Genomic DNA, 72089 nt, shown 5'->3' on the forward strand with positions numbered 1-72089 from the left:
TTTAAAGACAATATCCATAATGGACAGCTCCAAACACACACACACACACACACACACACACACACACACACACACACACTTTTGGATTAGAACCAAGAAATAGATTATGAAGCTAAACAACCTCACTCCCCTGTAAAATAAGATCTATATTCTTTAAAGTTAGATCAGCCTTTTTATTAAAGATTAGAATACATATTATACAATATTATATTTAGATATCTGTAAATATTATGGTATAGTAAGGGAATTTAATTAACATGTCTTATATCTTCACATACTTGCATTTTTAAATTCAAGAAAAAAGTTGCTGTAGTGGAAACTCATTGTGCCTTAGCTATTTGATGTACAGCTTGAATGTGCATGAATTAAGGTTCAATTACATCTAGTGTATGTCTCTATTTTTTGTCAATGTCTCGCCTTTAAATGAATTAGGTAGACAAAGAATAAGATAAGTATTTCAAGAAAGTTTTTCACAATAATGATGAGGACTATTTCTCCTTGTATTTGTTCATATAAATTTAAAACAAACCCATTAGGAAATTAACAAATTAATCTTGGATGCATTTATTTAGATATAGGTTTGAAATAGTATGTGAATCTGAACTAGTTTTCTTTATGTTGCAAAAAAAGTATCTGCTAAAAAGTCAATATTGTTTGAATTATTCTTTTATAGTTTTATACATATTAAAAGTACCTTGATCATGTTTATCTACCATCATCCTCTTTTCCCTTTTCACTTCTGTCAATCCCCCTTGCCCAACAAGTTACCCCTGCAACTTTCTTGCTGGGGGTGGGGGAAGGATGGAGTGGAGAGAGGGAGAGAGACACAGAGAAAAAGAGACTTTGGATTTAATTAGGGTTGATTGCATGGGTTGGGAACTATTTATTTGAGCAATGGCAGAGAAACATGAATCCTACCATTCCCTCTCTTCTACCCCTTGCCTTGAAAGATAACCTAAAAAATAGTGTTTATAAGTTTAAAATTACCAAATTACATAGAATTTTTCATTAATTACTGTGTACTTTCTACCGATCATTTATTCCGGAATAATATTTGTTTTTGCAAAAAGTTTATAGCTTTTACTTAAACTTCTAGAAACACATAATAAAGGACTTTAATTGACTAAAAAGAATAAAGATACCACATAATCTTAGGTATTAATTATTTGACTGTGGAACGTCCCTAAGACTCCTGTGTTTGAACACTTTATCACACACTTTCTGCCCATTGATGAAGCTGTGAGACCTTTAAGGGAATGGGATATAGTTTGAATTTGGTTCTACTCTCTCTTCTTAGTCTCTCTCTGCTTCCTATCTGACATCATGACATGACCAGCTCCAATTACCATGCCTTCCTTGCTAAGAAGATAAATAAATACTTCTCGCCCCCACCCCATTGCTTATTTTCAGGTGTTTGGTTGCAGTAATAGGAAAAATAACTAATCCATAAAATTGATAACAGAAGTGAGGATATCCCTGTGATAAGCCTTAATTTGTGCCTCATATACAGAGTTAGTTGATAAAGAAGGCCTAGCTAGAATGATGCAACTAGAGGCTAATGGGGCATTCTTTTAAAAGCAATATTATGTAAAAGATGGGCAGTAGAATCTGTGCTCACAAAGTTTCATAGAATAAGAACTCTACCAGAAATTCAACTGAGAGCCATTCCTGCAACAGTTTTGGAAAAACTCCAGTTGTATTCTGCCTCTGTATCTTTAAAAATTCTTAAATTCTAAAGCAGTTTGGTTTTCTGGTGGAAGGAATGTCAATGGTATAATATTCAGGCTGTGAATGGTTACTGTACATTGCATTTAGTAAGCTTTAAATTTTTTTCAAAATAGGAAGATATTAAAATGAACTGTTTACTAAGGAAATGAAATGAACCTTGGCTAAAATCTCAAGTGTCTGGAGCAGACAATTTAGCTATAATTACTAAAGAGATTGGTACAGTTAAAGAGGAACTGTACATTTTGTACTGGACAATGGGAAAAGTGCTCTGAGAGCAAGAGTTCATCCATTGAAGATTGCAGCTTCTGGGAATGTAAACTCATTTGAAAGTAGAGAGCATGACCAGAGAATGCCAGCACAGATCATCAGTGACCAAAACAGCTGCCTATAGAATATTCCTCCTGGGCTCAACCAAAAGAGGAAGCAGTACCAACTTTAGAAGGAAGTTAGGCTATCTCTCAGGCTGGCAATGGATCTTAGCAATGGTACATCCATGTAGTATTGGTTTTACAGGTGTACATGATAGAAGATTCAGGCATTCTACAAAAAAGGTCTTGGGAGGCTAGGTCATGAAGCTGGAAAGGAGAAGTCTGAGTGCCAGTGGAGATTCCAGGATATTGAAGTTGCCATAAATAGGAATGTTCACAAAAAAAAAAAAAAAGAAAGAAAGAAAAAGAAAAAACTCTATGCGTCAAGTGGAGCTGACCCAAGAGACAGACCAGGTGCTCCAGAGCTGAAGATGTAGGGCTACCCAAGGTTATTGGAGCATAAAGGATGTCACCAAGAGCTCCAGATTCTGAGCATAAAGCTACAGGATTTGGTCTTTGTTCCGTTGGGTATTAACTTCCGTTTGATCCGATCTTGCCTTGTTATGCACTTTGTACAATCTCATGGTGAAGAAGGCATGATTCTTAAGGATCTAGCCTTATCATGGGATTCTTAGCATGGGCTAGTCATGCTGTAGGCTAAAATATATCCTTTTTTCCTAAGCTGAGAAATGTTACTAGAACACCCCTGACTATTGACTTACTAAAAACTCATTTTGGCCATATCTATACTTCTTGCCACTGCTCTAGTCTCTTTGATCATCTTGATAACCTATTTGATAGTATTTTCAGAAACTTCTGAAATGGCTCACGATACTATTTCAGTTTAACCTATTTGATAGTATTTTCAGAAACTTCTGAAATGGCTCAAGATACTATTTCAGTTGAGTTTACTCTGAGACCATGACAAACTGTTTCACAAATGTATATGTATACCAGAAACATTAAGAAAATATAAGAAAGAGATTCATTAACAACAGTCTTAATATAGTATATTTAGATAGTGACCCAATACCTGCTTCATCTCAAATAAATAAAACCAAGATCAAAAAGCAGTGTCCAAAGGTACAGACCCAAGGACACACTCAGATGTCACAATGAGGACAGAGGATTCTATAGGAATCATGAAGCCAGCAAGGTGCTTCTGACTCACACATACAAATAGTGCAGCTAGAGAGTTCCAACATGTTGGATGAGTTTTTCCCATAATATACCACTGTACATTTTACAGAGGTTGCTTCATCTCCCTTTGGAATCCCTGTGGATGCACTGCAGTGATTTACAGGAGCAAACAAAGTTTAATTCTTCTTATTTTCCCTCATTTCTTATTTCATCCATTCCCTTCAGGTGTTTGTCTCCACATTTTCATTAACCTTTGTTCCCCCACCAACATTTCCAGTCCTCATCCCAGTTTACCTACTTATCATACAGCACATCTCTAATCACCCTCCTTACTCATTTAGCTTCTCTTTCTTGCCTTTCTTCCTCATTAGTTGCCTATTGTGAGCCTTCTTTGCCAATTCCTTATCTTCTCATTTATATTTAGTGGTATCTAAGGCTAAATATTATAAAGTAATTGTGTGTGTGTGTTTGTGTGTGTGTGTGTGTGTGTGTGTGTGCAGGTACACATAACATGTATGTGGATACATGTGTATCACAATGAGCACACAGAAACCAGAAAAAAAAACACAATAAAAAACACAATAAAAACAAGAAAATACTAAAGATGGGGCCTAGGGGACTAGCAAGAAACCTCAAAAAGTAAAAGTGCTTGTTGTAAATACCTGTTGACCTAGTTCTATCTTTTAGAACCCAAACTGAAGTAGGAGAAGCAAACCAATGACACAAAAGTGTTGATTTTTGGTTTTGTGTGTTTAGTCTTTTCTTCTTGATCTACACTGGTTCCCTTGGATATATCATCCAAAACACTTGACTACTGACAGCTTCTGCTTTCTTCCTAGTCACATTCCTCTTCTAACTTTAGGCTACCATATACAATTGACCTCTGAGCATCCCCAGTTGGATATTAAATATCTCTCAAACTCAGGACAGCCCACATAGAACTTCTGATCTTCATTCTTTCATATCTGATGTGGATTACTAGATGGAAATTCTGTTGTTTCAGTTTTTCTGGTCCATCTTCTTGCCCATTAGTTTCTTTAAAACTCATTTGGATATTTTAGGAACTCATTTTAAGGAACCGAGTAGATTGCTTAGTGGGAAGACCTCCTGTTATATAATAGGACCCAACCTGCATTGAAGCCCCAACACCCATGTAGAAAGCTAGCCATGGCTACACATGCCTGTAGCTCCGGCATTTGCAGACAGAGATATGCAGACTTCAAGGTCTCCCTGGCAGCCAGCCTACAAGAAATGAGGAAACAAATCTCAGGGATCAATGAGTAGCCCTACCTCAAAGCAATAAAGCAGAGAGTGATAGAGGAAAACACATACTATCCTACTCTAGCCTCTGCAAGCATACACAATGACATACCAAACTACACTTTCATATCCATGTCTCATACACAACAATACATACATATAACACATATAAACAAAAACTCACATTAACTCAATCTTCAAATATATACCCAGCAACTCCCACTGCTCTCCACTCTCTTCCGATCTTACTCTGATGAGAATCACCATACTCTTTGGTAGATCAACAGAGTAGCTATCTAGTCAATTCTCCATTTCACTTCCTGCACTCTACAGTATATCCTCAATATAATATTTAGAAAGTATCTCCTCATACCCGGCCATGTACTGCTATTTCAAAAACTCACAATGTTTTATAAACCCAAAATATCTGTTACCCTATTTAAACACCTCTTAACTCTTCTTACCACACTCCTGATAACATCCTTCTTGAACATACCAAGCATATATATCTTCAAGACTAAGCATTAACTGTTCTCTGCCTGAAATATGCTTCCTTGGGCATCTGCATGGTACCCTATTTATGTTGCTCAAATCACATCTCTTCCATGAATGTTACCTGGGATATTTATTTAATTATGAAAATTATCTCATTGAATGCACTTATCTTTTTCCACTTTTTTATAACACTATTTGTCCTCAACTATAGCATAAAATCCACTTGCTTTTTCATGAGCTATACCCTAAAGGATTTAACTTCAAGAACAGCACACTTTGTTGGTTTGTTCACTAATATATTCCACACACCAAGAATGTGGCTGGATTCTCATTACTGTAAATATTTTCTCAATAATCAAATCTTTGTCTTTTGAGAATGGAATACCTACAGTTCATTTAGCTGCATGATGCCTGGTTTGAGAAAATCTGCCTCCCTCTTCCCAAATATAATTATTACCAGAACACAATGCCAACAGCACATTTATAGTGCCAATTTTCCCTGGAGACTATAAAGGGTTTAGGACACAACATTTTAATAAAATAAGATGTTTGAGGACCTAGAAAGTTTGGCATCAACTACTCTGGTCTCCTGATCCTGGGATTAGATAAAGGTGTCCTCTCTACACGTTTCCTTTTAAAAGATGCTAATATATCCATAAGCTATATAGAACAGGGCATTTCAAATGTGGCCTATTTCACTGAAACTTTATCTAGGTTTGCCTTAGATGAGTGCCTAATTCTTACCATTACACAATATTCAAGAGCTGAATCTAAATGAAGATAGAGATTGGGAGTTTTTTTGGTTTTGTTTTTTTGTTTGTTTGTTTTTCTGTTTTGTTTTGTTTTTTACCGAAATGGAATGTGAGATTATCTTCCATTTTCAGTGGCTGCCTTTTGTTCTTCTCTCTGCCCTACTTTGGTCTTTGTTATCTTGTCTACTGTGTATACAATGCTGTGTATGGTAGATTGCTGAAAAAAGACCACAACGTTATCAATTAAATGTTCATATGTTGATCCCAATCAGCCCCACAACATCATTTCAGCTTTGAAACAGTTTTGAAGGCTCTCTGGCCGTACCTGAGAATGGTCTTTCCATTGTAAATGTTAGGTAGCTCAACGATGTGTCGTGGGGTGGACTCTGGTAATGCTTATGCTTCTCTGCCGTGTGCCATCACCTCCATTGGCTCACCAGCCTCCGGCAGTATGTGACCCAGAAACTAAGCACTTCCATGTTATAATTCTCTCCAGACAGGATTATCCAAGCCCACTGCTCAAAGGCAAAAGTCTAAAACTAGTCACCATGCACAATAACAGGGACACACGGAAAGACTTATGCGGAAATTCATGCATATAAAACATAAACCATGGTTCCTTTCAGCTATGAATGAAGGGGCTCTCCTGCTGTAAAAATATTCCTTTGGCATTTTAAAAACTAAAGCATTCCTATACAGTCAAATTTCAAGCAAGCATTTTTAAGTGTATGCATAGTTCAGAGACAGTAAGGCAAGTGTCTCATGCTATACCACCCCACAAATGCAGTCATAACCTTCGTGGGCCCAGATGGAGCTGGGGTTATAATTGATTCCTCTGGAAAGGCTCCCCTGGACTTTGTCTTTAATTAGGATTAAAATATTCTGCAGACCCACAGCAGAGACAAGAGAAGCCTTTTATTTCAGCCATTACCATTTCTCTCAAGCAAGATCACCTTTCAGGAAAAGATGTGTAGACTTTTTCTCTAATCTTCACAAAGTGAAAGGCAGCCTGTTAAACTAATTGCCCTCATTTCTTCCGATCTGAAAGTGATTTTAAGGCAGCAAGCTTTTGCAGAATGGCAATTGTTCATTGTTCAACTCCAAGAGAAAGCTGAGGTTGTAGTGTTCGTGGCATTGGGACAAAAATAAAAGCATACATCGTTAGGAAGGGCAGACATGGGAACTCAAGAAGGACGCATGACAGGAAGCTGTAATGAGATTATGTTCCTCCAGAACGTCCCAGAGACAAGGCAGTTATGTAAATTCATGGGTAACAAAGACTTGAAAGATATAAGCAAGAGATCTGCCAGGAATAAGGTATGCAAGAAGTAGAATTCATAAAAGAAAAAGAGAGACTTTGTGACACCTAACAACACAAATCTTCTAATGAAAAATACCACAAGTCAATGTAAAATATAAGTAAGAAGTTTAAGAAGGAGAAATTGTTTAATTGCTGTGCTCTCCACCAGGGATACACAGGGCACCCATTTCAGAAGTATTCACTTCATATAAAACATAAAACCAAATATATACACACATTTTATATATACTACATAAATACATATAGTTTGACACACACCTTATATAGTACATAGCTTAATAAATTCTTCAGTATAGAAAATTTCATTTAACTCAACAAGAGAAAAATTCTAAAATATCTCATATATATATTTATAAATATATATGAATATAGTGTGTGTGTGTGTGTGTGTGTGTGTGCACATGTGGGTCAAACTATAGGTTAGTAAATTCTTCAATATAGAAAAGTTCATTAACTCAAATATAAAATATAAATTTTATAAATATAAATATAAAATATCTCAAAAGAAATGTTAAAAACTAGTGTGTTTATACATAAAGGACACTATTCAGTCATACAAAGTCTGAGATCCTGCTATTTGTGTCAACTGTGGAAGGACTAAAGTACAATCTGGTAAGTGAAATGAGCCAGATACAGAAAGAGAGAATCTTATGCTTTCATTTGTGAAAGATTAAGAAAAGAAGAAATTTAATTTACTAGAAAAAGATAGTGAATTAGAGGTCATTTGGGAACAAAGGAAGAAAGGGGGAGGGAGACAAAAGTCAAATAAGAGGAATTACTCTTATTGTATAGCTTGTAAATTACATTTCTATAGATGATGGCATAGCTATAGTCTGTAACAAATTATGGTATCTTTAGAAATAACTAGGAGAAGGGTCTTTAGACTATCAATACCTGTGAATGACTAATATTTGAAGAGTTGGAAGTGTGACTCAACCTGATTTATTACAAACTATATATCAAATTATCATACTATATTACATAAGTTAGGCACTAACATATATGAGCTAGGAATGTTTTAAAAGGAAAATAGGGGTTAGAGGATGCATCTAGCATATGTGAGGATGTAGGCTTGATTCAAAACAACACACACACACACACACACACACACACACACACAAAGGAAGTGACAAATACAAAGAAAAAGAAGTTCACAGAAGAACAAATGCCAATAAATAAAACAAAAGGGTAAATTTCACACTTAATCAAAGCAGTCCAAGTTTTAAAAAGCAAGGGTTGGCCTGCACCTGGAGCTGGTTCTGTTCCATAGCTCTCTGTACTCAGATCCCGCGGGGAGAGAGCTGATTCTCAGAAGTGCTGACACTCTTGAGAGCACAGGTGAGACCAACATTACTGCTCCTCACATTCCTGGACCAAATAGAGCCCTCAGGACACAGGAACTGAGGAGCAGTCTGGGACAGGATCCTTCCGGTTTCTGTCTGCGCCCTGAGCTGACCCTGCGCCACAGCTCTCTGTACCCAGAGTCCCCTGGTAGAGAGCTGGTCTCCCAGGAGTGCTGACACACAGGCTTACAGGAGGGTCAAGCCACTGTCAGAGACAGCAAGACCAGCTAACACCAGAGAAAAGCAGAAGACGAGAGGCAAAGGCAAGACATAAGTAACAGAAACAAAGGCCACTTGACATCATCATAACACTGTTCTCCCACCATAGTAAGCCCTGGGTACCCCAACACCAAAAAAACAAGATTTTGATTTAAAATCACAACCCATGATGCTGTTGGAGAACTTTAAGAAGGATATAAATAACTCTCTTAAAGAAATACAGGAAAACACAGGTAAACATGTAGAAGCCTTTAAAGAGGAAACACAAAAATCAAACAGGTAAAGGAATTGAACAAAACCATCCAGGATATGAGAATAGAAATATAAACAAAAAAATTACAAAGGAAGACAAGCCAGGAGATAGAAAACCTAGGAAAGAAATCAGGAGTCATAGACGAAATCATTACCAACAGAATATAAGAGACAGAAGAGAGAATCTCAGTGACAGAAGATGCCATAATAACCATGGACACAACAGACAGAAAATGCAAAATGCAAAAAGTTCCTAACCCAAAACATCCAGGAAATACAGGACACAATGAGACAATTAACCCTAAGAGTAATAGGTATACAAGAGAGCGAAGATTACCAACTTAAAAGGCCAGTAAATATTTTCAACGAAATTATAGAATAAAATTTACCTAACCTAAAGAAACAGATGCCCATGAACATACAAGAAATCTACAAAACTACAAGCAGATTGGATCAGAAAAGAAATTCCTCCTGTCACATAATAGTCAAAACACCAAATGCACAAAACAAAGAAAGAATACTGGAAGCAGTAAGGGAAAAAGGTCGTATAAAGGCAGACCTATCAGAATTACACCAGACTTCTTACCAGAGATGATGAAAGCCAGAAGATCCTGGGTTGATGTCATACAGACCCAGAGAACACAAATGCCTATTGAGAATACTCTATCCAGCAAAAATCTCAATTAACATAGATGGAGAAACCCAGGTATTTCATGACATAACCAAGTTTACACAATATCTTTCCACAAATCCAGCTCTACAAAGTATAATAGATGAAAAATTCCAACATGGGGGAAACTACACCCTAGAAAAAGCAAGAAAATAATATAATTTCAACTAACCCAAAAGAAGATAGCCACAGAAATGTAATTCTACCTCAAACAACAAAAATAAGAGGAAACAATACTGGTCCTTAATATCTCTAAACATCAGTGGACTCAATTCCCTAATAAAAAGACAGTAGCTAATTTACTAGATAAACAAATAGGACACAGCTATTGTTGCATACAGAAAACACACTTCAGTGACAAAAAAAAGCCACTAGGTTAGAGTAAAAGACTGATAAATAATCTTCCAAGCAAATAGTCCCAAGAAACAAGCTGGAGTAGCCATTTTAATATTGAATAAAATTAATTTTCAACCCAAAGTTATCAAAAAGATAAGGAAGGACACTTCATATTCATCAAAGGAAAAATCCACCAAGATGATTTCTCAATTCTGAATATCTATGCTCCAAATGCAAGGTCACCTACATTCATAAAAGAAACCTTACTAAAGCTCAAAGCACACATTGCAACTCACACAATAATACTGAGAGACTTCAACACACCACTCTTAGCCAGGGACAGATCATGGAAACAGAAACTAAACAAAGACACAGAGAAACTAACATTAGTTATAAACCAAATGGATTTACCAGGTATCTATAGAAGATTTCATCCTAAAACAAACAAAAAAAATACATTCTTCTCAGCGCCTCCTGGTACCTTCTTCAGAAATGACCACAAAATTGGTCACAAAACAGGTCTCAACAGATACAAGAAGATTGATATGATTCCATGTATCCTACGGACTAAGGCTGGTCTTCAATAACAACAACAAAAAGAATAAAATGACAGAAAGCTCACATACACATGGAGCTGAGCAATGCTCTACTCAGTGATAACTTGGTCAAGAAAGAAATAAAGAAATAAATTAAGACTTTTTAGAATTTAATGAAAATGAAGGCACAACATACCCAAACTTATGGGACACAATGAAAGCAGTGCTAAGAGGAAAACTCATAGCTCTTAGTGCCTCCAAAAAGAAACAGGAAAGAGCATACATTAGCAGCTTGACAGCATACTGAAAAGCTCTAGAACAAAAAGAAGCAAATACACCCAAGAGGAGTAGACAGCAGGAAATAATCAAACTCAGAGCTGAAATCAACCAAGTAGAAACAAAAAGGACTATACAACCAAGTAGAAAAAAAAAGGACTATCTCAAAGCTGGTTCTTTGAGAAAATCAACAAGATAGATAAACCCTTAGCCAGACTAAGCAGAGGGCATAGAGAAAGTATCCAAATTAATAAAATCAGAAGTGAAAAGGGAGACATAACAGAAATTAAGGAAATTTTTAAAAAATCAACAGATCCTACTACAATAGCCTATACTCAACACAACTGAAAAATCTGGATGAAATGAAGAATTTTCTAGACAGATACCAGGTACCAAAGTTAAATCAGGATCAGATAAACCATCTACCCCTAAAGAAGCCACAATTACACTTATACTAAACCACACAAAGACCCAACAAAAAAGAGAACTTCAGACAAATTTTCCTCATGAATATTGATGCAAAAATACTCAATAAAATTTATAGGATGATGCCATACAGATGAAGGCAGGTACAAGATAGAACGAGGCCTGTCATTAGACAAGAAGGAAGGATGGGTGGGAGAAAAGTTTGAGGGAAGAAGAGGAGACTGGAATGGAAGAACCAGGAGAGGAAGTCACAGAGAGAACATGGAGGCTGATGTTAAGATTCCACTCTGTATACTTACAGGTTGTTATGAATATTCTTAAGAGATGGATGAGTATAGGGCTTTGTATGTCTAGGTGGGAAATTATACCTTATCAATTGGATCAGAGGTTATTGTGTTATGTGTTCTTTCATGTAGCGATTTAGATTTAAGAGAGTGTTTGGTGGCTAGAAACACTGGACTGCCATGGAGTTGGGATGTGTTGTTTCTGGCATGGTGAAGCCTGCCTTGGGAACTAAATGGGTAGAGAGATTGCTGCCAGGTTCAGAGAGAAGCCTTTGGCAGTATGATATGGAATAGAGCAAAGTGGGTGAGAGGCTTTGCTGATTTAGATGAAGATGACTACCAAGATATCTTGGGGCACTGTGGTGACAGACCTAGTGGGGGATAAAAGACAGCATTTTCCTATAATTTTACAGCAACAAAAATTCTTGAAAACTGAATTCAGGAACACATCAAAACAACCATCTGGTTAAAGTAGGCTTCATCCCAGAGATGAGAGGATGTTCAATATATGGAAATCCATCAAGGTCATACACTATATAAACAAAGCTCAAGTTCAAGTGGATCAAGGACTTCAACATAAAACCAGATACACTCCATCTAATAGAAGAGAAATTGGGAAAGAGACTTGAACTCATTGGCACAGGCAGAAATTTCCTAAACAAAATTTCAATGGCTCACACTCTAAGATCAAGAATTGATTAATGGGACTTCATGAAACTTTGCTTCTATAAGGCAAGGGACATAATCAATAAGACAAATCAGCAACCTACAGATTGGGAAAAAAATCTTCACTTACCCCACATCTGATAGAAGACTAATATACAAAATATATAAAGAACTCAAGAAGTTTACCACCAAAAAAAAAAAAAAAGCAAACAAATCAATCAAAAAATGGGGTATAGAACTAAACTGAGAATTCTCAATAGAGGAATCTCAAATGGCTGAGAAGCACCTAAAGAAATGTTCAAAGTCCTTATTCATCAGAGAAATGCAAATCAGAACAGCCCTAAGATTCCACCTTACGTCAGTCAGAATGGTTAAGATCAAAACCTCAGATGGCAACACATGTTGGCGAGGATGCAGAGAAAGAGGAACACTCCTCCATTGCTGATAGGATTGCAAACTGGTACAACCTCTCTGGAAATCAATTTGGAGATTCCTCAGAAAATTGGAAATAGACCTACCTAAAGATTCAGAAATAACACTCTTGGGAATATACCGCAAATATGTCCCACCATGCTACAGGGGTATACAGGGTTATGAACATGTTCCACTATGTTCATAGTGGCCTTATTTGTGAGAATAAGCCAGAAGCTGGAAACCACCCAGATGTCCCATGACAGCAGAATGGATACAGAAAATGTGGTTCATTTACACAATGGAATACTACTCAGCTATTACAAAGGAGGACATCCTGAGTTTTGCAGGCAAATGAATGGAACTAGAAAATGTCATCCTGAGTGAGGTAACTCAGACCCAAAAGGATATAAATGCTATGTTCTCACTAATAAAGGAATATTAGCTGTACTGTTTTGTGTATCAACTTGACACAAGCTGGAGTTATCACAGAGAAATGAGCCTCAGTTGAAGAGTTTCTTCAACTGAGATCCAGCTATAAGGCATCTTCTTAACTAGTGATCAAGGGGGAAGGACCCAGCCCATTGTGGGTGATGCTGTTCCCAGATTGATAGTCTTGGGTTTTATAAGAGAGCAACTGAGCATGCCAGGGGAAACAAACCAGTATGTAACATCTCCACATGGCCTCTGCATCAACTCCTGACCTGCTTGAGTTCCAGTCCTGACTTCCTTTGGTGATGAACAGCAATGTGGAAGTGTAAACTGAATAAACCCTTTCCTTCCCAACTTGCTTCTTGGTCCTGATGTTTGTTCAGGAATAGAAACCCTGACTAAGACATTAGACAAACACACACACACACACACAGAGAGAGAGAGAGAGAGAGAGAGAGAGAGAGAGAGAGAGAGAGAGAGAGAGAGAGAATATACCCAAAATACAGTTCACAAAGCTTAAAAAGGTCAACAAGCTGAAGGGCCCAAGTGAGAATGTCTCAGTTCCACTTTGGAGAGAGAAGAAAGCAACCATGGGAACTGGGGGTGGGGTCAGGAAAGGAAAAGGGGATGGGGTAGGGGTAGAGGGGAAAATGATCTGGTATTGGGTGGGGGGAAAGGACTGAAGCTCTGAAGGCCAGCAGAAAGAATGGAAACAGGCCACATCAGGAGGAAGGAGGTTGGGAAGACCCTCTAGAATGTACCAGAGACCTGGGAAGTGAGAGATTCTCAGGATTCAAAGGGGAGACCCTAGATGAAATGCCCTACAGTGGGGAGAGGGAGCTTATTGAATCACCTCCAGCAGAAAGATAGGGCATCAAGTGAGGGATGGGGTTGCTATCGCACAGTAAAAGCTCTGACCCATAATCTTCCTGTCTGAAAGAAATGCAGGAATGGAAATGGAGAAGAGCCTGAGGAAAAGAAGGTCCAGCAACAGGCCCAAGTTGGATCCAGCTCAAGAGGAGGCCCCCAAACCTGACACAGTTACTGAAGTTATAGGGCATTCACAAAAGGGAACTTACCATGACGGCTCTCCAAAAGACCAAACAAGCAGCTAAAAGAGTCAGATGCAGATATGTGCACCCAACCAACAAACAGAAGCTGCTGACCCCTCTGATTGAATTAGGGAAAAGTTGGAGGAAGCTGAGGAGGAAGGCAACCCTGAAAAAGGACCAGTAGTATCAATTAACCTGGATCCCTGAGATCTCTTAGACACTGGATCACCAACCAGGAGGCATACACCAGCTGAGATAAGGTCTCCAACACACATACAGCAGAAGGCTCTCAGGTCTGGGTTTAGTCAGAGAAGATGCACCTAACCCTCAAGAGACTGGAGGTCCCAGGAAGTTTAGAAGTCTGGTGGGGTGGAGACATCCTTGTGGAGATGGAGGATTGTGGGGAGGGGGCAAGGAGTTGGTGTGAAATGTGGAATTCTCAGGGGGTGGACTGGGAGGGGAATAAAATCTGGAGTGTAAAATTAAACAGACAAACTCAAAGGAAAAAACACATGATCATCTTATTAGATGCTGAGAAAACATTTGACAAAAGTCAACATTCCTTTATGTTAAAAGTCATGGAAATATCAGGAGTTCAAGGCCCATACCTAAACATAGTAAAAGCAATATACAGCAAACCAGTAGCCAACATCAAACTAAATGGAGAGAATCTTGAAGCAATCCCACTAAAATCAGAGACTAAACAAGGCTGCCCACTCTCTCCCAACTTATTCAATATAATACTCGAAGTCCTAGCCAGAGCAATCAGACAACAAAAGGAGGTCACAGGGATACAAATTGGAAAGGAAGAACTCAAAATATCACTATTTGTAAATTATATGATAATATACTTACATGACCCCAAAAATTCCACCAGAGAACTCCTAAACCTGACAACTTCAGCAAAGTGCCTGGATATAAAATTAACTCAAACAAATCAGTAGCCTTCCCTCTACTCAAAGGATAAACAGGTTGAGAAAGAAATTAGGGAAATGACACCCTTCATAATACCCACAAATGATATGGAATACCCCTGTGTGACTCTAATCAAGCAAGTGAAAGATATGTATGACAAGAACTTCAAGTCTCTGAAGAAAGAAATTGAAGATCTCAGAAGATGGAAAGACCTCACACGCTTATGAATTGGCAGGATTAATATAGTAAAAATGGCCATCTTGCCAAAAGTAATCTACAGATTCAATGCATTCCCAACAAAATTCCAACTCAATTCTTCACAGTTAGAAAGAGCATTTAGAATAACAACAACAACAACAACAACAACAGCAGCAGCAACAACAGCAACAACAACAACAAAAGGATATCGATAAATATCCTCAACAGTAAATGAACATCTGGGGGAAAATCACCATCCTTGACCTCAAGCTGTATTACAGAGCAATAGTGATAAAAGTTCTGTATAATACTGGTACAGAGATAGGGAAGTATATCAGTGGAATAGAATTGAAGACCCAGAAATGAACCCAACACACCTATGGTCACTTGATCTTTGACAAGGGAGCTAAAACCATCCAGTAGAAAAAAGCACTTTCATCAAATAGTGCTGGTTCAACTGGCAGTCAGCATGTAGAATGCAAATTGATCCATTCTTATCACCCTGTACAAAGCTCAAGTCCAAGTGGATCAAGGACCTCTACATAAACTCAGATACACTCAAATTAATAGAAGAAAAAGTGGGGATAAGCCTTGAACGCATGGGCACTGGGGAAAATTTCCTGAACAGATCACCAATAGCTTATGCTCTAAGATCAAGAATGGATAAATGGGACTTCATAAAATTACAAAGCTTCTGTAAGGCAAAGGACACTATCATTAGGACAAAACAGCAACCAACAGATTGGGAAAAGCTTTTTACCAATCCTACATTTGACAGAGGGCTAATATCCAATATATACAAAGAACTCAGTAAGTTAGCCTCCAGAGAATCAAATAACCCTATTAAAAATGGAGTATGGAGCTAAACAAAAATTCTCAACTGAGGAATATCAAATGGCTTAGAAGCATCTAAATAAATGTTTTAACATCCTTAGCCATCAGGGAAATGCAAAATAAAACAAGCCTGAGATTCCACCTCACACCAATCAGAATGGCTAAGATGAAAAACTCAAATGCCAACAGATGCTGGCGAGGATGTGGAGAAAGAGGAACACTCCTCCATTGTAGGTGGGACTGCAAACTGTACAAATACTCTGGAAATCGGTCTGGAGGTTCTTCAGAAAATTGGACATAGTACTTACAACCTGATGACCCAGCTATACCACTCCTGGACCAAAAGATGCTCTAATATATAACAAGGATACATGCTCCACTATGTTCATAGCAGTCTTAGTTATAATATGTAGAAGCTGGAAAGAACCCAGATGTTTCTCAACAGAAGAATGGATACAGAAAATATGGTACATTTACACAATGGAGCACAATGGGCACTCAACTATTAAAAACAATGACTTTGTGAAATTCATAGACAATCGGATGGAACTAGAAAATATCATCCTGAGTGAGGTAACCCAATCTCACACACACGTACACACACACACACACACACACACACACACACACACACACACAGAACAACAACAACAAAAACCACATGGTATATACTCACTGATAAGTGGATATTAGCCCAAAAGTTCAGATTACCCAAGATGTAATCCACAGACTACATGAAGCTCAAGAAGAAGGACAACCAAAATGTGGATGCTTCAGTCCTTATTAGCAGAGGGAACAAAAATATTTATAGGAGAAAATACACAGATAAAATTTGGAGCAGAAGCTGAAGGAATGCCATCCAAAGACTGCCCCACCCAGTGATCCAGCCCATATACATACAGCCACCAAACACAGACAATATTGTTGAAGCCAAGAAGTGCATGCTGACAGGAGCCTGATAAAGCTATCTCCTGTGCATGACAAATACAGAGGCAAATGCTCTCAGCCAACCATTGAACAGAGAACAGGGTCCCCAATGGAGGAATTAGAGAACAATTGAAGGAGATAAAGGAGTTTGCAATCCCATAAGAACAGCAATACCAACCAATCAGAGCTCCCAGGGACTAAACCACCATCCAAAGAGTACACATGGGCAGATCTGTGGCTCCAGCTGCATATGTAGCAGAGGATGGCTTTGTTGAGCACCAATGGGAGGAGAAACCCTTAGTCCTACCAACGCTGGACCCCCAAAGTAGAGGAATGAGGGAGAGGCGGGAAGGGGTGGGTGTGTAGGGGAACACCCTCATAGAAGCATGGGGAGGGAATATGCGGTAGGTGGTTTATCCGAGAAAGGGGATAACATTTGAAATGTAAATAAAATTTCTAATAAAAAAGCAAAGGTTAGCTTCTACCATATCAATTAAATAAATTTTTAAAATGTTTAGGAAAAGATAATTTGAGGGATTAGCAAGAAAAGTTAATCTAATATGATGAGATTGTCATAACAAGAGCAAAGGGAAATAAAGAATTAGAAAAATTTTAAGGAAAATATGATGATAAATACAAAAAGTATGAACATTATATGTATCCATCAAGTATCGAGTATGAACATCATATGTTGACCCTCAAGTTATCATCTGTGAAAACAAATTTTATTACTTAGCTTTAATTTGGGGATTGTTATTTAAATTTAAGTCCCAATGGCTTATTATCATTTTAGTAAAAATGATATACTGACTTAAGTGGTTTTAAAAGTTTTCAATGGGTTGGGGATTTAGCTCATTGGTAGAGCGCTTGCCTAGCAAGCACAAGGCCCTGGGTTCGGTCCCCAGCTCCGAAAAAAAGAAAAGAAAAAAAAATTTTCAACTGGTCATCTCTTAAGAAAAATAAATTCATTCATTCTCTCTCTCTCTCTCTCTCTCTCTCTCTCTCTCTCTCTCTCTCTCTCTCTCTCTCTTTCTCTGTCTCTACTACCCTCTCACCTGCCCTCCCCATGCCCTGAATAAACTCTATTCCACACTAAAACAAAAACAAAAACAAAAAAAGAAAGAAAAATAAATAAATCACTTTCTTTCCATCCGGGGTTTCACTTTGGTATACTTTCTATTTCTCCTGTTGTGAGTCTCTGTGTAATTATCCAAAGAAAGCAGTAACACCAACCACAAGGCCTTGAACAGCCATTGCTGTCATTGCAGTTGACACCATGTCAATCAGTCACAACCACTCACCTGCCTGCCACAAAGCTATAAACTTTTTTGAGTGACTGTGTGTCATGGGGTCAGCTCAAAACCTGACCCATACCAAACAGTTAATTAAGAGTAAATTCTGTAGAAATCTTTAAAATAAGTACTATGTGTCTTTGTATGTTATTGACTACTCATGCTTTAAATATGTAAAATAATGTTGAAATTTGGGGTCTGTGACATAAAAACCAGTACTATCTGGTCTATTGTGAATAACATTTAGGAGGGATAGCCCTGTCCTGAACAGTGAATAATCTTTTAAAACAACTTATGCTTCTAAAAAATAGAAATAATCAAATAAGTTGGTATATGGATTAAATACCACATAGCTACTAATGTTATCTTACATAAGTAATAAATTATAGTGAAAATTTACATGAATCTCTGTTTTCTCATTCACAAAACCAAGGGCTAGGAGACAAGAATTATTTTTATGTCATTTTTCCTAAACAGATTTTTGTGATAATCTGGTTTTCGTTTTGTTATTAGAGTGGATTGGGCAATAGGAGTACACTTAGATACAAGTACACTGACCAACAAGACGAATACATGGGAGTAAATAGGAGAGATACTGTGCTAGCTAGGTCAATGCCCCTAAATGTAAGAACTGCCTATCTACTCCAATTTCAACTGACTCTTAGCAGGCAAGTTCTCAAGGACATCATCGTCTCACTAGACTTCAGCAAAGATCTCCCCACTCATTTTCCTCTACTATGCCTGTTGATAAGTAGTTACACTTTACCTGAGTAAGTTATGTTAAATTGGAAAAAGCAGCATGTATACACTACAAATGGGGGGATGCGCATGAATGTGAGTGGTATGTCATGTCAGTGGTGTGTGATATGTATGTGAAATTGTATGTATGTGGGGTGATATGTATATATGTGTATGACTGTGTATGTGGGTGTGTGTGTGATTTTATGTTTTAAATATATGATTGTGTATGTAAAGTGTGTATGTATATGATTGTGTATATGGTGTGTGTATAATTGCATTTGTGTGTGTGTATGTGTGTGTGTATGTGTGTGCATGTGTGTGTATGTGTGTGTGTGTGTGTGTGTGATGGTATATGTGACTATGTGTGTGAGTCATATATGTAGGGTGTGTATATGTATGTATCTGTGTGTGCAGCGAAGGTCAACTAAAAACCTAAAACTGAATCATGGAAATACCATACTGTATTAGCATGTTTTATTTATTTCTTTCCTTCAGCTATATTTGTAGTCACCCCCCATTGTCCTATTGCCTCACTAATAATTCCTAGTAATAATTCAGCCTCTGTTTATTTTAAAGTATACTGTATTGATAAATTGTCATGGGCTATTTAAACTTGTTGAAAGCCAGCTTTGGAACTGAGGAGGCCTCCCCTCTCCTAGCCAGATCCCAGTGTGTTTGTTTCAAGTGATTATCTCAGGGTGGCTGCTCTCAGAACCCCTAATGAGCCCTGGGTCTATAGTAGGGAAAAGATGAGAAAACAAAACACCCCAGGAATACAAGCGTTGTATCCTTGAGAGCATGTAAAACATTAGCAAGGTCACTGTTTATCTCACAGGGTAAGAGTGGGAAGCCGGAATTCACCTTTGGAGATGACCCAGACTATGTCAAGAATTCCAATTGGCCTTTACAGTGGCTCTTGCCACTTTCTGCTCAGTGATTGTTAGTGCTCAATCTGATGCTATTTGGTCTTTTACTTGGTAGCCTCAGACAGCGAACAGCCTGCTCTGTCTGGGTCGCTCTCCTCTGGGAACTCTAACTGACCGACTCGGTAGGGCCCCCAGGCAGTGTCTGCTGCTGTTTATCTGGAGTATTGTTTCCTATATCAGTCAGACTGCTCCCACCATCTCAGGTGGGGGCTGTGAACACCTACTTGACAGTGTTTTATGTTCCACCTGCTTCTTTTATGTGCTACATGCTAATTACTCTCTCTTTCTTGCTATACATAGGTTCAATCATTCAAAACTGAAAGCACTGTGGTAACATTGCAGATTGTTCTCTGGACAACACAGAACATTTATTATGTTATTTGAGAAGCGTTAGTTTAAATGCATTCTTAAACATTCCTGTCAATCTCTCACTGCTGCATACAATTGGTGACAGCTGACTTTAAATGTAACCCCCTGACTCACCGTCTCACCGAGACTCCAATGGGTGCTTTATTTTTGAGAACCCATTAATTAAATGCATGAAGTCAAGGTGTCCTTGGGTCCCTGTCTCACAGTTATAGTTGAGTGACATTTGCTAATGAGTCTGTCTGTCGAATTTGTATATACTTCAATCACAGAGTTTTAGCCACCCTTCAAGGTACTTTCTGTGCTCTGAGGTGAGAAGATCACATGTTAATAAGAACTGAAATAGTTTTCCAAAGGCACTAACGACAGACTGACTGATCTACTGATGTCTGCCTTGATAAAATGAATGACACTCAGTCTTTGCAATCAGAGGTGCAGGAGACCAAATTTATCCATGAGGGATTTAGCTTCCCTTCAGGCAGCATTCTATCCAGAAAGCAATCTCCAGCTAAGCCCCATACCAGGTTGCTAGGGAAGACAAAAATCCGTGCAGTGGATTACGGTGGACACCCTGCCCTTAGCAAGGCACATGCTGCTTCTATAGCATGGGGAATGACTTTCTGTTTCAATTAAAAGCAAAGCCTGTGGCTTCCTGTGACTTCCTCCCAGACCAAGAGAAGCTCAAGGCACACACTGACTTTGTAAACTCTTTCTTATAGGGAAAACTAAAATATCTGGCTAAAATATCTCCATATAAGTAACACTTTACAGTTATGGGATGTGACTCTGAATCAACAGCTGGAAAATCCAATTGCATTAGTAGCTAAAACAGGCCTGAACTGATAGGTCTGCCAACAAGATGGCGCCCTAACGACTTTCATCACTGGCTAGCATTATCCAACAGTTAAGTCACCATGTCAGTCCAAGCTGTAATGTAAGTTTTGTGCCTGGTATGCCTTGACTCCTCAATTCATCTAATTTCTCCAGGTGTCAAACCACACCTCACTAGGATTCCATAGACTCAAGTTTCACGGAATGTTGCTTGCTGTGAGTACACTATGTTGGAAACATAGATAGACGTGTCTTTACACAATGTCAGAATTGATCGAATAACAATAGATTCAGAAACTATGGCAAGTTCAATAGTGTCAATTTGCCACATATTCCTCCTTTTCTTGTTATCTATCCCAAGTTTAGTTACTAGTATTAGCCTTTGGATCATGCATTACACATCACACATTAATTATAACCATAAGTATGTGTGTCCAGTTTGCAGAATGGGTGGAAGTGTTAAACATCAAGATCTCTTAGCAGCTTCAAAGAGGACGAAGAGGCCACAGAGGCCACAGTTAGGAATGAATAGGGATGCAAAAGTATCTGTATGGATAACAACAAACTGAGCCGAGCTGCAGAGAAGGGGAGAAGCTGCATGGCTGCTAGCTGTTGGCCATAGGGTCAGGCTGTAGGGTTAGAGTTGAGCTGGAGGAGTGAGGTGAAGGAAAACAAGTCTGGATGAATGAACAGGAGGACAGATGAACAGATGACAATTGGAGTGGCTGTGGGGATTGAGTCAAAATAAAGCCCTGGGACTCTTTGGAATCTTCTGCCTATGGGTTCTCGAGGCAAAGCTTGGTGACTAGGTGATAGGTTTGTGAGGATCATTGCCATGGTAAGACTAGATGTCGTCCTCTTCATGGAGTTCAGATGAGGGTCTTAAGATATCCCAGGGTCTCTTTTTTTCTGATATGATGTTAGTGGTTCATGTGTCCTGACAATACCACCCTATGCAGGGTGGTACCTTTTTCTATTCCCAGGAGTTTACCAGTCTGGAATGTGTGGGCACAAGACAGATGGTGCAGTCATCCTCCAGCCTCAAAATGGAGTCAAAAGCTGCTTGTAAAACAGTCTGAAAAACCACCCTTTTACACAATATGGAGTAATAGAGCAGCATCTCAACAATGCTCCCCCACCCAGAAGCCTCAGGAATCAGAGTCTGTAATTATAAATTTCAGGAGAAGGGATCATGGAGGCTAGAACACGCTCATTGTATCTGAAGACCTCAACAATTTCCAATGTGCTCTCACATGTCGACAGCTCCTACTCATCCTGTCAAATACAGTCATATGCCAAATGCATACACCTTCTCCGAGGAAGACAACATCACATTTGAAGTGTGTGGGCTCAGTATTCACATTTGCCTGTGATATTGTTGTACCTCTGCTAGTCTAAAGCATCCTCCATGACAATCCTTCCCCAACTTTCTCCATACCATGACAAATACATAAACTTGCCAGGAACAATAAGAAGTGCAGAACAATCCCAGCTCACTTCCCACCAGTCAGCCAAGGGTCCAGCCATCTGTCTCCTGTTTTACTTCCACCTCCAGTCACTTGATTTCAACATATAAACAAGTGCAGAGACCAGCTGTCATACATTCCATAGTATATATACCCTACCATAAAATTTGGCAAAGAAAGACAGGCAGAACTGGGCCGAATTGAAATGTAACTGTGAAGTTGACAAGATCTCCCTTCTTGCCTTCCTTTTTCACATATTAGAGTCCCTTTCCCATCCAGGCTGCCACACTCTACCAGTCTATCCTTCCCTTAGGCTTATTCTAGTAGTTGAAGGTTATGTTTGGGATGGGGTTGGTTGTCTCTCCTGAAAAGCCCTTGATTTTCTGAATTTCTCCTTATTAAAAAAATTCCTTGTAAAAGCTCTTCTCATAAATGAGACCAAATCCCTCACCAGCCCCCTCTCTCTTTCGCGCACACACAAACACACACACACACACACACACACACACACACACGAACATGCACACTCACACACTCACAGGTATGCACACACATGTACTCACACATACATATACTATTCATTTTCCCCCACTTCACTCAGCTTTAACAACTCACATTTAACAACTAGTTAACTGAGAATGAAACCTCATGCTGCAACAATGAATAAAATATGATTTCTGCATTTAAGGAGCGTATGCTTTTAGCTAGTGGGAACAATTTAGACTACATACCATTTTAACCAAAAAAAGTAACCCAATTATCCAAGTGGTTCAGCAAAAAGATATAGAAACAAACATAAAGACAATGGGTAGGAAAAACCTGAGGATGATGGATGAATGGCTGAGTCTATCTAGATAATATACATATATATATATAAACATATACTGTGACAGACTGTCACTCTAATAAGTGAGTCATTTCTCTCTCTTTGCCAGCAGAAAAGGTAAACATCTTTCTGAGATTAACTTAGCACAAGGCAAGTGTAAGGAGAGTTTGGATGCATCCCTGGTGGAGGACATGCTTTAGATCAGGAGGTTATGCAAGAGGCACCTGACCTTGATCCCTACTTGGCCCCTCAACATTGCCTTTAGCAATCTGGGTTTTTGGCTGTTTGCTTTCTTGTTTTCTTTTGAGATGGACTTTCAGAGTGCTATTCATCTAGATGATTCAGTGGCCAAAAGCACTTACAGCACAAGCCTGAGGTTCTCTGTTTGACCATACAGATGTGTGTGTGAGGGTTTGTGTGTGTTTGTGTGTGTGTGTGAGTGTGTATGTGTCTGTGTGTGTCTCTGTGTGTGAGTATGTGCGTGAGTGTGAGTGTGTGTGTGTGTGTGTCTTTCTGTCTGTGTGTGTGTGTTTTAACAGTGCATCTGTAACCAAGCTCTTTGAGCCATGAACACATGCGCGCGCACACACACACACACACATACCACCACCACCATCACCACCACTACTACTACTACTACTACTACTACTACTAATAATAATAATAATAATAATAAAATTTAATTTAAAAAATTGAGTTAGTCTTCACAACCCTGTCTTCTCAGAAAAAAATTTAAATGCCAAATATTCTTCTGAAAAAAAAAAGAATGTTAATTAAACATAACAAAGTTGGAATATAATATCCTTACGTATTTGGAGGCAGAAAATCCTCTAGTAGCGATACCATAAGAAAGCATCTGTCCGAGCTCCATGAGGAAAGGCCTGCTGAATATGAGGATCTGAGCTCAATCTCCAAAGCTCATGTAAAAAGTTGACCATGGTGGCTTGTACGCGTTGTGCAGGGACTCAGAAGGGACATATCTTGGGCTCCCTGGCCAGGCAGTTTAGTGTACTTGGTAAGGCCAAGGTCAATGAGAAACCCTTTTTCAAAAATAAAAAAGAACAAGATGGTCAGCAGCTGAGGAATAACACCCACGTTTGTAGGGCAGATGGGCCTTTGCTGCCAGACAGACATAGGAACTGATAAGGCTGAGTGAGCTCACACCCTAGGAATCTCAGAGACTTGAGGTATAGAATTTCTATACCTGCTGTGGATCCTGCTGTGGGTAACTTGGACATCCAACTGAGGACCATGGGTCACGTAGCATAAACACTGAGAGTTCTCCATGCTAATGAGACATCTAGATAGGCCTCCAGCATTCAGCCAATGAGCTTCCCTTCCGGGGAATTCCTTCCCACAAAAGGGATTTAATTCCTGGTTTACTTGAATAGAGAATATACATTCACATCCACCATCAAATAAACCAGTATGAACAAGCAAAGATCTTCTCTTAAGGATCGCCACAGGGAGGGCCTTCATCCTAAAGAGCCTCACCTTCTCCCCCAACCCCTCTGTACTTTCTGTGATCACTGGAAATCAGACCTGGTTTCCCTAAGCTGGCAGCACCCGGGTACACAGGAGACTGGGAACCACAGTATTCATCCAGTTCTTGCTGTTCCTCCTTAAAGTCAGACGAAGGGAAACATGGACTGTGGCTCGCCATTAGATTCTGTTCTGCCTCCCCTGGGTGGCTTGCTGGATGCACTCCACACTCCCCAGGGGCAAGACAGGTGTGTGCTCTGACCTCCACATTCATGAGCACCTACAGGCACACAAACCCTGACACACACAGGAACTTTCATACACACAGACACACATAGAAAGGATGTGCCAGTCTACACTCAAATTAATAGATTATACCAGGTATTAGATGAAGGAGAGCAGAAATATAGAAATAATACACAAGGCTATATTGTATATAAGATATATAAAGAGTATAGAGTAAAAATATGATTTATAAATTTATAAATTCCCCCGGAATAGCATTGAACTCATTACATACTCAGACTAGACTGTTTCTTTTGGCATAATACCTGGAAACTCAACACGTCAATAGCGTGAAACCAAACATTCAGTGTTGTGCATGTCCTTGTAAATTCTGTAAAGTGTTACACATAGCTCTTGTAACCACAGCCATGCACTTCAGGAAACTGAGCCCAAACACAAGAATGAGCCAGTGGGGCAAAGAATTGGTGTGCGAAGAATAATAATTAAGGATTTAACAAGAATGCAGAACTAAAGTCAGTTCTGTAGCAACATAAGGAAAGTCTTAGCTAAAAAAGGGGTGTCACCCAATATTTTGAAATTATAATTGACCTTTCAGCATTATGTTACACTGAGTTTAGGCCTTGTTAACAGTTGACACAGAAGTGTGAGCCCCTACACAGTCTTCATTGTGTCTCCAGTTTGATCTAGAGTATAACTTTCTTTAATATACACAAATTTCAAGTCTTTGCCAAATGATTTCTTCAAAAATGCATACTAAATAGGATTATATGCATTGGCACATAAAAATTCTTGTGAGAAGCTCCAGGCAGTCCCCAGTTTAAACCCTGCTTCCTTTCCAAAAATGAATTTGAAAGTTGGTTAAAGGGAGGAATCTTCTTGTGGAAATGAATGGCAGCTATTTTCCTGACAGGAAGTCAGGATCATGATGCATCTAAACCATAGTTTCAATAGCACAGTCTAAATTCTGGGACCAGGAAGAAGAGCCCTCTGGGTTGGGCAGGAGGAAAGGGAAACCAGAGAGATGCTTCTCCTTCCCAGTGCCTTATCCCTTAGGATACTACAACAAAATACCTCGCATCGAGTGGCTTATGGAGACAGGATGTTATCTATGACAGTTCTGGAGGTTGGGAGTCCAAGAGCAAGGTGCCAGCAGACTCAGTGCCTTAGGAGACTATAGTCTCAGACTCAGCTGTTTGCTCTTGGAATTGTTTTTCTTTTGTTTTGATTTTTAATTTGTTTTCTTGCTGTGTTACATAAGTGAGTCTTGAAGTCACCATGTATCCCAGACTGGCCTCACACTCACTTGCCTGCTTCATACTCCTGAGTGCTGGGATTATAGACATGTCATAGTCAACTGCAGTAAAATACTATTAAGTATGTAGGTTTCATGATGTCATTTGATTTATAGATTTATTTATTCTTCCTAACTATAAATTCTTTCACTCTGACAACTACTATTTTCTTCCCTAATAACCACGATGCCAGTCTCCTATTTATTTGGTGTTTTATAAAATATCCTACAGTAGGTAAATAAAAGTGTTTTTGTGGTTGTTATGGTTGTTGTTTTGGGTCCCTGATATATTTTGCCTAACATGGTGTCCTCCATGTTCCTTTGGGTCACCACAGTTGCCATACTTCTACCGTGTCTTTGCCATCCATCTGCCAGCAGACGTTTGGGCAGATTCCTTGTCTGCCCTTTCGTAAAATCCTAGGATGGACTTGGATGGCTCTTTCACACAGAGATTTCTTTACTTTGCAAAGCACGATCTGCAGAGGATTACTGGGTCACGTGGTTGTTCCAGTTTTAGTGTTTGAAGGAACTCCATATTACTCTCCATAAAAATTACAAATCTTTACACCCTCATGCTTTGCACACTCATACACAGGGTTCCTTACCTTCAACACCCTGACACTTTTTTGTTGTATGTATGTATGTATGTATGTATGTATGTATGTATGTATGTATGTATGTATGAATATGTTGGGGAAGGTATGTGCACAAGAGTTCAGGTGCCTACAAAGGTCAGAAGAAGACATTGTATCCCCTGGAACTGGAGTTACAGGAGGTTGTGAGCTTCTCAATATGGGTGCTGGGAATCGAACCTGAGTCCTCTGAGAGAGAGGGATGTGCTCACCAACTTAAACACTCACATTAGCTCCACCAACTCTCTAGTCTTAATATCCAGAGCCAGCAGAAGGAGAGGCAGCACTGAGAGGTGCATTTGCAGTCAGTTTGCCCTGTCTCTTGGCAATTTTCTTATTAGCCAGGAGTATACCAACTGGACTGCAATTTCTCTAGTTGTTGCCCCTTCTGGCTTTTAGCAGATTAGATTGTCATTTAGGAAAAAGAAACATCAATATAGCTGGAGAGGTGGCTGAGCAGTTAAGAGCACTGGTTGCTCTTCGAGAGGACCTGGATTTGATTCCTAGAACCTATGTAGGGGCTCACAACCATCTATAACTCCAGGTTCAGGGACCTAGTACCCTCTTCTGGCTTCTGCAGGCACCAGATACACATGTGGGGCACAGACATACACTCAGGCAAAACTTCATACGTAAAAACAAAAAATATTTTTAAAAAGAAATAAAAAGAAGTAATAGATTGCCCAGTGAGTATGAGTAGCAGCCACAACCAGCCCTGGCGTGTGTGCAGATGTCTGGAATCTCCAGTGCTGTTCATGTTTACTCCTGGGCCAGCTTGGCATTCGCTTTGAAATATCTGGACATCACGTGGCTTTTCCTTTTGTCTTCCCTTTAAGCTGTTCAGCACTACCAGGCTAAATACCCCTCATCTCCTTTATCTGTGACCTGTTTTGTTTGAAGTATCATGGATCACTGTCCTGATCTAATTGTGAAGTCTGGTACACACCCGAGAGGATGCCATCCCTCTTCTTTGCGGCTGAGCTTGGGTCAGGAGGCAGCAGGTGAGGAGCTGGGAGTGTGGCAGGAAGGCCTAGCTCAGTGTGAATCCTTGGTGCTGTTGATGCTGGCACAGCCAGAGGAATGACCCCATCCTCTCGCCTATCCTCTGTCTCCAGCATGGCAGGGTCACAGAAACCTAGGGTCAAAGAGGAGCTTTTCCATTTACTACCTGGGTGATGTTTAGAAACTGACTTTAGCTGAAGTTTCCTTCTTTGAAAACAGATAACATGCTGTTTCTTTAGACAAAATTAGGATTTACAAAGATATCAAAATGTCCAACTCCTCATCTGCCCCTTTAGTGCCACTGTCTGTACTGCCCCTTCATTAGTCAGATTCATAAATACTATTCCCAACCCTTCTTTTTGTTATTTTACCTTAATTTTGTATATCCTAGCTAAATATGATTTTCTTTCTCCCAAGATTAGTGTTTTTCTTCCACATAATTCCTTATATGTGTAATGAATGAATTATAAAGTGTCTTGAATCAAGTTACATAACAAAAAGCAAAAAAAAAGACCAATGCTCCTGTAGAGTAGGAAGATACACATTCAGGATAATGTTGTGTATATACCCTCTTGGCAATGGGGAGTATGCCAGTCTCACAAACATATACAGCAGCCATAAATCAAAATTTCCTATTTTTCAACATGGATACAAATAGGTTCTTGGCACTTTGTGTGAAAGTGAATAAGGTAGTTCAGGCTTTATCACATGACCTATTAAGAAACAAGTTTTATAGTTGGTAACATAGCTCAGAGGCAGACCACTTGCCTAGAAAGCACAAGGCACTGGGTTCAATCCCTAATGGCACCAAAATGAAATAAGTTAGAACAAACATTGCAGTGCTACCCAAGCGCATCTGTTCTCCAGCTGTTTAAGTAAAGCTAGCACAAATTCCCCTAGAATTCACTACATTCCTAAGCGTTCACTTTCTTTAGATATATCTATGCTTTGGGCATCTAGACATGCCTAGGTCAGATGCTTCACCTTGTCTCTGACATGAACATGACAGGTTTTAATGGCCAACAGAATTTTATTCTACCAAAGAAAGCATTCATGAGTGACCTCTACTCACCAAAGCTTCCACAGAAAAGTAAATGCCATTAACAGGTAATCTGATATTGGTATTGGTCTTTTTTGTCATACTGTAAAATACTTGTGATTGAGTACCTTAAAAGATATGTATGTTGGTTTGGCTTTATAGCTTTGGAGTCAGGAAAGCTAGAGAGCATGGAGCCAGGATTTTCTCGGCATCTGTTGAAGTCCTCAGACTGAGTCACAGCATGCGGAGAAGCATGCAAGTACAGAGAGGCAGAATGTGTGTGAAACGGACAGAGGTTAGCTGACCACTTTCTTACTGCTGCTCTCTTGATAACTAGTCCAGGCCTGTAGACCGAAGTTCTGCCTTCAAGAGCTCCTCCAATCTGGAAAACGCTAGCTCAGGCTGTTGATGAACACAGTATCCATTCTCCTTTATGACCTAATCATCTTTCACCAAGCTCTGCCTCTAAAGGTTGCACTATGTTTCAATACCATCGCTTTAGAGACCAAGGTTTAGCATCATCGACCTATAGCTCTGCACGTTTATTGTCCACTTTACTTATTTTAATCTTTATCCTACCTACTCCATTCACTTACTTTTTAAAAAAAAAGAGTCATTTATTATTCTGCGTCTGCGTGTGCATGTGTGTGTAGGAACCCATGGAGGTCAGAAGAGAACATCAGATCTCCTAAGTGAAATTGTAGGCAGGTTTAGCTGCCTGCTGGGAACCAAATAGTGGTTCTATAAGAGCAGTAAATGCTCTTAACTGGAGCCCACATTCCCTTCCTCTTATTCCTTCCCTCTGCCATTTCTTTCTGTAGCAAACCAGCAGAACTCCTACTGAATCCTTTGAGGCCTTGGTTCTGTCTTCTCATTTATATTTTAATTAAGATTTCTGTTCTTATATTTCTTTTCTTTGCTTTTCCTTGATTTGGCTCAGCCATGGTGTGGCAAGTCTCTAATCCCAGACACAAGGAGAGGAAAGCAGGAGAATCATGAATTTAAAGACAACCTGGGATACATATCAAGATTATCTGAAAGAAAAGAGAAGAAGAGAAAAATAAGAACCTTTAAACACAATCAATAAATGTTCATGTTCTTCCTCAAAAGAATCTCTCTGCTCCTGGAAACTTTTAACCAGATGGCCAGTCCTGACAAGAGGCCCTTCCTGTCTTTGAAGCATGATGAAGTCACCCCAGTGTTCTAAGGATAATACTATTCAAACTCTTTGCTCCCATAGCCAAAATGAAAGCAATTACCCACATCCTTTATTCTTTAGTTTATTTTATAATTTAATAAAGTCAGAATTAAATTGCAGAAAGTTGGTAAGCTTAGGAGCCAGACAGGCAGCAGTAGGGTCCTTAATTTTCTTATAAATTTCTCTCTCCTCTTTAAATAAAACCTGTATCTATCTTTATTATGCAGTGTGATATTTAGGTATATGAATATATTGGGAAATGGTTAAGCTGATAGCCACCAACATCCCCTTACATTCTTGTCTATGCGTCTGCTAAGAACATTTAAGACATAGTCAAAATAATTTTCATTATTAGTAACTAGTCCACAGTACTGTGCAGCTGTGGGTGGCAAAGAGGACCTTAGACAGAGACTTTCTCCTCTGAAAGTAGGAATAATACCCATGTGATCCAGCTGTTGGAAGCAGGGGGCTGCTGTTTCAGACTTCAGTAAGTATAAAGTAAGTTATCGCCCAAAGATAGAGCTACACCAGTCCTCAGCCATGATCTTTCAAATTAGGATAAGATGCCACCACTCCATGATCTACCTTCCACGGAGGGAAAGTCTTGGGCAAAGCTAGTAGGTATACCATACACCGTCAAAGGACCATCCTGGCCTTCTGGGAAGGGAAGCATTGTTCCACTACTGTCATTACCATCAATGAGTGGCCACAAAACTTATTGTCCCTGGAGCTTATAGGTACAGCTAGACCCTGCAACCACAACAGAGCATATATTGCTGTACCCATTCTAACTCACAAGCCCTTTGAAGAGGGTATCATAAAAGACCTCTGCAGTGAGAATCAGCCACCCAGTTCATACCACATGGGAACTGACTGTGCCATCATCCAGGATGCAGAACCAAAGCTTGAGGCCTACACACAGTGCCACCTGAATGAGCCTCTTTCTTTGGAACTCAGCTGACACCAGCATGGCATTCAGCAAAGAATTGAGTCTATACTTGGTAATTTGTTAATGGCTAATTAATACGTCAAGTATCACATTCTTCTGTTTGTGCCTGTGGACACAGAAATGTTATGAAAGTTCAAACAGTCAGTACTCTGAAGTGTAAAATATTGGAATGTCAGACTTCACAAGTTCCCATTCAATCTAGCAAGCCTACCTCATTTAATAATTATAACAATCAGTTTCACTACATGTTTCCCTGGCTAAGCCACCAGGCTGGCTCCCACAGAGGTCTAGACTCAAATACCACAATCTCAGGGGGAAGATTTTTAAATGAGTATGTTTTGTTTCATTCTGAAACTTAGTTCAGGTTGAGGCTATTAAAATGATTGCTTCCTGATCATTACCAGAGTGTCCTATATGATATATGCTATCATTTTAAAGCCATAGGCTACACAGAGATGGGTGGAGAAGAGCAAAGCACTGACTTCTAATTAAGATTTTAAAGCCATCGTACCAGACTCGAGATAGAAATACTTTGCCCAACAAAAATGGAGCATCTCATAGTCGAGTGTGGAGCCTGAGTAGAGCCTGCACAGCCTGCACCTAAACTCTGTTGGATCTGCAGAATTTATTCAATATGCACGCATGTATGCATTATTTTTGTCACTAGAGGGCAGGAAATTAAAGAACATTATTCCTAAAACCCTGAAAGGCACAATTGCTGTATTTAGAAAATCATAATCGTTTCCTCAAAGAATGAAATAAATCAGTGACTGTTGCCCTGGTGAATAATTCATGGAAACTAATAAATGTAACAAATGACAAACCCAATTGTTTTTGCCTTATAATAATTTTTCTAGGAAAGATATATAAATTTTTATTGGATGATAACCTTGCAAATGAACATTTCTCCTAACACGAAATACATCTTTTGTTTAGTAGTTTCATTTGCTGTGGAGGGGGGAAAATGCCTTTTGCTCTTTTGGCTGTAGCTATTTATCATGCCATAGGTTTCCTCTGTTTAACCCATTAGTTTTGGTTTAAATTGGACAATGGGGCTCCTGTTGATTTCCCATTGCCCCGTGAGGTACCCTCCTGTAACAAATGCATCTGTGAAAGGATGGTCCTGGATGAGTAAAGGTCGGAGGTTTTGTACACCTGAAACTTTCACACTTACCAAGTGAACCAGAGAAAGCTCGGCACTTTCCTATACTGCTTGAATCCCAAACCAATTGGCAGTGTTAAGAACGTGTTAAAATAATGCAAGAAGAATGAGAATGAGAATGTGGTCACAGAACTCTAATGAAATGAGTCCAGATGTGAGCTGATCGTTAGTCCAGTCCTGGTCAGCTGAGTAAAGGCCTCAGCTGAACCCGTGGTCTATCCCTACATGCAGAGGGACTCAAGAGTGGTGATGAGGGTCCAGACCTGGAAGGTAGCTGCTCAGATTGTCTACCACCTGCGCTCTGAGAAATTAGAAGAAAGCAGAAAATGAGACTGAAGGTTAGACAGATAAAATGGAAGGAGGAGGAGACAGAGGGAACTGACTAACCCTGCTGGCTTTGAATACATGGGGGTGTGCCACGGTTAAGCAATCGGAGTGGCCCCTGGCTGACAGCACAGCAGAGATGGACTCCTGTAGCCTTGAGTGACAGAATTCCGACAAGTGAATGAATAAGGAAACGGTTCTTCCCCTTGCACATACTAGAAAAGAGCGAAACCAACTGATTTTTGTCCAGTGAGTCGCCTCTAGAGCTACAAGGCCACGTATCCCTGATAGGAAATTTGTGAGACCAGAGATGCTCCAGATTTAACACGTTTTCTCTTTTGCTTTGTTTTGAATATTTGCATAAACATAGCGAGATCCCTTGGAGATAGGATCCAACTCTAAACACAGCAGCACTTGGTGGTTTCATGTACAGCTAATCACACAGTCCAAAAGTAACCTCAGATACCATTTTTAACAGTTTATATGCAAGGCAAGTTTCCCAGCATGGCCTTTTCTGCTTGTGGCTTCCTGCTGGTGTTAAAAATGTCAGATTTTTGGAGCATCTTCGCTCTTGTCTTAGGGTTGTTTAACTTGCGATTGATCTATTTCTGTTATTTGGTCCCTTACTCTGTGGAAATTTGTTCTGTCTTCCTGGAAAACTGCATCTGACCATTGTTAAGGGGCTGCCTTCTACTGCCCTGCTGGTTTTAGTTCTGTATTTTGCTCGCAGCTTCTGGAACATGGCTTCTCAGACGTTCCTCTCCCAATCATTACTTTCCATAAGCTCGTTTCAGTTTATCCACAGCTCTGCTAACATGTCCTATAAAAAACGGTTTGTGAGCCTCTGACAAAATCACCGAGAACTTTTTAGGAGCAGAAGGGACAGTGTGTTTGGCACAGTGATATGTATGGCATGGGAGAAAAAAGCAATAATTGCCTGGATGTTGAAGCATAAAATGAGGCACAAAGAATAAGCAATGAAGAGGCAGCCAGGGTCAAAAAGAAAACAAATGCCATGTTAAATCCTATCTTAACCTATAGGCAGCAGGGAACCCTTCACAGACTTTTGGGCAGAGTTAAGCACTGTTTAAATAACTAACTGATCATGGGCAATCAGGCTTGAGCCATCCGAAAAGGGATGTTAGGAAAATGAAGCATTAGGATATATTTCGATTTTTGGGTTTTTTTAATTTACATTTCAAATGCTATCCCCTTTCCTAGTTTCATCCATAAACTCCCTATCCCATCCCTCCTCCCCCTTTTTCTATAGGATGTTTACCCACTGCTTCCTGACTCCCCGTCCTGACACTCCCCTACACTGGGAGGTCCAGCCTTGGCAGGACTAAGGGCTTCTCCTCCCATTGGCTCTGTTACATGGGTCTGTCCATGTGTACACTTTGGATGGTGGTTTAGTCCCTGAGAGCTCTGGTTGGTTGGTATTGTTGTTCTTCCTATGGGGTTGCAAACTCCTTCAGCTCCTTCCACTCTTTCTCTAACTCCTAGAATAGGAACCCCATTGGTTGGTTGACTGTGAGCATCCACATCTGTATTTATCAGGCTCTGGCAGAGCCTCCCAGGAGACATCTATATCAGGCTCCTGTCAGCATGCATTTCTTGGCATCAGCAATATTGTCTGGGTTTTGTGCTGTATGTATATTGGCTGGATCCCCAGGTGGGGCAGGCTCTGAATGGCCATTCCTTCTGTCTCTGTTCCAAACTTTGACTCCACATCTCCTCCTATGAATATTTTTGTTCCCATTAGGACACATTGGTAGAACTCCAGATAAGCTAAGGGTAGGGATAAACCAATAACAGGAAGGCCAGTTGGTTAAAAATGATCCACATAGAGTCTAGGTCATGAAATTAGCAGAAATCTGTGGTGGGTTACACGTGGGATTTAAATGAGAGGAGGCGGTGTCATGACCAGCTCTCAGAGTCTTTAGATGATGGTGGTGCCTCTAACACCAATAGAAACATCCAGAACAGGGAACTGTTCGTTGAGAGAGAAGGGAGTTTTGGTATATTCTATGGGATATGCCATCTATCTCTTAGCTGATTGTTTGAGACTGAAATCAAGGACAGTGTCTAAGTAGTAAATATAAATATTGAAGTCATCAGTATATGGTATATGGGATGGGAAACTTGTAGAAGAAGAAACAGCTCTTAGGAAGGTACAGAGAATGAAAGAAGTCAAGAACCTCACATTAGACCTCAGGCAAACAATAAAAGTGTAGCTAAGAGGGAGCTGCAAAGGACCAGAAATAGAGGAGTCAGTAAGATAGGAAGAGAATCAATAGGATGTAGTGGAAACATTAGATAAAGAAGAGAGATCCCAGAAGTGGCCAGCAGTGATGTAAACGTAAAACATTCCCTGGCCATGACATAGCCATAGCTGTAGGTGGACTTCCGCTATCAGAGACACTGGCAGAGGTGAAGGGGGCCCAGGCAGGGAACAGAGAATTAATAAGGTGCACGTGAGGAAGTAGGGAAATTGCTGTCTATCTCTCTGTCTCTGCCTCTCTCTCTCTCTCTCTCTCTCTGTGTGTGTGTGTGTGTGTGTGTGTGTGTGTGTGTGTGTGTGTGTGATAGCTATTCTTGGTTGTCAGCTTGACTACATCTAGAATTAACTAAAACTCAAAAATGGAACAGCACACTTGTGAGGGATTTTGGGGTTTTTTTGTATGTATGCATATATGTATGTATGTATGTATGTATGTGTATGTGTGTAGTCGATTTTGCTGAATTTGAAGTAGGAAGATCCACTTTTAATACAGATCTTTGAGGTGTGAAGACAAAGCTTTATTCCAGATCATTTGAGTCAGGGAAGCCTACCTCAAATCTGGGCCAGTCCCTCTGCTGGAAGCCTCTATAGGAACATGGATGAAGGAAACTTCTGCTCTTTGCCTGCTTACTCTTTCCTTACTAGCAAGTTCATTACTTCACTGGCATTAAAGTATACTTCTTTGGGATTCCAGAAGTCCAACTGACACATCTAGCCTTATGGACTGAACAACTACTGGATTCTTGGACCTTCCATTCATAGGCAGCCATTGTTGTTTTCTAATAAATCTCCCCATGTACGTGTGTGTGTGTGTGTGTGTGTGTGTGTGTGTGTGTGTGTGTGTGTGTGTGTGTAATATGATGGCTAATCTTTTTTCAACCTTACTATATATGTAATTAATTAAAACTCTAGAATGGAACATATATGTCATGTGTGTGTGTGTGTGTGTGTGTGTGTGTGTGTGTGTGTGTGTGTGTATGGCTTACTTTGACTTCAGGGTTTTCTTCAGAAATATTCATAACAAACTGCCCAAGAACTTCTAGAGAGTTTTTCATACCAAATTTAAGCATGTACATTACCACAGGCAACTATGCTTGAAGTTGTGAGGAGAAAGAATCCAAGGGAAAAGAAACAAAACAGTCTTGTCAATTTACCAGGTAAACAATGATAGAAAACAAAACAGCTGTTTGAGGAGGAACCAGCAAATAGTTTATGAAATTGGAAGAAGGGTTACTCACTGTGATATCACCTTTTTGATGAAGAAACTGAAATGCAGAAATAATACAGAATTTACCCAAGGTGTATTTAATTACTATGTGAAACTATGAGGAATGCTAGATTCAATGGAGTGTATACAAGTGAAACTTGTATAGAACAAGTTTCAGGGAACGAAAAGCTCCAAGTATGGTGGTAAATGCCTTTAATCCCAGTACTCAGGAGACAGAGACATGCAGATCTCTGAGTTCCAGTCAGTTTGTTTGTTTGAATCTGGGAGTTGAAAAGCACGGAAATGGAGTTGAGTTCGTGGCAGCTAGTTTGTGAGTTCAGAGGCAGTTTCTACAGGGTCAGCTTTACAGAGACAGGTTGTGAAGAAAACAAGATAGACACAGGTAAAGGCAGAAGAAACCAGAGAATAAGAAGGAGCCAGATTAGAACAGATTACTGGGGTTAGTTTGAGACTAATCGGAGCAATTCAATGAGAAGCTGAAAGAAGTCAGATTGAATCAGTCAGCTTAGACAAGAGTTTGGACCAGAACAGCTGGGTTGAAACAGCCAGCCAGAGTTCAGAATGAACTAGAAAGGGTGAGTTTATTCAGCAGTAAGCCTCCAAGATGACAATTATGTCAGGTCAATTATGTCAGCTACTTGTACAGTGGTTAATATCACTTGTGTCTACTTGACAGAATCTAGAATCATTGAAAAGACAAGTTTTTGACATGCTTGTGAAGGATTATTTAGATTTGGCTAGTTGAGGTGGGAAGAGTCACCCTAAATGTAGGTGGGATCCTAAACTGAATGAAGACAGTAACCTGAATAGAATTGTTCATTGTTCTCTGCTTCCCAGCTGTGGATGCAATGTGACTAGCCACCTTCCTCTGCCACTACATCTTCCCTGTCAGAGTGCATTGCAGCCCCTGGAACTGCACATCAAAGTCATCTCTGCCTTCCTTAAGTTGCTTTTTTCTGGGTGCGGCAGCAAGGCAAATAACTACAAGACTCTGGATGAGGAATCATGAAGCGCCTCCAGCGTTTAGAGAAGAGAAAAAGCAATGTCTTCTGGTGGAATTAGGAAAGTGTTCTTGAGTTTAGGCTGTGGTAAACAGGAGACACATAGGGCACAGAGGCACAAGGGACAAGATTGTGCTAGGGGAGTGACCTGATGTTGAGAGGTGGAATAGAACATAGAAGTTCAGAAGGGCTAGGTTCAGAGTTACCTACTTGGATCAACAATTAGCAATCACTTCTTCTGAATTAGAGAACTGACTAGGATTTAGAAGTTAATGGGCCATTTAACACTCCCTCCCCTTGTTGCTTTACGCTACCAAGTCTGCCATATTTTGTCAAGAATTCTATAATCATTTCCTTGGTGAAATATGGCAGACTATAGCTTAAACCATGCAGATTTCTTCTCCTGTATTTCTCTTGGTCAGAAAGCCTAATATCAAGGAAGATTTGGTATTTGATGAAGACTCAATTTCTTGTTTTTTGAGGGCATTTTTTATTGCTTATTTACAGGACAGAAGGGTCAAAGGAGCTTTAGGCAGACAGTTTTATTATAGTGCTAAGTCTATTTCCATTCATAAACACTGCAACTCATGACATAAACTCTCCAAAAGACTTTATTTTCTAATATTACCACATAGGGTGGTATGTTTCAATAAATGAGTGGCCTACTGTACACAAACTTGCAGATCATAGCAATGACTATATGACTAGGCCCAAGAAATCCATAAGTCCGGTATAAACCTTGGAAACCCAGTGATCTTCCTATGGGGATGTCCCTTACACAATGTTTCACTCACTGTTTTGGAATAAAGCAGATGTTTATGTCAGCACAAATATTTAAGGAGATTTTCTTGGTAAAGAGATGTGAAGGGAACTTACAGAGGGTGTTGAGGCACGGTAAAGGCCTAGCAACATATAGGTGCCCTTAACCCCTATGAGGCCTGAGGGAGGGAATAAGGGAAGGGAGGCTTTCTGGAGCCAGGGAGGGACAAGACCTTGGTAGTGAAGACAGGATTGTACACACTCACTAGTCATGTTGATTTCTGTAAAGATTGGAGACTTTAAGAACTAAAAATCTAAAGAACATTGTTCCTTTCCCTGTCAGTCATGACATAATTCCCTGTTCTGGGTTCTAAGAGTTGGACTGACCCCAAACATGGCTAATCTTTTCTGGAGAGCACCTTTGAAATATTGTATGAGGTAAACCCCTGGCTTCATTCAAAGGAAGAAACTAAGGGGCCTCTCAGCAGCCTGTGTTCAGCAGAGTCTCATTCACGAGATGCACAGTGGAGAGTAGAGCAGTCTGCAGTAGGGGCTGTGCTTCCCAAAGAGGCTCTGAAAAAATGCATTTTCTCACTCAGACCCTTTGAGACAGTCCTCACTTACTTCTCATCCACACAATCTAATATGAGGAGCAGTACAGCCTGACACTAAAGAAGAGCCATGAAAGCAATGGTCCGGAAGAGCCTGGAGATTCCCTAGGCCAGAAAGCAATTCCCACCGAACTTGGCCTTCTAAGAGATATCCCTGGAAAGTGAGAGGAAAGTTCCCACCAGGAGACACTTTTGCAAATGAAATCCATGTAGTGTAACTACAAAATGCAAAAGTTAACATATTATTTTTTACTGCCACCCTTACAGCTCTTGCTGAAGCTCATAGAAGAAAACGATCACATATGGGCTTTACAGATGAACAGTTTCACCAGCTTTTCAATCCCTCCTCCATCAGGCTCAAAATAGGTAACTACAGAAGCAAATGAACCCCTTCCAATGAGCCCAGGGTTGTGAAGAGCCATCACCACCTACACACTGGGCAGCAGGTTCTTTGGAGAGCATTCCACAGGAGCCATATCTGAGCTGGGTGGAAACTGAGAGCTTTAGTTCTGGCTTTGGAGCATACAGCGCCATAAATTATCAGCATGAAGTCTACAATTAAGGCCACAGTTTGCCGATAATAATAATGCCTAAATGTGCACAGAATTGGCTGCTTATTATCTTTCGGAATAGAACTGAAGATGGCCAAGCTATGGTTTGGAGTAACTGAGGCTTTGCTGACTGCAATGAGTGGATTCTAAATTATAATTGCCTCTCTTGCCCACACCCATCAGCAGCCAAGCTGCCAGAAGTTTATTCTTGCTTGGAAGTTCCATATTTTGTATTGTATGGGCCATTATCTTGTCCTCAAGTAAGTGGGATCAGGGATGGAAGTCTCAGTTTGTGACGGTGAGGTGAAAGGACCAGTGTCTGAATCCATAGCCTGTGGAGTTGTTCGCCTAAGAATTCTGCAGAGACAGTCTGCACTAAAAAGTGTCAACCTAATGAGATAAAATCTCTCTCCTGAGAAATCTCAGTTGGAGCAGAAGCAGACAGCAGAAGCATCCAGGAGTAGGCACAAGCTGTGATAGAGGATGGTGAAAGAGTCAGTGAGAAGTGGTATCGAAGCTAAAGCTTCGCATGGAATGTTGCAATAAGAGCTGAGGCTGCAGAATCATGGAGAAATGAGAATAGAGAGTAGAGTCATCCCTCGCAACTAAACACAAAGAAGTCATTACCAGAAAGAACATTCTGTTAGAACACAGAGGACTACCTTCAGCAAGCACTTTATTCCAACTTGGCCAGTCCTCCCCAGTGCCTGTGGTGTAGTAGAAACTCCGCTTGAACAAAATAGGTCATGATTTGGGGAACTGTTACAGATAACTTGAAACAAACAAGACCTGTTTGGTTTTTAGTATCTACTGAGCACAACACTATAATATAATATAATACACTATAACATTTATATCCTTAGAGCTCTTTGAACCTATACATGACCTCATGGACACACGAGAACATGTGCTGTTAATTGGCATTCATTGTTTAGATAGATACCACCCTGAGATGGTTCTTGGCGTGGAGTTCTGGCCATGTGGAATTTCCCCACCTGAGAATCAGCAAAAAGTACAAAAGCAATGCCCATGGATTATGATTGCTACCATACTCCTTGTCATAAAGAGCAGCACAAGGTCACAAGTAGGTCCTAGGTAGAAATTGCATTGCTGTTTACAGGGGCAGCAATTCTCCTAAAAAGATTCTCTGGTTGACTGGTCACCAAAGTAACAGTGAATGTGGGGAATTTCTGACAGTACAAGGTCTTGTTCTCAGCCTTGTAGACATTCATAGACATCCATTTGGTCATCTCAAGTTCATCCTCACAATAGGCAAACCTATGGCAGGTCCCACAGGACACCTTTCTAACGTAGCTTAGACAGAACTTCTACCCATATCTGGTCTTTTCTGACTCCTGCATTTGTAATGGACCTGAAATTATTAATGCAGCTTAACCACTAGTCCTCAAAAGTCTGCTGAGAGATATTTTCAAATGTATCAAGCAGTGCATAAAATCTCCAGTGAAAACCAACTGTAACAACAGGATGGACATCTAGAAACCAGAAGGCAACTTATTAATTTACATAGACAACACCACCACCAGGTGGCAGATGTGCACATTGATCAGAGCCCTGCCTCCCAGTGAGAGGTACACAGAAAGTCATGTACACTCCACTTGGCTGTTTAGTTCAAGTGGATTAAAGAAAGGGGGCAGATAGATGTGCTGGGGGCAGATAGTGAGTTTTGTGCATTCATTTGCTCATCTTCAGTTCACCTCCATGATGGGCAAGCTCTGCCAGGCCCCACAGCTCTGTCACACAGCTTAGATAGGTACTACTACCAGATCTGCTCTTTACTGTCCCCTGTATTTGTAATGGGGCCTGGAGTTATTAATGCTGCTGTCCATTAACTCCTTGAAAGTCTATGGAGAGGTATTTCCAAATGTATCAAGTACTATATAAAATTCCCAATGAAAATATAATAGTTTTATAATAATAGATTTACCCCATTACGTTAAGATCCTCTATATCCTGACTTGTTTTTATAATCCTTGTCCTAGCCAGGCATAATAAAATTAATTATTCCTCCCTTACTAAATTAACCCAGATTTTGGCATGGCCTCTTTGAGATTATTTCTGGGTTGCTTTGTTTAGTTTGATAAATTTCCAACTCTCTGTCACACAGTCACAATTCCTTCATTATGCCAATGCGCAGTTCACTCCACTACAGAGCTGACAATATCTGTCATCATTTCTGCCCCTCAGTACTTGAAAGATCCTTTACTATTTTCTTCAAGGATCAGCTGCTGTGTAGCACAGAGTTATTAAGAAGCAATATGTTTTGTATAGTCTGCAGAATGATCTATAATAGCATATTTTCAATTTTGAATGAGCAAGTTTACAAGCACCTTGCAAGTCAAAGTTAAATAGTAAGTAGAAATAGGTAGATGAGAGATAGATAGATAGATAGATAGATAGATAGATAGATAGATAGATAGATAGGTAGATAGATAGACAGACAGACAGACAGACAGACAGACAGACAGATAGATAAAAATGCCAAACACTAAACCAGGTGCTGAAAACATGCTGCAGAAATTGAGATGTTGAGGCAGCCAGCTCAGTGATTGACCTTCCTCTCCATAGCTGAACTTCCTGTGGCTGACTATCTGGCGTCTCTGGGACTGTGGACACTTTTACATCATAAAATGAATAACAGTAACAGCCACTGGAAACAGTTCGCCTTCTAGCTTCTCTCAGGTGCCCGTGTTTTTACTTGGGGCTACTTATCTTCTCCCTGTTACAGCATTAAGGAGACAGCTCATGGACAGATAAGGGGCTCTGGAGAGGACTTTGACATAAGCATGTTTGCTTCTGAAACTCAGTGGGTGAGGAGCACAACCCCAGTCCCAGAACTTGATTCTCAGTGAGCTCAAACAGCACATGACAATTCACTAATGTAATGTACTTTACACAAAACAATATAGCAAGGAGAGCCTGCACGGTGGTGTGCCATCACTTTAGCGTCCATAACATTTCTTAAACGCTATTCATACACTGACTTCTAGCTAGAGCCATACTTCCTATTCTCTCCAATGTCTGGAGCCAGAGATCTGCTTTGCAATTCAATTGCATTTCCCAAGAGACTCTAGGCAAATCACCTAACCCTCTGGGCTTCAATTTCCTTCTGTGTAAAATATGTAAAGTAGCAGCCATACCTCTGGAGGCTGCTGTGAATGAGGTAATCAAAGAATGCATGCAAAAATGGTATGTATTAGCAAATAGGGCATTGGGAAATAGAGACACCTAGATAATTTGCACAGCATTTGTCACACCTAAATTCAACTCTTGTTAATTAATGCTCTCTGCAACCTTCTTCTAGGTCAGAAGCATCAAGATCTTATCAACAGTCTATCCTATAAATTATTCTATTATAAATATTAAAATAAAATTGGGGTTAGGGAGTTATCTCACTCAATAAAGTAATTACCTTGCAACACGAAGACCTGAAAGCAAGCCTTAGAACTTACAATTTGAAAGACAGGCATGATTCCATGTGCTGTAATCACAAAATCAGGGAGACAGAACAGGTAGATTCCTGGAGCTCACTATCCAACCAATCTAGTGTATTCGGCCAGTTCCATGCCAGTAGGAGAGGTAAACGTTGCTTGAGGAATGGTTCCCAGAGTTATTCTCTGGCATCCCACATAAGTACACATAAATATGAATACACACACACACAGGCACATACATGGGCATAAACACATTACAAGTGACAAATACATATTTGTAATATGTATATATGCAATTTGTATATACATAATATGCATGTATGTACAATTTTTTATTAAAATGACAATGTGTTAAAAATGTCATTGGTCCTCTTAGGATACTTTATTCCAGAAAATCCTTATGAGTAATTAGCCTTCAGTTTTTAAACTCCATGTTATAAACCTTGGGAACCAAATTCCTCATTCTTTGGGGTTTCTGAGTGAAAACTGGAGAAAATATTCTCACAATTCCTGGTCTACATGCCCTGCATTTGAGGAAGCCAACAGCCCACACTCTTGCTTTAATCAAGACTTCTGGAACAATCTTCCCATGATCTCTCCAAAAGGCTGGTATTAGACTTTTCCCTCTTGGTCATCTCTTATTGTTGCCTCCTTACTTAGCCTGCTGGGGTCTTGTGGGAGTCATAGACATCACCTACCCCTGAAATGATAAATGGTTCATCATAACTTCTTCCCATAAAGCTGCTGAATGTACAGCATGTGAGCACATGTCCAAGGCTAAAGTCCCATCCTGACTATCCCGAGAGGCCTCAGTCCCTTGCCAGGCCCTCATCTTGCCAGACCATTGGTTTCCCACAAGAGACAGAGATTTTGTCCTTCTCCCATTATCCAAAGCATACGGAAAAACTTGTGATTATCCTTCATAGACGCGTGAAAATCTTGACATGATCATCATCACTGTCTTATACTCAACAAAGAGAATCCTCTGATATTTGAAGTTAGTTAACAGGAAATTCTTTTGGATACCTGAGTATCCAATAGTATTTCAATAGTATGTCTTCTGTAAGAATGGGAAAGAGAAAGAGGAAGAGGATGAGGAAGCTGAGGAAGAGGATGGGGAAGATGAAGAAGAGGATGGGGAAGAAGGGGAAAGGATAGGGAGGAAGAGGAAGAGGAGGAGAAAGACCACCTTAGCAGTCTTGTTAAAAAAATTAGTTCAATAGACCAAGGTGATGATGCTCTTGGCATCAGCTTCAGGGCAGGCCTGGTATTTCACACACAAGATTTAGAGACACCCAGCAGCTATTTATGAAACTGAAAAGAGGGGAAATTTACACAGCTCAGAGAAGTTTCTTCGGAGAAATCGTGCCAGGTACACGTTTTATATTTTCACCTACTACACAAACAAGTTTCCTAAAATATGAGAACTAATTTAACACCAGTGATATATACTAACAATTCAAAGGCTCTCATATCACATGAAGATTTCAAATGTTAACTGAAATGAAGTTCATGCATTTATGTATATATACATATATATATATACATTATGCATGTAATACACATATACATGATTTATAGAGAAAACTAAGCTTTGTTAATGTTCAATTAGATCTGATAGTCATATCATAAAACAAGGCAATGTCCACTTCTGTATAGAAATTGATATCTTTCTTCATCAGGTCAGGGCTGCCAATATGGTTCAGTGGAGGAATAGAAAACCATCTAGTATTTTCTAAAAGTTTCTACTCTGCTTATGGTTAATCTTCTAACCCTGCTACAAGTCATTGTTAAATTGGAATAGAATCCTACCGTGAAAGAAAAAGTTAGATGATGACTGGGTAGATCTAGGTTGCTGATGGAAGTGCAATATATATTCATATATATATTCATATATATATATATATATATATATATATATTAAGACTTGGGGGAAAATATCTCACTTTCAAAAGTTAAGCCCAGAAATGACCACAAAATTAACTTTATATGTAAAAAAATCCCTAAATGCCTCCTGGCTGATCCTTAGGAAGGAAGAGGTAGACTCATACAAGCAAATGTTCACGAAGAGAAAAAACGTGAGCCAGCAGTTGGGGGGGAGATTGGAGACACCATGGCAAAGCATTTTAAGTGTCATTTTAAAGGGTATATTTCTATACTTAATAAAATTCTATCTGAGACACTTGAATAATGTTAAACGCAAATACAGATTTACTAAGAAAGAAGTCCTTGTGGTTTTGCACCTGGGCTTGTCTTTCATTGACCTCAACGATATGAATAAATACAAAGAAGAAAAACATCAGGTGTAATGATCAATGAAAAAAGAGTTTATAGATTTTTTGCTTTCTTCTCCCAAACTGAGGGGAAATTGGGTTTAAATTAGCTCAAATAAAAACAGAAATTGTACGTTGGCCCAAAAGGCAATCTAAAGCTTTTTTTTAAAAAACCCAATCTTGGTTGGGGATTTAGCTCAGTGGTAGAGCACTTGCCTAGGAAGCGCAAGGCCCTGGGTTAGGTCCCCAGCTCCAAAAAAAAAGAACCAAAAAAAAAAAAAAAAACAATCTTTATAATGGCCCCTGAATAGATATTATACATGCTATGCTATCTCAGTTATAAGACAGTGGTTTGCCAAGTTAGTACCACTGCTCCCCAGTACTATTGCAACCCCTTGTTTTCAATATTACATCTCTGGCACTCAGTATGGACTTCTTTCTCCCTCTTCTGTAAAGCTTTGTGATGACATCAGACCCATGTCTGCAAATTGAAGATTTGTGTTCTCCTCCCCAAGCTCATATGTAGAAGCCTTAATTCCCAGAATAATGGCATTAAGAAATGGGCTTTGAGGAAGCAATTCAATCTTTAGGGTGGAATCCTTATGGATAGGATAACTGCCCTTCTAAGAAAACATATGCAAACACACTGTTTTCGTTATTTGGCCTATCATGATAAAATTAGAAAGTGACCATATACAATAAGAGTGCTCTCGGTAGATATCAGTGTTGTCAGCACTGCAATCTCAGATTTCCCAGTGTGCATAGTTTTGAGAATATAATTACTTTAAGACAAACAGCTTATGGTATTCTGCTATGCCAGTCCAAATTCCTTAAGAAACACACCAGGATCATCCAGGTTGATTTTTCCATCACAAAATCTTTAGCTTCCATGATCCTGCTGTGTAAGGCAACATTCTCAGATTCCAGGACTTTGGACATGTACATGTACACTGGTAAGAGGGGAAGTTGTTGTAAACAAAGTCAGTGTGGTGATTGGAAGTAGGTTGCATGAGCCCTTATCAAAAAGAGAATTCTAGATTTTTTACCACAACCTAATTAAGCTATACAGAAAAGCAATATAATTAAACTTACATATGTAAAAGACTGCACTAACCTCTGTAAAGAGGGATTTAAAGAGTGGCATGGTGGGTATAGGTTCTAGAATAGTCAGAGGTATGTATGGCCATCCAAGGAAGAGATGAGGGAAACATACCAAATTGGTACCAGGTCAAGAGTTGGATTCTGCACATATGTTAAAGAGAATGATACCAACACAATTTTCTGATAGACTCAATGTGCTCACAGAAAAAAGGAGTCAATAATGATTTTGTTTGTATCTGAGAAACTATAAGGATAAAGTTGCCACCACCGTAAATGAAGCCTTCATAAGGAATTGGTTTGAAGGAAGGTGTTATGTTAGAATTGTGCCTTCAGTTCTGGCTATGTTCATTTTATCATGACATTTAGATATCCAAATAGTGATATTGAGTAAGACAGTGGATTTAAGACTTTGAAATATAGGGGGAAATTCTGACCTAGAAATATAAATATGACAGTACAAGAATTATCAGCATTTTGATATTTTTAGCCTAGAGACTGGGTGGGAGTCAAGGGAATAAATTAAAAACAAGTAAGAGATGATCAGGAGCTAAATTCTGGCAAGTTCATGCTAAAAGAACAGAGGGGGATGAATAAAAGGGGAAGGGATAAAATACATACATACATACATACATACATACATACATACATACATACATACAAACATACATACATATATACATACAGTTGGTTGAAAGAGAAATGAGACTAAGTGAGCCAAGGATGATGAATTGTTATCAGAGGCAAACCATCACAGCTCTGTCCCAGGTCAAAGCCAATGGGCAACACAACACAATGTTTGTGTAGTTCTCTCCATTTGCTAAAAATCAATGGCCTATTTCCAGCTTCTATCTTATTTGGAATCTCAGAGGGTAGACTTCAGTAGACCTCTCCAACCATACATGTTTCTGGCATGCTGTTATTGAATGATTATGGTTTGGGGAGTTATTAGAAAATTACATACATAAGAGTAATAAATCCACTTTAAACTTTGGAAGAGTAGAGTATACTCCCTAAAAGAGGCCATATCTTCAGACATACCAGAGGATCCACTGAACTCAGCATTTGATAAGAACCACCCCCAGGTCCCACAGCAGCTGCTGGGGGTCAGTAGACTCTGGGACTCACCATTCCCTCAAAACCCCACCTGCCAAATATCAATCCCCTTCTGCCTGGTCCTTTCTTTTGGGGCAGAGTGCGAGCTAGTCTGCTCCCAACAGTCTGATCCCAGACATACCAGGGGATCCACTGTACTCACAACATTTAACATCATATCCTGAAGTATACCAGAAGAACCACTATGCTTAAAACATTTGATACCACATCCTGAAACAACCCAGGACATCTGCTGCTCCCAAGGTATCTGACACCACAACTGGAGACATCCCAGGAGATCCACTACACCCAGACAACACAGCTTGAAGGCATCCCTGGAGTACCTCTGTATACAGGGCAACTGGGCAATTGACACCACAGTCTGAAGACCTCACAGGGACTCTGAGGCATGGAGGACAACTGGCGCAAAAGACTGATAGCCTTTCTGGAGTGTGGCTGCACACAAGGAAACAGAAACTACAGTCCTTTGACTGTCCCATGCCCCAAGAACAGCTTCACACAGGACAATAGTGTGTCTGCTCCTCTGAAGACCCAACAGTCTGAAGGCATCCAGGAGATCTACTACAGCCAGGTCAAAAAGTCAGCAGCTTCTCTGTCTCTCTAAATACCCTCCAGTTGAAAGGGCCCACAGGAGGCTGCTACAGCCAGGTCTACAGACATACCAGGAGACCTGTAGCAACCTAACCACAAAAGAGGCAGGCTCCAGACAGAATCACCCAGATCAGCACATACTAGGGATAACCAGATGGCAAGAGGCAAGCTCAAGACCATAAGCAACAGAAGCCAATATTTGCGAGCATCATCAGAGGCCAGTTTTCCCACCACACCAAACCCTAAATACACCAAAACACCTAAAACTCAGAAATCTGACCTAAAATCCTATCTCATGAAGATAACAGAGTCCTTTAAGGAGGATACAAATAACTCACTGAAGGAAATACAGGAAAACACAGGTAAACAGGTAGAAGCACTTAAAAAAGAAATAAATACCTTAAAGAAATATAGGAAAATAAAATCAAACAGGTGAAGGGATTTCATAAATCAGTCCAAGACCTAAAAGTGGAAGTAGAAACTGTTGTTATTAATCTCAGATATTAATATCAGATATCAGTTGTTAATAATATTAGATATCGTGCCTCATACATGGGGAAAGAACACACCAAACCAACACCAACACTGTTCCACATGGTGAGATTTTAATGGGGGAATGAGACAAGGGGAAGGGGCAAGAGAAAGAAGAGAAGATCAAAGAAAATTCAAAACATAAGAAACTTATAAACCGAAGTCCCACACCCGCAGATCCCGGCCCGCAGCAGCTCTCTGCTCCCAGACCCGGTGAGAGAGAGACCCAACCGCCTGGTCAGGTGGGCACTCCTGAGGCTGCAGAGCGGAAGAGACCACCAACACTGCTCACCCCTGCCCACATCCCTGGCCCAAGAGGAAACTGTATAAGGCCTCTGGGCTCCCGTGGGGGAGGGCCCAGGAGCGGCAGGACCCCTGCCTGAGACACCTCGGAACCTGAAAGAAACAGACCTGATAAACAGTTCTCTGCACCAAATCCCGTGGGAGGGAGAGCTAAACCTTCAGAGAGGCAGACAAGCCTGGGAAACCAGAAGAGACTGCTCCCTGCACACACATCTCGGACGCCAGAGGAAAAAGCCAAAGACCATCTGGAACCCTGGTGCACTGAAGCTCCCGGAAGGGGCGGCACAGGTCTTCCTGGTTGCTGCCGCTGCAGAGAGCCCGTGGGCAGCACCCCACGAGCGAACTTGAGCCTCAGGACCACAGGTAAGACCAAATTTTCTGCTGCAAGAAAGCTGCCTGGTGAACTCAAGACACAGGCCCACAGGAACAGCTGAAGACCTGTAGAGAGGAAAAACTACACGCCAGAAAGCAGAACACTCTGTGCCCATAACTGACTGAAAGAGAGGAAAACAGGTCTACAGCACTCCTGACACACAGGCTTATAGGACAGTCTAGCCACTGTCAGAAATAGCAGAACAAAGTAACACTAGAGATAATCTGATGGCGAGAGGCAAGCGCAGGAACACAAGCAACAGAAACCAAGACTACATGGCATCATCGGAGCCCAATTCTCCCACCAAAGCAAACACGGAATATCCAAACACACCAGAAAAGCAAGATCTAGTTTCAAAATCATATTTGATCATGATGCTGGAGGACTTCAAGAAAGACATGAAGAACTCCCTTAGAGAACAAGTAGAAGCCTACAGAGAGGAATCGCAAAAATGCCTGAAAGAATCGCAAAAATCCCTGAAAGAATTCCAGGAAAACATAAATAAACAAGTAGAAGCCCATAGAGAGGAGACACAAAAATCCCTGAAAGAATTCCAGGAAAACACAATCAAACAGTTGAAGGAATTAAAAATGGAAATAGAAGCAATCAAGAAAGAACACATGGAAACAACCCTGGATATAGAAAACCAAAAGAAGAGACAAGGAGCTGTAGATACAAGCTTCACCAACAGAATACAAGAGATGGAAGAGAGAATCTCAGGAGCAGAAGATTCCATAGAAATCATTGACTCAACTGTCAAAGATAATGTAAAGCGGAAAAAGCTACTGGTCCAAAACATACAGGAAATCCAGGACTCAATGAGAAAATCAAACCTAAGGATAATAGGTATAGAAGAGAGTGAAGACTCCCAGCTCAAAGGACCAGTAAATATCTTCAACAAAATCATAGAAGAAAACTTCCCTAACCTAAAAAAAGAGATACCCATAGACATACAAGAAGCCTACAGAACTCCAAATAGATTGGACCAGAAAAGAAACACCTCCCGTCACATAATTGTCAAAACACCAAACGCACAAAATAAAGAAAGAATATTAAAAGCAGTAAGGGAAAAAGGTCAAGTAACATATAAAGGGAGACCTATCAGAATCACACCAGACTTCTCGCCAGAAACTGTGAAGGCCAGAAGATCCTGGACTGATGTCATACAGACCCTAAGAGAACACAAATGCCAGCCCAGGTTACTGTATCCAGCAAAACTCTCAATTAACATTGATGGAGAAACCAAGATATTCCATGACAAAACCAAATTTACACAATATCTTTCTACAAATCCAGCACTACAACGGATAATAAATGGTAAAGCCCAACATAAGGAGGCAAGCTATACCCTAGAAGAAGCAAGAAACTAATCGTATTGGGAACAAAACAAAGAGAATGAAAGCACACAAACATAACCTCACATCCAAATATGAATATAAAGGGAAAAAATAATCACTATTCCTTAATATCTCTCAATATCAATGGCCTCAACTCCCCAATAAAAAGACATAGATTAACAAACTGGATACGCAACGAGGACCCTGCATTCTGCTGCCTACAGGAAACACACCTCAGAGACAAAGACAGACACTACCTCAGAGTGAAAGGCTGGAAAACAACTTTCCAAGCAAATGGTCAGAAGAAGCAAGCTGGAGTAGCCATTCTAATATCAAATAAAATCAATTTCCAACTAAAAGTCATCAAAAAAGATCAGGAAGGAAACTTCATATTCATCAAAGGAAAAATCCACCAAGATGAACTCTCAATCCTAAATATCTATGCCCCAAATACAAGGGCACCTACATACATAAAAGAAACCTTACTAAAGCTCAAAACACACATTGCACCTCACACAATAATAGTGGGAGATTTCAACACCCCACTCTCATTAATGGACAGATCATGGAAACAGAAATTAAACAGTGATGTCGACAGACTAAGAGAAGTCATGAGCCAAATGGACTTAACGGATATTTATAGAACATTCTATCCTAAAGCAAAAGGATATACCTTCTTCTCAGCTCCTCATGGTACTTTCTCCAAAATTGACCATATAATTGGTCAAAAAACGGGCCTCAACAGGTACAGAAAGATAGAAATAATCCCATGCGTGGTATCGGACCACCACAGCCTAAAACTGGTCTTCAATAACAATAAGGGAAGAATGCCCACATATACGTGGAAATTGAACAATGCTCTACTCAATGATAACCTGGTCAAGGAAGAAATAAAGAAAGAAATTAAAAACTTTTTAGAATTTAATGAAAATGAAGATACAACATACTCAAACTTATGGGACACAATGAAAGCTGTGCTAAGAGGAAAACTCATAGCGCTGAGTGCCTGCAGAAAGAAACAGGAAAGAGCATATGTCAGCAGCTTGACAGCACACCTAAAAGCTCTAGAGCAAAAAGAAGCAAATACACCCAGGAGGAGTAGAAGGCAGGAAATAATCAAACTCAGAGCTGAAATCAACCAAGTAGAAACAAAAAGGACCATAGAAAGAATCAACAGAACCAAAAGTTGGTTCTTTGAGAAAATCAACAAGATAGATAAACCCTTAGCCAGACTAACGAGAGGACACAGAGAGTGCGTCCAAATTAACAAAATCAGAAATGAAAAGGGAGACATAACTACAGATTCAGAGGAAATTCAAAAAATCATCAGATCTTACTATAAAAACCTATATTCAACAAAATTTGAAAATCTTCAGGAAATGGACAATTTCCTAGACAGATACCAGGTATCGAAGTTAAATCAGGAACAGATAAACCAGTTTAACAACCCCATAACTCCTAAGGAAATAGAAGCAGTCATTGAAGGTCTCCCAACCAAAAAGAGCCCATGTCCAGACGGGTTTAGTGCAGAATTCTATCAAACCTTCATAGAAGACCTCATACCAATATTATCCAAACTATTCCACAAAATTGAAACAGATGGAACCCTACCGAATTCCTTCTACGAAGCCACAATTACTCTTATACCTAAACCACACAAAGACACAACAAAGAAAGAGAACTTCAGACCAATTTCCCTTATGAATATCGACACAAAAATACTCAATAAAATTCTGGCAAACCGAATTCAAGAGCACATCAAAACAATCATCCACCATGATCAAGTAGGCTTCATCCCAGGCATGCAGGGATGGTTTAATATACGGAAAACCATCAACGTGATCCATTATATAAACCTACTGAAAGAACAGAACCACATGATCATTTCATTAGATGCTGAGAAAGCATTTGACAAAATTCAACACCCCTTCATGATAAAAGTCCTGGAAAGAATAGGAACTCAAGGCCCATACCTAAACATAGTAAAAGCCAAATACAGCAAACCAGTTGCTAGCATTAAACTAAATGGAGAGAAACTTGAAGCAATCCCACTAAAATCAGGGACTAGACAAAGCTGCCCACTCTCTCCCTACTTATTCAATTTAGTTCTTGAAGTTCTAGCCAGAGCAATCAGACAACAAAAGGAGATCAAGGGGATACAGATCGGAAAAGAAGAGGTCAAAATATCACTATTTGCAGATGACATGATAGTATATTTAAGTGATCCCAAAAGTTCCACCAGAGAACTACTAAAGCTGATAAACAACTTCAGCAAAGTGGCTGGGTATAAAATTAACTCAAATAAATCAGTTGCCTTCCTCTATACAAAAGAGAAACAAGCCGAGAAAGAAATTAGGGAAACGACACCCTTCATAATAGACCCAAATAATATAAAGTACCTCGGTGTGACTTTAACCAAGCAAATAAAAGATTTGTACAATAAGAACTTCAAGACACTGAGGAAAGAAATTGAAGAAGACCTCAGAAGATGGAAAGATCTCCCATGCTCATGGATTGGCAGGATTAATATAGTAAAAATGGCCATTTTACCAAAAGCAATCTACAGATTCAATGCAATCCCCATCAAAATACCAATCCAATTCTTCAAAGAGTTAGACAGAACAATTTGCAAATTCATCTGGAATAACAAAAAACCCAGGATAGCTAAAGCTATCCTCAACAATAAAAGGACTTCAGGGGGAATCACTATCCCTGAACTCAAGCAGTATTGCAGAGCAACAGTGATAAAAACTGCATGATATTGGTACAGAGACAGACAGATAGACCAATGGAATAGAATTGAAGACCCAGAAATGAACCCACACACCTATGGTCACTTGATTTTTGACAAAGGAGCCAAAACCATCCAATGGAAAAAAGATAGCATTTTCAGCAAATGGTGCTGGTTCAACTGGAGGGCAACATGTAGAAGAATGCAGATCGATCCATCCTTATCACCCTGTACAAAGCTTAAGTCCAAGTAGATCAAGGACCTCCACATCAAACCAGACACACTCAAACTAATAGAAGAAAAACTAGGGAAGCATCTGGAACACATGGGCACTGGAAAAAGTTTCCTGAACAAAACACCAATGGCTTATGCTCTAAGATCAAGAATCGACAAATGGGATCTCATAAAACTGCAAAGCTTCTGTAAGGCAAAGGACACTGTGGTTAGGACAAAACGGCAACCAACAGATTGGGAAAAGATCTTTACCAATCCTACAACAGATAGAGGCCTTATATCCAAAATATACAAAGAACTCAAGAAGTTTGACCGCAGGGAAACAAATAACCCTATTAAAAATGGGGTTCAGAGCTAAACAAAGAATTCACAGCTGAGGAATGCCGAATGGCTGAGAAACACCTAAAGAAATGTTCAACATCTTTAGTCATAAGGGAAATGCAAATCAAAACAACCCTGAGATTTCACCTCACACCAGTGCGATTGGCTAAGATCAAAAACTCAGGTGACAGCAGATGCTGGCAAGGATGTGGAGAAAGAGGAACACTCCTCCATTGTTGGTGGGATTGCAGACTGGTAAAACCATTCTGCAAATCAGTCTGGAGGTTCCTCAGAAAATTGGACATTGAACTGCCTGAGGATCCAGCTATACCTCTCTTGGGCATATACCCAAAAGATGCCTCAACATATAAAAGAGACACGTGCTCCACTATGTTCATCGCAGCCTTATTTATAATAGCCAGAAAATGGAAAGAACCCAGATGCCCTTCAACAGAGGAATGGATACAGAAAATGTGGTACATCTACACAATGGAATATTACTCAGCTATCAAAAACAACGAGTTTATGAAATTCGTAGGCAAATGGTTGGAACTGGAAAATATCATCCTGAGTGAGCTAACCCAATCACAGAAAGACATACATGGTATGCACTCATTGATAAGTGGCTATTAGCCCAAATGCTTGAATTACCCTAGATCCCTAGAACAAACGAAACTCAAGACGGATGATCAAAATGTGAATGCTTCACTCCTTCTTTAAATGAGGAAAAAGAATACCCTTGGCAGGGAAGGGAGAGGCAAAGATTAAAACAGAGACTGAAGGAACACCCATTCAGAGCCTGCCCCACATGTGGACCATACATATACAGCCACCCAATTAGACAAGATGGATGAAGCAAAGAAGTGCAGACCGACAGGAGCCGGATGTAGATCTCTCCTGAGAGACACAGCCAGAATACAGCAAATACAGAGGCGAATGCCAGCAGCAAACCACTGAACTGAGAATAGGTCCCCTATTGAAGGAATCAGAGAAAGAACTGGAAGAGCTTGAAGGGGCTCGAGACCCCAAAAGTACAACAATGCCAAGCAACCAGAGCTTCCAGGGACTAAGCCACTAACTACCTAAAGACTATACATGGACTGACCCTGGACTCTGACCTCATAGGTAGCAATGAATATCCTAGTAAGAGCACCAGTGGAAGGGGAAGCCCTGGGTCCTGCTAAGACTGAACCCCCAGTGAACTAGTCTATGGGGGGAGGGCGGCAATGGGGGGAGGGTTGGGAGGGGAACACCCATAAGGAAGGGGAGGGGGGAGGGGGATGTTTGCCCAGAAACCGGGAAAGGGAATAACACTCGAAATGTATATAAGAAATACTCAAGTTAATAAAAAAAAAAAAAAAAAGAAACTTCTAAACCAAAATATCCAGGGAATTCACCACAAAATGAAAAGACCAAATCTAAGATTAATTGGAATAGAAGAGAATGAAAATTCAGAGATCAAAGGACCTAAAAATGTCTTCAACAAAATCATAGAAGAAACTTCCCCAACCTAAAGAAAGAGATGGCCATAATGGTACAAGATGCCTACAGAACACCAAATAAATAGGACCAGAAAAGAAAATCCTCTCGTCACATAATAATCAAAACACTAAATGCACAGAACAAAGAAAGAATACTAAAACCTGCAAGGAAAAAGAGCCAAGTAACACACAAATGCAGACCTATCAAAATTATACCACACTTCTAAACTATGAAAGCCAGAAGGGCCTGGTCAGAGGTCATGCAGAATCTAAGAGAACACAAGTGCCAGCCAAGGCTACTATACCTAGCAAAACTCTCGATCAACATAGATGGAGAAACCAAAATATTCCAGGACAAAACAGATTCAAACAGTATCTACCAAGGAAGTCCTACAGAGGATCCTAGAAGGAAAACCCCAATACAAGGAGGATACCTATACAAAAGAAAAGACAAGATATTAAGCATCTTACAACAAAGGCAAAAGGAGAAAACCACAAGCACATAAAGTTACCTACAAAAGAAATATGACAGGAACCAACAATCTGTCTTTAATATTTCTCAATATTAATGGATTCAACTCCCGTATAAGAAGACATAAGCTAAGAGACTGGATATGCAAACAAGATCCAGCCTTTTGCTGCATACAAGAAACATACCTCAATAACAAAGACAGATACTGTCTCAGAGTAAAAGGATACAAAATGGTCTTCCAAGCAAATGGTCCCAAGAAACCAGCTGAAATTGTCATCCTAATAGCCAATAAAATAAACTTCAACCAAAAGTTATCAAGTGTGATGAGGAAGGACACTTCATATTCATCAAAGGGAAAATCCACCAAGAGAAAATCTCAATTCTGAGCATCTATGCACCAAATGCAAAGGCACCCACATTCATAAAAGAAACATTAGTAAAGATCAAAACATACATTGAATCCCACCCAATAAGAGTGAGAGACTTCAACACCCCACCAATGGATGGGTCATTGAAACAAAAACTAAACAGAGACACAGTGAAACTAATAGAAGTTATGAACCAAAAGGATTTAACAGATATCTATAGAACATTTCACCCTAAAACAAAAGAATATATCTTCTTCTCAGCACCTCATGGTACCTTCTCCAAAACTGACCATATAATTGGCCACAAAACAACCCTCAACCAATACAAGAAGATTGAAATAATCCCAAGGACCCTATCAGACCACCATGGCCTAAAGCTGCTCTCCAATAACAACAAAAGCAACAGAAACTCGCATATATGTGAAAACTGAACAACTCTCTACTCAATGATAATTTGGTCAGGGATGAAATAAAGAATGAAATTAAAGACTTCATGGAATTTAATGAAAATGTTAACACACCGTACTCTAATTTATAGGACACAAGGGAAGCAGTGCTAAGAAGAAAATTCATAGCACTAAGTGCCCTGGTAAAGAAACTAGAGAGATCTTACACTAGCAATTTAACAGCACATCTGAGAACTCTAGAACAAAAAGAAGCAAACTCATGCAAGAGGAGTAGAAGGCAGGAAATAGTCAAACTCAGGGCTGAAATCAACCAAATAAAAACAAAGAGAACAATACAAAGAACCAGCAAAAGCAAAAGCTGGTTCTTTGAAAGAATCAACAAGATAAAGAAAACCCTAGCCAAACAAACTGAAAGGCCAGAGGCAGTATCCAAATTCACAAAATCAGAAATGAAAAGGGAAACATAACAGCAGAAACAAGGAAATTCAGAAAACCGTCAGATGCTAATACAAAAACCTATACTCAAAAAAAAAAAACTGGAAAATCTAGATGAAATGGATGATTTTTCTGATACTGCATACCAAAGTTAAATCAAGAGTAGATAAACTTTCTAAATAGACTCATATCCCGTAAGGAAATAGAAGAAGGCATTAAAAACCTCCCAACCAAAAAGAGCCCAGGAACAGATGGATTTAGTTCAAAATTGTACCAGACCTTCAAAGAAGACCTCACAACAATATTCCTCAAACTATTCCATAAAATAGAAAGAGAAGGAACACTACTCAATTCATTCTATGAAACCACACTTACTCTGATACCTAAACCACACAAGGACCCTACCAAAATGAGAGCTTCAGACAAAACTTGCTAATGAATATAGATGCAAAGATACTTAATATAATTCTTGCAAACCAAATCCAAGAACACATCAAAACCATCATTCAACGTAATCAAGTAGGTTTCATCCTAGGTGTGCAACATTGGCTCAATATCCAAAAATCCATTACAGTAATCCACCATATAAAAGAACTCAAAAAACTCAAATGATCATCCCGCTCAATGAAGAAAAAGCATTTGACAAAATACAACACCCCTTCATGTTAAAATTATTGGAGATAGCAGGAATTCAAGGCCATACCTAAACATAATAAAAGCAATTTACTGAAAACCAACAGCCAACATCAAATTAAATAGAGAGATACTTGAAACAATCCCACTAAAATTTGGGACAAGACAAAGATGCTCACTCTCCCCATATCTATTCAATATAGTATTGAAGTGCTAGCTAGAACAATAAGACAACAAAAAGAGATCAGGGGGATACGAATTGACAAAGAAGAATTAAAGCTATCACTACTTGCAGATGATATGATAGTACACATAAGTGATCCCAAAAATTCTACCAGAGAACTTCTCCAGCTGACAAACAACTTCGCGAAGTGGCTGGATATAAAATTAACTCAAATAAATCAGTAGCCTTCCTTTATACAAAGGATAAACAGGCTGAGAAAGAAATTAGGGAAACAAATCCCTTTACAGAAAGCACAGATAATATAAAATATCCTGGGGTAACTCTAACCAAACAAGTGAAAAATCTTTATAATAACAACTTCAAGTCTCTCAAGAAAGAAATTGAAGATCTCAGAAAATAGAGAGATCTTCCATGCTCTTTGATTGGAGGAATTAACATAGTAAAAATGGTCATCCTACCAAAGGCAGTCTACAGAGTCAATGCAATCCCCATCAAATTCTCAACACAGTTCTTCAAAGACATGGTAAGAGCAATTCTCATATTCATCTGGAAAGGCAAAAAACCCAGAATAGAGAAAACAATTATTTGTTCTACATTCTTTTTTTTTATTAACTTGAGTGTTTCTTATTTACATTTCGAACAATTCTTAACAATAAAAGAACAGCTAGGGGAATCACCATCCCTGGCCTCAGGCTCTATTACAGAGCAATAGTGATAAAAACTGCATGGTATTGGTACAGAGACAGACAGGTTGATCAATGGAATAAATTCAAGACCCAGAAATAATACCATACACTTACCCACACCAAATCTTTGTCAAAGAAGCCAAAAATATACAATGGAAAAAGGTAAACATCTTCAATGAATGGTGCTGGTCTAAATGAATGTCTCTATGTAGAAAAATGCAAATAGAAACATGTTTTTCACCATGCACAAGGCTCAAGTCCAAGGAGATTAAGGATCTCAACATAATACCAGATACAGTCCATCTAATATAAGAGAAAGTGGAAAAGAGCCTTGAACTTATTGGCACAGGCAAAAATTTCCTAAACAGAACTCCAGTGGCTCATGCTCTAAGATCAAGAAATGTTGAATGGGACCTCATGAAATTGGAAATCTTCTGTAAGGCAAAAGATATAGCCAATAAGACAAATCAAAATTCTACTGATTGGGAAAAAAATCTTCACTTACCCCACACCTGATAGAGGGCTAATATCCAAAATATATAAAGAACTCAAGAAGCTTACCACCAAAAAACCCAAACAACCCAATCAAAAATGAGGTCAGAACAAAACCGAGAATAGCAATAGAGGAATCTCAAATGGCTGAGAAGCACCTAAAAAAATGTTCATAGTGATTAGAGAGATGCAAATCTAAACAACTTTGAGATTCCACCTTACACCAATCAGAATGGCTAAGATCAAAACCTCAGGTGACAACATATGGTTGTCAAGGATGTGGAGAAAGAGGAAGACTCCTCCATTTCTGATGGGATTGCAAACTGGTACAATCACTCTGGGAATCAATTTGGAGGTTCCTCAGAAAATTGGAAATGGACCTACTTAAGATCCAGAAATACCACTCTTGGTAATATACCCCAAAGATGCCCCATGTTCATACTATGTTCATAGCAGCCTTGTTTGTGATAGCCAGAAGCTGGAGACAACCCAGATGTCCCACGACAGAAGAATGGATACAGAAAATCTGGTTCACTTATAAAATGGAATACTACTCAGCTATTAAGAATGAGAGCATCCTGAATTTTGTAAGCAAATGGATGGAACTAGAAAATGTCATCCTGAGTGAGGTAACTCAGACCAAAAAGGACATGCATGCTATGTTCTCACTAATAAGTAGATATTAGCAAAAATAAGTAAATAAAATAAAAGGACAGAATACCTAAGATACAGTCCACAGAACTCTAAAAGGCCAATAAGCTGAAGGGCCCAAGTGAGGATGTCTCAGTTCCACTTTGGAGAGAAGAAAGCAATCACAACGGGGGAGAAAGGGAGGGAGAGAGGGAAGGAAAGGGGATGAGAGTGGGAGGAGAGGGGAACATGGTCTAGTATTGGGTGTGGGAAAAGGACTGAAGCTCTAAGGGCCAGCAGAAAAATATCAAAACAGGCCACCTGGGTAGGAAGGAGGTTGGGAGAACCCTCTAGAATGTACTAGAGACCTGGGAAGTGAGAGACTCTCAAGACCCAAAGGGGGGAACTTTAGATGAAAGGCCCTATAGTGGGGAGGGGGAATTTATTGAATCCACCTCCAGCAGAAAAACAGGGCATCAAGTGAGGGATGGGGTTGCTATCCCACAGCCAAAGTTCTAACTCATAATTCTTCCTGTCTGAAACTAATGCAGGGATGAAATGGAGAAGAGCCTGAGGAAAAGAAAGTCCAGCAACAGGCCCAAAATGGGATCCAGCTAAAGGGGAGGCCCTAAGACCTGACAACATTACTGAAGCTATGGGGTGTTCACAAAAAGGGACCTACCATGACTGCCCTCCAAAAAACCCAACAAGCAGCTGAAAGAGTCAGATGCTAATCTGCACACCCAACCAACAAACAGAAGCTGCTGACTGCTCTGGTTGAATTAGGGAAGAGCTGTGGGAAGCTAAGGAGAGCAACCCTATAGGAGGACCAGCAGTCTCCATTAACCTATTTCCCTGAGATCTCTCAGACACTGGATCACCAACCAGGCAGCATACACCAGCTGAGATGAGACCTCCAACACACAATATAGCAGAGGACTGACAGGTCTGGACTCAGTCAGAGAAGACACACCTAACCCTCAAGATGTTAGAGGCCCCAGGAAGTTTAGAATTCTGGTGGGGTCGGTGGGGACATCCTTGTGGAACTGGGGGAGTGTGGGGAGGGGCTGAGGAAGTGGTATGGGATGTGGAACTCTTGGGAGTGGACCAGGAGGGGAATAAAATCTGGAGTGTAAAAATAAATAAATTAATTAAATAAATAACAAAACAAAACAAACTTCAGAAGAGTCACTTTAAAGCCCTGTAGAAGGGTCTCAGAAATGACAGAAAGAAAACCAAATGACACGATTTAAGAGATTCAGAGATGAAAAGAAAAGCCAAGGGAAGGGCACATAGAAAGCACAATTGATTAGGCTAAATAGCCAATCAAATGAGCAGAAGTAGAGAACCTGTGTTCAAGATGACTAGCAAATATCTAAGTGAGCAAAGAGCTGATAGTTTTGTCACTGGGAACCATTTTCAAGAAATCAAATTTCTCAGTCCCACTTTTGTAGATTTGGATTCTGGCGGTCTGAGGCAAGGATTTGGTACTCTTGGCAAATAGCCCAAATTAATCTTTTCCAGACATTTGTGTTGTAACCTGCTCTGAGCAACACTGATGTAAGCATTTATTGAGCCTCGGGGAGAATCTGTGATTCTCATTCTCTTAAGAAATGTTTTGTGACTTCCTACAGTATACCACATATTGTGCTAAATTTACAAAGATGCAAAAAGGGACAGAGAGATGGAAAAGTACCTATGCTGTCAACCAAAGCAGGGGACAGACATCCAAACTCATCATCGTTCATTCTGAGAAGGGCTTTGAGAAAAAGCAGAGCCCTGTGAGAATGCAGAAAAGTGGAGCTGGCTCACTGCAGAAAATTAGCAAAGTCTCACACAGGAGCAATATCTGAGTAGACTGCCTGGGAGTTAAGTCAGCAAAGAGGGTAAAGACCAGAATTGGAAGAGGCAAGCAAGACCCCCCAGAAGCCAACATGAAGTCAGACATCAGAGAGGGTAACGAGAGGGAAGAGGCAGGGTCAGAAACCTGCAACTAATGCAGAAAAGGAAAGGATGGTCCAAGTGTTCAACCGCAGGGTGCGTCCATGCAACGGGAGACTGAAAGGCAACTTACAGAAGGAGAGAGGGTTTATTTTGGCTCACAATGTGTGGAAATACAGTCTATACCAGAAGGAATGGTGTGGTGGTAGGAGTAAGGTAGCTCACTGCATTGCATCCACAGTCAGGAAGCAGAAGGACAAATGCTGGGGCTCCCCTCCTTCCTCACTTTTATTCAGTCCAAGACCTCAGTCCATTGTGATAGGGCTACCAGCAGTCCTATCTTCCCATCTCAATGAAACTTCTCTGGGAACACCCTCAAAGCATAACCAAAGCTGTGTCTCCCAGGTGACTACAGATCCAGTCAAGTTGACAATGAAAATGAACCATTTTAGCTGTAGGGTATGCAACTGGGAAACTGTATATAGGGTATAATTGCAAACTCTTTATTTGAAGGCTACCCCTGCAAAGTCTTATTGAATGAACTTCCCCATTTGGTGCCAAAATGGGTATTTATTTATTTCTGCTCAGAAGCTTCTGAAAATAAACAACGAAATATCTCTAGAATAAAATACATACTTTTGATTGATTGGTAGGGAAAAGCCAGGGAAGTCACCCTGAATTCCAACTGTTCTATATGGAACAGTTCCCAAGCAGTTCTGAAAAATTGTCCCTACCAACACTTCAAACCAAGGGAAAACGTCAGATTACAGATCAATCTTATTTCTTCTGCAGTTAATAGAACCCTATCTAAACTGTCTTTTTCATCTAGTCCAGAAATCTTGCAGCTGTGAGTTTAATGTCACAATGCATATTCCAGTGGCAATTCAACGAAGAAGGCCGACTCAGATAACAGGAGCACTGTAAGACCCTTATATGGAATAGCTGTTGAAATTCTGATTGGAATTCTAATTGGATATCCGATGCTTTAATTTAATTCAGGAAAGCATTTAAAGTACCTAGAGAAACCCTGGATTGATCTTCAGCTTGGGAATCCCACGTCTACAGAGCAACTCAGAAACCGCCCAATAAGTTTGCCAGAATACGTTCTGCTCTAGCAAGCAGCTAACATGAAGATAGAAACAAGAGTTTACTTACGATGAAGTGAAGGAGAAATGCAGAACCAATTTAGGGATGCACATGGGACACCTGGGATAAGACAGGAGAATTCTAAGATTAGGAGAGTGTGGACAAAAGCTCGGAATTTGGGTGACATCTGTTAACTACAAGAAATAGAAATGACTCTTCTTACATCAACAGCCAACAAGTGTCAATTCCTCTGAGAGGAATTTCTCTATGCCATGATTTTGACTGAATCTTAATCGTTTTGGGTCTTACGTTGGTAACTATAGCTGCTGTGAGCTGATGTGGGCAGCAGCTGTGTAATTTCCTGAAGTCAGAATTTCACAGCTCTCCTCCCCATCTTCCCACCAGCTCTTATACTTTGTTCACCCTGTTCCCCAAAGATCTTTAAGTACCATATGAAGGGAGGCTGATGTAGATGACTCATCCACAGTAGAACACTCAGAGTTACTTACACTCAGCACTTTGACCAGTTCTGAGTCTTTGCATTAACCACTATCCATTGCCAAAAGATGCTGCTTTGATCCAAGTTGGGCGCAGCACAAATCTGAGTATAAACATAAATACTTACAACATAGTTTGACATGTTTTTAAGTAATGGAGTGAATGTTGCATCATAATGTATGCCATCAAATGAAGATTATTTTATACAGAGAAAATACATTTGCTATATAACATCATACATACATGATGAATGTGTGTGTGTGTGTGTGTGTGTGTATACACACACATATCATACCAACGACATACAAAACATAAATAATGCTGTTCTAAAGATAATGATTAAAGAGACTTGGTGAGTCTGCATTTCTATAAAACTTCATTCATGTATCTGAGACACATCATCAAGTAGAAACCGTTGATCTAGAATATAATGGATTTAAATTAAGTGTATGTCCAAAAAGCTTCTAAATAATACATGGAATTTATAACTGTTAGAATTTAACACTGCTTAATTTGCTTCAACCGCCTGTTTAAAAATCCATGTTGAAATTTAATTGCCATGGTGATGGTACTAAGAAATGAATAGGCCATGAGGATTCTGTCCTCATGAATTGATTAATGTCACTATGACAGGAATGGATAAGTCATCTTGGGAGTGGGTTGCTGATCAAAGAATGAAATTTGGCTTCATTTTGTAGTTCCCGTGTCCTCTTTTCTTTTGCTTTCGGTAATGAGCGACAGAATTAGAGCCTTCACTAAGGCTCGTGCGGTGCACTTAGACTTTAGAAACATATACCAAGCAAACCTCTACCACTTAGAAATTACCTAGTCTCAGCTATTGTTATAACAACAATAATGAAGTGTGATATTATTAATACCCAGAATTGCCAGGCTAAACAGCACTAAGACTCTGATAAGGGAAGCCACGAGTCCAGGGACATTGACAGTCTCTCAGACAGAACATTCCATCCAGGCTGCAGTGCCTGTATCGTTTATGTTAACAGTATTTTGTTCACAATATTCTCACTTGCATTAAGGTACAGCTCTTAATTTGACAACTCTTACAACATTTCAACAAAAATATAGCTTTTTAAAAAAACCTGATTATTTCTAGTATTTATTGAAAGAATGTATCTTTGTGATTTTTCTAAAAGCCCTCTTGGAAATCACCAATACAATTTATTAGCAAATAAATTAATTTTAAAGCAAAAATTCTGGAACTTTTAGCGAAGTTCTTTAGAGATGAATCTCTAATTTGAATAAGACAAATTATACACATATATATGTATTTCATATGTATATTTGAATGAATGTAAATTTTCATGTGTGTATGTGCGTTTCAGGGTATATATTTAAACTGTTGCTTGGGATCACTTCATATGTAACTAAGACACAATATTTCTTATCTATCTAATTGAAGCAATAAAATTTTAAAAGTGAGCAGGAAAGGGAACATAATTGTGAAAATGTTAGCTCTTGTAGACTTTATTGTTCTCTGCTGTTTTACTGAGATGATGCAATGAAGTCAGGATAAAGCGCAGAAAGCCGCTCATCAGACATATAATCCTCATGTAGGCAGATGAGTGGAACACTTCCAGTTGTCAGCTAGAGCATCAGCAGGAAATGAAGGAAGCAAGCCCAGTGTTCAACAGCCTTTGCTAAGCTTCCCATGCTCTGTGGCTCTTCAAATACAGGGATTACAAACCAGGGCAAATAAAATTTGCATCCAATGATTGCCTCTAATGCTTAATGCTTTCTTTAATATTCTGGGACAAACTTGCACATTGATTCTCACAAGATCTCAAGATCTAACTTCACAAGAATATTACTCTAGCATACAGTTCTGTACCTCCTCTATCTACCATGCTGGGGTGGTGTGACTGTAGGCTTTGGCTACATTCAGACACAGCAATACAACAGACCACCATGTTCCAATTTTCCAGTTCAGTTTCCAATAAATGTCAGTAGTTAAAATCCACGTAAAAATAAATAAAACTTTTAAACTGTAAGAGGGTGAGTAGAACTCGAGGGATAGGAGAAAAGGAAGGGAATGAAGCAGAAAGAGGACCATTGCTTTAGAAGAAAGCTTTTATTCTCCTAAAACCTACTCCTGAGAAGCAGGAACCCTGCTGGGAATTTTGCCCAGTTGGTAGAGTACATACCTAAGACATATGAGGCCTTTGCTCAATCCCCAGCACCATGTTGACTAGATATGACAGAGCACAGCCACCATCATGGCACTTGGGAGGTTGAAGCAGAAAGATCAAGAGTTCAGGATGCTCCTCCAGAAGGGACTTGGGAGCCAGTCTGTGTTCCATGAGACACTAACTTAGAAAAGAAAAATAAACAGCGACAACAAAACAGAAACACAAGGAGCAGTTTTGTCCGATTAATATTGTCCCCATTACAGTCTCAATACCACTATTAATTGCTAATTATAACCTGCAACATCACTGGTTATAACTGACTTCTTTTACAGAGAATCCTTGAGAGTGATAACAGAGAGTAGCCCACCACAAGTGAGGTTTTCACTGGCAGGCAGAAGTCATAAGTGAGCTCAGCACAGAGTTCTGCAGCCATGATGTGCTCTGTAGCCTTAAATGCTTTCTGAGATGAGAAAAAATTAACCAAGGATATAGCCACTCTGTAGAACATACAAAGCCAAAGCATTAGCATGTAATGTAAATAGATATACAATAATTAGCTTACATTCTATATTTTGAGTAAATACACAGGATCGTGCAACCATTACCATGATTCCAGAGCATTTGTGGAATTAGAAAATCTCTTATCTTCTAGTAATCATTCCATCTTCTTCCCCATCCCTCAGTAGTTGCTCCCAATGTGTCTTTTAATCTCCTCTAAATAGCTCACAGAAATAGAAGTTCATGTTATATGACTTTTAGGTCTGTTAGGTCTGGGGTTCTCTTTCTTTCATTTTTTTTATTTTAATCATGCCAAACGTTTATTTTATATTTTATTTTTCAGATTATCATACAGATTTTTCCCTTTCATTTCTTCTCTCTGCAACTTCCCATAAACCCCCTTCTTGTTGTTTTTCAAATTTATAGCATCTTTTTCTAGTAATTTCTGTTACATTCATATATGTGTATACACACATATCCTTAAAATATATCCTGCTGATTCTGTATAATGTTACTCACATGTATGTTTTCAGAAATGACCATTTGGTGCTGAATAAGCAATTGATGTGCTTTTTCCTAAGGAAATCATTTTGCTACTCTCTCAGCATTCCTCTGCTGCCTGTAATTCTTTGTATGGGACTGAAGACTCATGTGCTTTCTCTGTCTACTCTGGTATACCTATTTTTTTTTAAATTCAGCTCATATTTAGGCAGCCATGTTAGTGAGACTTTATGGGTGTAATTTCTTTTTTTAATTTATTTAATACTTAATAATAATTCTTTGGTTTCTGGGCAAACATACCCCTCCCCCCTCCCCTTCCTTATGGGTGTTCCCCTCCCAACCCTCCCCCCATTGCCGCCCTCCCCCCAACAGTCTAGTTCACTGGGGGTTCAGTCTTAGCAGGACCAAGGGCTTCACCTTCCACTGGTGCTCTTACTAGGATATTCATTGCTACCTATGAGGTCAGAGTCCAGGGTCAGTCCATGTATAGTCTTTAGGTAGTGGCTTAGTCCCTGGAAGCTCTGGTTGCTTGGCATTGTTGTACATATGGGGTCTCGAGCCCCTTCAAGCTCTTCCAGTTCTTTCTCTGATTCCTTCAACGGGGGTCCTATTCTCAGTTCAGTGGTTTGCTGCTGGCATTCGCCTCTGTATTTGCTGTATTCTGGCTGTGTCTCTCAGGAGCGATCTACATCCGGCTCCTGTCGGTCTGCACTTCTTTGCTTCATCCATCTTGTCTAATTGGGAGGCTGTATATGTATGGGCCACATGTGGGGCAGGCTCTGAATCAGTGTTCCTTCAGACTCTGTTTTAATCTTTGCCTCTCTCTTCCCTGCCAAGGGTATTCTTGTTCCCCTTTTAGAGAAGGAGTGAAGCATTCACATTTTGATCACCCGTCTTGAGTTTCATTTGTTCTAGGCATCTAGGGTAATTCAAGCATTTGGGCTAATAGCCACTTATCAGTGAGTGCATACCATGTATGTCTTTCTGTGACTGGGTTAGCTCACTCAGGATGATATTTTCCAGTTCCAACCATTTGCCTACGAATTTCATAAAGCCGTTGTTTTTGATAACTGAGTAATATTCCATTGTGTAGATGTACCACATTTTCTGTATCCATCCCTCTGTTGAAGGGCATCTGGGTTCTTTCCAGCTTCTGGCTATTATAAATAAGGCTGCGATGAACATAGTGGAGCATGTGTCTTTTTTATATGTTGGGGCATCTTTTGGGTATATGCCCAAGAGAGGTATAGCTGGATCCTCAGGCAGTTCAATCGCCAATTTTCAGAGGAACCTCCAGACGGATTTGCAGAATGGTTGTACCAGTCTGCAATCCCACCAACAATGGAGGAGTGTTCCTCTTTCTCCACATCCTCACCAGCATCTGCTGTCACCTGAGTTTTTGATCTTAGCCATTCTCACTGGTGTGAGGTGAAATCTCAGGGTTGTTTTGATTTGCATTTCCCTTATGACTAAAGATTTTGAACATTTCTTTAGGTGTTTCTCAGCCATTCGGCATTCCTCAGCTGTGAATTCTTTGTTTAGCTCTGAACCCCATTTTTAATAGGGTTATTTGTCTCCCTGCGGTCTAACTTCTTGAGTTCTTTGTATATTTTGGATATAAGGCCTCTATCTGTTCTAGGATTGGTAAAGATCTTTTCCCAATCTGTTGGTTGCCGATTTGTCCTAACCACATTGTCCTTTGCCTTACAGAAGCTTTGCAGTTTTATGAGATCCCATTTGTCGATTCTTGATCTTAGAGCATAAGGCATTGGTGTTTTGTTCAGGAAATTTTTTCCAGTGCCCATGTGTTCCAGATGCTTCCCTAGTTTTTCTTCTATTAGTTTGAGTGTGTCTGGTTTCATGTGGAGGTCCTTGATCCACTTGGACTCAAGCTTTGTACAGGGTGATAAGCATGGATCGATCTGCATTCTTCTAAACGTTGCTCTCCAGTTGAACCAGCACCATTTGCTGAAAATGCTATCTTTTTTCCATTGGATGGTTTTGGCTCCTTTGTCAAAAATCAAGTGACCATAGGTGTGTGGGTTCATTTCTGGGTCTTCAATTCTATTCCATTGGTCTATCTGTCTGTCTCTGTACCAATACCATGCAGTTTTTAATCACTATTGCTCTGTAATACTGCTTGAGTTCAGGGATAGTGATTCCCCCTGAAGTCCTTTTATTGTTGAGGATAGTTTTAGCTATCCTGGGTTTTTTGTTATTCCAGATGAATTTGCAAATTGTTCTGTCTAACTCGTTGAAGAATTGGATTGGTATTTTGATGGGGATTGCATTGAATCAGTAGATCGCTTTTGGTAAAATGGCCATTTTTACTATATTAATCCTGCCAATCCATGAGCATGGGAGATCTTTCCATCTTCTGAGGTCTTCTTCAATTTCTTTCCTCAGTGTCTTGAAGTTCTTATTGTACAGATCTTTTACTTGCTTGGTTAAAGTCACACCGAGGTACTTTATATTATTTGGGTCTATTATGAAGGGTGTCGTTTCCCTAATTTCTTTCTCGGCTTGTTTCTCTTTTGTGTAGAGGAAGGCTACTGATTTATTTGAGCTAATTTTATAATTTTCCAGCCACTTTGCTGAAGTTGTTTATCAGCTTTAGTAGTTCTCTTGTGGAACTTTTGGGATCACTGAAATAAACTATCATATCATCTGCAAATAGTGATATTTTGACTTCTTCTTTTCCAATCTGTATCCCCTTGACCTCCTTTTGTTGTCTGATTGCTCTGGCTAGAACTTCAAGAACTATATTGAATAAGTAGGGAGAGAGTGGGGAGCCTTGTCTAGTCCCTGATTTTAGTGGGATTGCTTCAAGTTTCTCTCCATTTAGTTTAATGTTAGCAACAGGTTTGCTGTATATGGCTTTTACTATGTTTAGGTATGGACCTTGAATTCCTATTCTTTCCAGGACTTTTATCATGAAGGGGTGTTGAATTTTGTCAAATGCTTTTTCAGCATCTAATGAAATGATCATGTGGTTTTGTTCTTTCAGTTTGTTTATATAATGGATCACGTTGATGGTTTTCCGTATATTAAACCATCCCTGCATGCCTGGGATGAAGCCTACTTGATCATGGTGGATGATTGTTTTGATGTGCTCTTGGATTCAGTTTGCCAGAATTTTATTGAGTATTTTTGCGTCGATATTCATAAGGGAAATTGGTCTGAAGTTCTCTTTCTTTGTTGTGTCTTTGTGTGGTTTAGGTATAAGAGTAATTGTGGCTTCGTAGAAGGAATTCGGTAGGGTTCCATCTGTTTCAATTTTGTGGAATAGTTTGGATAATATTGGTATGAGGTCTTCTATGAAGGTTTGATAGAATTCTGCACTAAACCCGTCTGGACCTGGGCTCTTTTTGGTTGGGAGACCTTTAATGACTGCTTCTATTTCCTTAGGAGTTATGGGGTTGTTTAACTGGTTTATATGTTCCTGATTTAACTTCGGTACCTGGTATCTGTCTCGGAAATTGTCCATTGCCTGTAGATTTTCAAGAGTTGTTGAATATAGGCTTTTATAGTAAGATCTGATGATTTTTTTAAGTTCCTCTGAATCTGTAGTTATGTCTCCCTTTTCATTTCTGATTTTGTTACTTTGGACACACTCTCTGGGTCCTCTCGTTAGTCTGGCTAAGGGTTTATCTATCTTGTTGATTTTCTCAAAGAACCAACTTTTGGTTCTGTTGATTCTTTCTATGGTCCTTTTTGTTTCTACTTGGTTGATTTCAGCTCTGAGTTTGATTATTTCCTGCCTTCTACTCCTCCTGGGTGTATTTGCTTCTTTTTGCTCTAGAGCTTTTAGGTGTGCTGTCAAGCTGCTGACATATGCTCTTTCCTGTTTCTTTCTGCAGGCACTCAGCGCTATGAGTTTTCCTCTTAGCACAGCTTTCATTGTGTCCCATAAGTTTGGGTATGTTGTACCTACATTTTCATTAAATTCTAAAAAGTTTTTAATTTCTTTCTTTATTTCTTCCTTGACTAGGTTATCATTGAGTAGAGCATTGTTCAATTTCCACGTGTATGTGGGCATTCTTCCCTTATTGTTATTGAAGTCCAGTTTTAGGCCGTGGTGGTCTGATAGCACGCATGGGATTATTTCTATCTTTCTGTACCTGTTGAGGCCCGTTTTTTGACCAACTATATGGTCAATTTTGGAGAAAGTACCATGAGGAGCTGAGAAGAAGGTATATCCTTTTGCTTTAGGATAGAATGTTCTATAAATATCCGTTAAGTCCATTTGGTTCATGACTTCTCTTAGTCTGTCTACGTCTCTGTTTAATTTCTGTTTCCATGATCTGTCCATTGATGAGAGTGGGGTGTTGAAATCTCCCACTATTATTGTGTGAGGTGCAATGTGTGTTTTGAGCTTTAGTAAGGTTTCTTTTACGTATGTAGGTGCCCTTGTATTTGGGGCATAGATATTTAGGATTGAGAGTTCATCTTGGTGGATTTTTCCTTTGATGAATATGAAGTGTCCTTCCTTATCTTTTTTGATGACTTTTAGTTGGAAATTGATTTTATTTGATATTAGAATGGCTACTCCAGGTTGCTTCTTCTGACCATTTGCTTGGAAAGTTGTTTTCAGCCTTTCACTTTGAGGTAGTGTCTGTCTTTGTCTCTGAGGTGTGTTTCCTGTAGGCAGCAGAATGCAGGGTCCTCGTTGCGTATCCAGTTTGTTAATCTATGCCTTTTTATTGGAGAGTTGAGGCCATTGATGTTGAGAGATATTAAGGAATAGTGATTATTGCTTCCTGTTATATTCATATTTGGATGTGAGGTTATGTTTGTGTGCTTTCATTCTCTTTGTTTTGTTGCCAAGACGATTAGTTTCTTGCTTCTTCTAGGGTATAGCTTGCCTCCTTATGTTGGGCTTTACCATTTATTATCCTTTGTAGTGCTGGATTTGTAGAAAGATATTGTGTAAATTTGGTTTTGTCATGGAATAACTTGGTTTCTCCATCTATGTTAATTGAGAGTTTTGCAGGATACAGTAACCTGGGCTGGCATTTGTGTTCTCTTAGGGTCTGTATGACATCTGTCCAGGATCTTCTGGCCTTCATAGTTTCTGGCGAGAAATCTGGTGTGATTCTGATAGGTCTGCCTTTATATGTTACTTGACCTTTTTCCCTTACTGCTTTTAATATTCTTCCTTTATTTTGTGTGTTTGGTGTTTTGACTATTATGTGACGGGAGGTGTTTCTTTTCTGGTTCAATCTATCTGGAGTTCTGTAGGCTTCTTGTATGCCTATGGGTATCTCTTTTTTTAGTTTAGGGAAGTTTTCTTCTATGATTTTGTTGAAGATATTTACTGGTCCTTTGAGCTGGGAGTCTTCACACTCTTCTATACCTATTATCCTTGGGTTTGATCTTCTCATTGAGTACTGGATTTCCTGTATGTTTTGGACCAGTAGCTTTTTCCGCTTTACATTATCTTTGACAGTTAAGTCAATGATTTCTATGGAATGTTCTGCTCCCGAGATTCTCTCTTCTATCTCTTGTATTCTGTTGGTGAAGCTTGTATCTACAGCTCCTTGTCTCTTCTTTTGGGAGGGTTGGGAGGGGAACACCTATAAGGAAGGGGAGGGGGGAGGGGGATGTTTGCCCGGAAACCGGGAAAGGGAATAACACTCGAAATGTATATAAGAAATACTCAAGTTAATAAAAAAAAAAAAATTCCTTCAACTGTTTGCTTGTGTTTTCCTGGAATTCTTTCAGGGATTTTTGCGGTTCCCCTCTGTAGGCTTCTACTTGTTGATTAATGTTTTCCTGTGTTTCTCTAAGGGAGTTCTTCACGTCTTTCTTGAAGTCCTCCAGCATCATGATCAAATATGATTTTGAAACTAGATCTTGCTTTTCTGGTGTGTTTGGATATTCCATGTTTATTTTGGTGGGAGAATTGGGCTCCGATGATGCCATGTAGTCTTGGTTTCTGTTGCTTGGGTTCCTGCGCTTGCCTCTCGCCATCAGATTATCTCTAGTGTTACTTTGTTCTGCTATTTCTGACAGTGGCTAGACTGTCCTATAAGCCTGTGTGTCAGGAGTGCTGTAGACCTGTTTTCCTGTTTTCTTTCAGCCAGTTATGGGGACAGAGTGTTCTGCTTTCGGGCGTGTAGTTTTTCCTCTCTACAGGTCTTCAGCTGTTCCTGTGGGCCTGTGTCTTGAGTTCACCAGGCAGGTCACTTGCAGCAGAAAAGTTGGTCTTACCTGTGGTCCCGAGGCTCAAGTTTGCTTGAGGGGTGCTGCCCAAGAGCTCTCTGCGGCGGCAGCAACCAGGAA

The sequence above is a fragment of the Rattus norvegicus genome, chromosome 5, assembly GCF_036323735.1.
Source record: "Rattus norvegicus strain BN/NHsdMcwi chromosome 5, GRCr8, whole genome shotgun sequence".
In the NCBI taxonomy this organism is placed as follows: domain Eukaryota; kingdom Metazoa; phylum Chordata; class Mammalia; order Rodentia; family Muridae; genus Rattus; species Rattus norvegicus.